The sequence below is a fragment of the Panthera tigris genome, chromosome C1 (genome assembly GCF_018350195.1).
Source record: "Panthera tigris isolate Pti1 chromosome C1, P.tigris_Pti1_mat1.1, whole genome shotgun sequence".
Classification (NCBI taxonomy): domain Eukaryota; kingdom Metazoa; phylum Chordata; class Mammalia; order Carnivora; family Felidae; genus Panthera; species Panthera tigris.
This window is the reverse complement of record NC_056667.1, coordinates 72,349,114-72,421,202: the sequence shown is the minus strand read 5'-3', so window position 1 is coordinate 72,421,202 and position 72,089 is coordinate 72,349,114. Positions and strand designations below refer to the sequence as shown.

Here is a 72,089-nt window from a genome sequence, read left to right as displayed (position 1 = left end):
CAAGGTGATAGATGCTATAATAAAAATATGTGATAACATGAAGGAAGGAGCAAGGAATTCTGAGTCAGGGCTAAAGATGGACTTAGGAAATCAATCAGAGTCTTACAGAATAGATAGGATTTTAATGTTTTATTTTATCTTATATATTTTTTTACCACTGCATAATAGTTTATTTAATCTCTACATCAACTCCAAAAGTTAGGTACTATTATTATCTTCACATCATAGATGAGGAAACTGAGGCAAAGAGATAATAAGCAACTTGCTCAATGTTCAGTTTAATTCAAATTAATTGACTTGGTTTTCTTTCTAAAATGAAATTAGTCATATGTTTAGTATTTAGAGGTTTTTTTTGTTTTTAGGAGATTAGTTCAGAAAAATAGTTTGGCATTAGTTTTTGGATGAAAAAAAAGTACTTGTGGAGTTCCAGTGTGTTCAAGACTTTCAACCAGACCTTGTTGGGGGGCTAGCATGTAAGAAATCAATAGCTTATCATTTTACTATTCTAATTTTTTATTTTGTTTTATTTTGAAATGTTACTTATTCTATTCTTTTTTTCTAATGTTTATTCATTTTTGAGACAGAGAGAGAGAGAGAGCCCAAGTGGGGAAGGGGAAGAGAGAGAGGGAGACACAGAATCCAAAGCAGGCTCCAGACTCTGAGCTGTCAGCACAGAGCCTGACATGGGGCTCGAACCCACAAACCATCAGATCATGACCTGAGCTGAAGTCAGGCGCTCAACTGACTGAGCCACCCATGTGCCCTACAAGCACCTAGATCTTGATGTATTTGCTCTTGTGGTCCAAATAGCGGTGCTTCTTTCTCTGATTGACTGATAGAGTAGGCTGGGTCATTGCTGTCTTAGGATGACCCCAAATTACTTTATAATTAGAATTTTTGCCTCCAAACGGTAGCTGCTTATATTCCTAGCTATATTAAACATCTGATTCTAAAATTGAAGTTTTAAAGTTTCGAATGTTTCCAATATGGAAATGCCAACCTAGAGATGTTAATAGCAACACTGGATTGGGAGAGTAATTTCCCACCTGTGGACAAAGCCCCTTGGGGGACTAAAGTTTATTGAGATGAGTGTTCAAATCCATATGCATATCTGTATTCCTTTTTAAAGCCACAGATACCAGAGGTCTTATCTTATGTGGCAGCGATAAGACAAAGTGCCTGAGAATATGAGGTTTTGGTGTTGTGCTGCCTGAGTCCAAACCCCAACTTTATCATTAAGTAAGTGAGTGAACTTGGTTAAGCTACTTAACCTTTCCATGCTTCAATTTCCTTATTAGTAGAGTGAGGAGAATATTAAACTTGCCTCAAAGAATGGTTTAAGACTTAAATGAATTAAACATATATACATATGGGACATTTAGAACACTGGCTGACACATGGTAATTGCTCAGTAACTCAGTTATTGTTATGTGTGTAAGTTGGGAAAGCATATCACTGACATTATTTTTGATGAGGTTTTGGCATGATGGGGGTTCGTGGAGTCTGGAGCCAATGGCCAAGAAAGAATTCTTGTGACATCTTTCGTGCAAAAGGTGATTTTATTAAAGCACAGGGATGGGACCCATGGGCAGGAAGAGCTGCCCCGGGACCATGAGGACAGGCTGGTTTGTTCTGCCTGCTTCAAGTATTTGACAATGGGCTGCAGGTTATAAGGAAATTTAATTTTATCTGCCATTTCCTTCTGCCTTTTTTTCCCATATCATTCCCCACTGTACAGTTTTGACCCTTAAAATCTTTAAGGTTGCTAAGGGTGGATGGTCTTCTTTTCTGTAACTTCTTCCTGCTGGATAGGGGCGTAGAGATGTCCCTATCTATAGGTCAACATTGGTCAGTTAGAAAAGGTATAGGGTAGTTGCAAAAGGCAAAGATGACCAGTCCAGGGGAAACAGCATGTATGAGCTTCCTTGAGTAGAAAGAATCATCTGTCTTCTGTAAAGTATGGTGATGAAGGAGTCTTGGCACCAGGCAGGGAGACACCAGAAAAGACAACAAAATAAAGGTTAATATTATGAGAAAGAGAAGCCTAAATAAAAAAACCTTTGTTAGTTTTCCTCCAGTCCTTTATTGTAGTTTGAAGAGAAAATTGAGGTCTTCCACTGGTTCACAGGAATAAGAAGGTGTGTCAGCTTGCATGCTGGATTTCTGTGAGGAAGGGACAGGTTTAATTCTTGATTATGGCAGTCCATGAGGAATGGCCTTCTAATTTTATGGCAGTGGGAATACATACTAGGACCTGTCAGGGGCCCTTCCATTTTTGAGTTAAATCCCCTGCTGTATTAGACTTCCAATCCTTTAAATAGAGTGTATCTGCTGCGTTTATATGGGATAGGTTTCTAGTAACTGTCGGATAAGTTTTAGGAAGGCTATGACTTGTATATTTATTTAGAGATGTATGAATTAACCTGGCCTCAAATGAATAATTTAATAAGGCACTATAGTCTTTTCATACATTGTTGGGAAAATCTATCCCATTTTCCAGTTGTTTAAACAATCATATGCCCATGGGGTCCTGTTATCCCCACAGAATAACAAGCAAGAAGATTGTCCATACCTGTGCTATTGTGACAATTTTTTTCAAGTTCATCTCAAGTTGTCCAACTTAGACAAACAACATTTAAGGAGTATCAGAACTAGAATTTAACATCCACAAAGGTGCATTATTGAAACATAATTTTTCTCTCTAAAAACCCTCATTTCTAGAGATAGCCAAATAAAGACTAATTCATTTGTAAAACAAGTCCAGTTTTAACAAATTTGGCCTGATTATTTGCATAAGCCAGCAAAAGTAGCAATTGATCATATACATCTCTTAAAGTTTGCTTTACTGGAACTTTTCATAAGTAATCTAGATTGAACATTTAGTAGCCTCTCCAGGCAGAAGCCAAGCCAAATAATTGACATCAGACATGCCTGCAATACCTGTAGATTTGGGCGAATTCTTCTTCAGGTGGTCCCTGCACCTGCCGGGAAGTGACATTCTTTACTCACCTGATAAGGCTGCTGGGAACTCTGTAAGCAAGGTATCAGGCCAACATTAACAAGGGACTTTATTGGCATCATGCTTCATAAAGTCAACCTTAGTTCCTTAAAGCTGTATGGCCTTATAACTAGTATTTCCAATGGTGTCCTGTTATAAGATGAACAGATTCTTATTGAACTCATGCAAATAAGTACAATTGCCATGGAAGAAAGAATATTCACTGAGAGTTTTTGAATTTCAGAGGGTTTAGGTAGAAAAGTTAAATGATTTAGTTTGTTGACAAAGGAATACTTTATCACATTTCTGTATGTCATAGATATTTTAAGAAAGTTCCCTTAATCTGGAAGAGCAAACATTGGAGACCCAACCATACTTCCAACAAGAGCCACAAAACTACGACAGAAGAGTCAAAAATGGACATGATTAAAGATCTGATGAGAGTTCCTTATAATGCAATTGACAAGGACATTCAGTTATTTCTGTGGCACATAACACTTAAATAATCAGAATATCAAGTGAAGGCCTTTTACCAGGAAATATTACAACTTTAGGAATCACACATATGTTTGAGCAGTTATAGTATTTACCCAAGCAATACACCCTAAGGCTTATATCTGACAGTGCTTCCAGAGTAACTTAACATACCAAAGAAGGCTAATTGGTAGAAAAGACTTTATTTACAACTTAAGTCCTGGGAAGTTTGTTAAAAAAAAAAAACAAACACAAGAAGTTATAAAGTACAAGGCTTGTTTACCATTAAACCCAAATATCCTTAGTTTCTCTGCAATTAAGTCAAAAGCAGATAAATCTTATGTTTAGTAATTAATTTTTTTTAAATTTATTTATTTATTTATATATTTTTTTTCATGAAATTTACTGTCAAATTGGTTTCCATACAACACCCAGTGCTCATCCCAACAGGTGCCCTCCTCAATACCCATCACCCACCATCCCCTCCCTCCCACCCCCCATCAACCCTCAGTTTGTTCTCAGTTTTTAACAGTCTCTTATGCTTTGGCTCTCTCCCACTCTAACCTCTTTTTTTTTTTTTTCCTTCCCCTCCCCCATGGGTTTCTGTTACGTTTCTCAGGATCCACATAAGAGTGAAACCATATGGTATCTGTCTTTCTCTGTATGGCTTATTTCACTTAGCATCACACTCTCCAGTTCCATCCACGTTGCTACAAAAGGCCATATTTCATTTTTTCTCATTGCCACGTAGTATTCCATTGTGTATATAAACCACAATTTCTTTATCCATTCATCAGTTGATGGACATTTAGGCTCTTTCCATAATTTGGCTATTGTTGAGAGTGCTGCTATAAACATTGGGGTACAAGTGCCCCTATGCATCAGTACTCCTGTATCCCTTGGGTAAATTCCTAGCAGTGCTATTGCTGGGTCATAGGGTAGGTCTATTTGTAATTTTCTGAGGAACCTCCACACTGTTTTCCAGAGCGGCTGCACCAATTTGCATTCCCACCAACAGTGCAAGAGGGTTCCTGGTTCTCCACATCCTCTCCAGCATCTATAGTCTCCTGATTTCTTCATTTTGGCCACTCTGACTGGCGTGAGGTGATATCTGAGTGTGGTTTTGATTTGTATTTCCCTGATAAGGAGCGACGTTGAACATCTTTTCATGTGCCTGTTGGCCATCTGGATGTCTTCTTTAAAGAAGTGTCTATTCATGTTTTCTGCCCATTTCTTCACTGGGTTATTTGTTTTTTGGGTGTGGAGTTTGGTGAGCTCTTTATAGATTTTGGATACTAGCCCTTTGTCCGATATGTCATTTGCAAATATCTTTTCCCATTCCGTTGGTTGCCTTTTAGTTTTGTTGGTTGTTTCCTTTGCTGTGCAGAAGCTTTTTATCTTCATAAGGTCCCAGTAATTCACTTTTGCTTTTAATTCCCTTGCCTTTGGGGATGTGTCGAGTAAGAGATTGCTACGGCTGAGGTCAGAGAGGTCTTTTCCTGCTTTCTCCTCTAAGGTTTTGATGGTTTCCTGTCTCACATTCAGGTCCTTTATCCATTTTGAGTTAATTTTTGTGAATGGTGTGAGAAAGTGGTCTAGTTTCAACCTTCTGCATGTTGCTGTCCAGTTCTCCCAGCACCATTTGTTAAAGAGACTGTCTTTTTTCCATTGGATGTTCTTTCCTGCTTTGTCAAAGATGAGTTGGCCATACGTTTGTGGGTCTAGTTCTGGGGTTTCTATTCTATTCCATTGGTCTATGTGTCTGTTTTTGTGCCAATACCATGCTGTCTTGATGATGACAGCTTTGTAGTAGAGGCTAAAGTCTGGGATTGTGATGCCTCCTGCTTTGGTCTTCTTCTTCAAAATTACTTTGGCTATGCGGGGCCTTTTGTGGTTCCATATGAATTTTAGGATTGCTTGTTCTAGTTTCGAGAAGAATGCTGGTGCAATTTTGATTGGGATTGCATTGAATGTGTAGATAGCTTTGGGTAGTATTGACATTTTGACAATATTTATTCTTCCAATCCATGAGCAGGGAATGTCTTTCCATTTCTTTATATCTTCTTCAATTACCTGCATAAGCTTTCTATAGTTTTCAGCATACAGATCGTTTACATCTTTGGTTAGATTTATTCCTAGGTATTTTATGCTTCTTGGTGCAATTGTGAATGGGATCAGTTTCTTTATTTGTCTTTCTGTTGCTTCATTGTTAGTGTATAAGAATGCAACTGATTTCTGTACATTGATTTTGTATCCTGCAACTTTGCTGAATTCATGTATCAGTTCTAGCAGACTTTTGGTGGAGTCTATCGGATTTTCCATGTATAATATCATGTCATCTGCAAAAAGCGAAAGCTTGACTTCATCTTTGCCAATTTTGATGCCTTTGATTTCCTTTTGTTGTCTGATTGCTGATGCTAGAACTTCCAGCACTATGTTAAACAACAGCGGTGAGAGTGGGCATCCCTGTGGTGTTCCTGATCTCAGGGAAAAAGCTCTCAGTTTTTCCCCGTTGAGGATGATGTTAGCTGTGGGCTTTTCATAAATGGCTTTTATGATCTTTAAGTATGTTCCTTCTATCCCGACTTTCTCAAGGGTTTTTATTAAGGGTGCTGGATTTTGTCAAAGGCCTTTTCTGCATTGATTGACAGGATCATATGGTTCTTCTCTTTTTTTTTTTTGTTAATGTGATGTATCACGTTGATTGATTTGCGAATGTTGAACCAGCCCTGCATCCCAGGAATGAATCCCACTTGATCATGGTGAATAATTCTTTTTATATGCTGTTGAATTCGATTTGCTAGTATCTTATTGAGAATTTTTGCATCCATATTCATCAGGGATATTGGCCTGTAGTTCTCTTTTTTTACTGGGTCTCTGTCTGGTTTAGGAATCAAAGTAATACTGGCTTCATAGAATGAGTCTGGAAGTTTTCCTTCCCTTTCTATTTCTTGGAATAGCTTGAGAAGGATAGGTATTATCTCTGCTTTAAACGTCTGGTAGAACTCCCCTGGGAAGCCATCTGGTCCTGGACTCTTATTTGTTGGGAGATTTTTGATAACCGATTCAATTTCTTCGCTGGTTATGGGTCTGTTCAAGCTTTCTATTTCCTCCTGATTGAGTTTTGGAAGAGTGTGGGTGTTTAGGAATTTGTCCATTTCTTCCAGGTTGTCCAATTTGTTGCCATATAATTTTTCATAGTATTCCCTGATAGTTGTTTGTATCTCTGAGGGATTGGTTGTAATAATTCCATTTTCATTCATGATTTTATCTATTTGGGTCATCTCCCTTTTCTTTTTGAGAAGCCTGGCTAGAGGTTTGTCAATTTTGTTTATTTTTTCAAAAAACCAACTCTTGGTTTCGTTGATCTGCTCTACCGTTTTTTTAGATTCTATATTGTTTATTTCTGCTCTGATCTTTATTATTTCTCTTCTTCTGCTGGGTTTAGGCTGCCTTTGCTGCTCTGCTTCTATTTCCTTTAGGTGTGCTGTTAGATTTTGTATTTGGGATTTTTCTCGTTTCTTGAGATAGGCCTGGATTGCAATTTATTTTCCTCTCAGGACTGCCTTCACTGCGTCCCAAAGCGTTTGGATTGTTGTATTTTCATTTTCTTTTGTTTCCATATATTTTTTAATTTCTTCTCTAATTGCCTGGTTGACCCACTCATTCATTAGTAGGGTGTTCTTTAACCTCCATCCTTTTGGAGGTTTTCCAGACTTTTTCCTGTGGTTGATTTCAAGCTTCATAGCATTGTGGTCTGAAAGTATGCATGGTATGATTTCAATTCTTGTAAACTTATGAAGGGCTGTTTTGTGACCCAGTATATGATCTATCTTGGAGAATGTTCCATGTGCACTCGAGAAGAAAGTATATTCTGTTGCTTTGGGATGCAGAGTTCTAAATAGATCTGTCAAGTCCATGTGATCCAATGTATCATTCAGGGCCCTTGTTTCTTTATTGACCGTGTGTCTAGATGATCTATCCATTTCTGTAAGTGGAGTGTTAAAGTCCCCTGCAATTACCACATTCTTATCAATAAGGTTGCTTATGTTTATGAGTAATTGTTTTATATATTTGGGGGCTCCGGTATTCGGCGCATAGATATTTATAATTGTTAGCTCTTCCTGATGGATAGACCCTGTAATTATTATATAATGCCCTTCTTCATCTCTTGTTACAGCCTTTAATTTAAAGTCTAGTTTGTCTGATATAAGTATGGCTACTCCAGCTTTCTTTTGGCTTCCAGTAGCATGATAAATAGTTCTCCATCCCCTCACTCTCAATCTAAAGGTGTCCTCAGATCTAAAATGAGTCTCTTGTAGACAGCAAATAGATGGGTCTTGTTTTTTTATCCATTCTGATGCCCTATGTCTTTTGGTTGGCGCATTTAATCCATTTACATTCAGTGTTATTATAGAAAGATACGGGTTTAGAGTCATTGTGATGTCTGTATGTTTTATGCTTGTAGTGATGTGTCTGGTACTTTGTCTCACAGGATCCCCCTTAGGATCTCTTGTAGGGCTGGTTTAGTGGTGACGAATTCCTTCAGTTTTTGTTTGTTTGGGAAGACCTTTATCTCTCCTTCTATTCTAAATGACAGACTTGCTGGATAAAGGATTCTCGGCTGCATATTTTTTCTGTTTAGCACACTGAAGATATCGTGCCAAGCCTTTCTGGCTTGCCAAGTTTCAAAAGAGAGATCAGTCACGAGTCTTATAGGTCTCCCTTTATATGTGAGGGCACGTTTATCCCTTGCTGCTTTCAGAATTTTCTCTTTATCCTTGTATTTTGCCAGTTTCACTATGATATGTCGTGCAGAAGATCGATTCAAGTTACGTCTGAAGGGAGTTCTCTGTGCCTCTTGGATTTCAATGCCTTTTTCCTTCCCCAGTTCAGGGAAGTTCTCAGCTATAATTTCTTCAAGTACCCCTTCAGCCCCTTTCCCTCTCTCTTCCTCCTCTGGGATACCAATTATGCGTATATTATTTCTTTTTAGTATATCACTTAGTTCTCTGATTTTCCCCTCATACTCCTGTATTTTTTTATCTCTCTTTCTCTCAGCTTCCTCTTTTTCCATAACTTTATCTTCTAGTTCACCTATTCTCTCCTCTGCCTCTTCAATCCGAGCCGTCGTGGTTTCCATTTTGTTTTGCATTTCGTTTAAAGCGCTTTTCAGCTCCTCGTGACTGTTCCTTAGTCCCTTGATCTCTGTAGCAAGAGATTCTCTGCTATCCTCTATACTGTTTTCAAGCCCAGCGATTAATTTTATGACTATTATTCTAAATTCACTTTCTGTTATATTATTTAAATCCTTTTTGATCAGCTCATTGGCTGTTGTTATTTCCTGGAGATTCTTCTGAGGGGAATTCTTCCGTTTGGTCATTTTGGATAGTCCCTGGAGTGGTGAGGACCTGCAGGGCACTTCCTCTGTGCTGTGGTGTATAACTGGAGTTGGTGGGCAGGGCCGCAGTCAGACCTGATGTCTGCCCCCAGCCCACCGCTGGGGCCACAGTCAGACTGGTGTGTGCCTTCTCTTCCCCTCTCCTAGGGGCGGGATTCACTGTGGGGTGGCGTGGCCCATCTGGGCTACTTGCACACTGCCAGGCTTGTGGTGCTGGGGATCTGGCGTATTAGCTGGGGTGGGTAGGCAAGGTGCACGGGGGCAGGAGGGGTAGGCTTAGCTCGCTTCTCCTTAGGTGATCCACTTCAGGAGGGGCCCTGTGGCAGCGGGAGGGAGTCAGATCCGCTGCCGGAGGTTTGGCTCCGCAGAAGCACAGAGTTGGGTGTTTGCGCGGAGCGAGCAAGTTCCCTGGCAGGAACTGGTTCCCTTTGGGATTTTGGCTGGGGGATGGGCGGGGGAGATGGCGCTGGCGAGCGCCTTTGTTCCCTGCCAAGCTGAGCTCTGTCGTCCGGGGGCTCAGCAACTCTCCCTCCCTTTGTCCTCCAGCCTTCCCGCTTTCCGAGCAGAGCTGTTAACTTATGACCTCCCAGACGCTAAGTCGAGCTTGCTGTCGGAACACAGTCCGTCCGGCCCCTCCGCTTTTGCCAGCCAGACTCGGGGGCTCCGCTTGGCCGGCGAGCCGCCTCTCTGCCCCGGCTCCCTCCCGCTAGTCTGTGGAGCGCGCACCGCCTTGCCTCCCTTCCTACCCTCTTCCGTGGGCCTCTCCGAGCTTGGCTCCGGAGACTCCGTTCTGCTAATCCTCTGGCAGTTTTCTGGGTTATTTAGGCAGGTGTAGGTGGAATCTAAGTGATCAGCAGGACGCACGGTGAGCCCAGCGTCCTCCTACGCCACCATCTTCCCTCCCTGTTTAGTAATTAATTAATGCTGTAGCATTCCATTCTGCTTGGAAAAGACCTAGAAGTCCAATGGATTCAATCCCAATTATCATGGAAGCAAAACTTTAAAGCTTTCAAAGATTGAAAACTATCTTAGCTACTCATGAAAATTTTGAGACAGATATTAACCATTATTTTAAGTCATCTTCTTGCTAACAAATTGTAATAGGGACAACACAAGCTTATTTGACCTTGAGCAAACCTAGATAGAATAGAAAATTTATATTTAATTCTGATAGGTCTATTTTAATTAAACCAACAAACTTAAATTAGTTTAAACACCAAATATGTTCCACTTGCATCCACTTCAAAAACAATCTGTTCCCCATGGTCAATTTTTACCTGGGACACCAGTGGGGAAATCAGAAATGGGTAGTCCAAGTGGGTACTCTTCTCTCCTTGACACCGAGGATGGGAGGAGGAATCAGTGGTGCCAGTGGAGGAATGGAGGATGGTATAGAATCAGTTATGCAGGTCCTAGGTGGTGCAGAAACAGGAGGCTGAAGAGGCAAGATGCCACCAGCAGGTAGAGAAAGAGGATTCCCAGTTCTAAATCTCATCAGCTGGGACAGAGGAGTAGATGTCATGTTTGTTTTCCTTTCCACCACCAAGTGGAAATATGCAGTCCATGTCAGGCCAGAGAAGACAGGGAATCTCCTCCAAACAAAGGGAGTTTTGGCAGCTGCTTTGCTTGGGAATATTTTTTAAAGCCCCTGTCCTGGGGTAGACTAACTACAGTTAGATCCAGGTAGAGCCATTACCCAGGAAATGTGTGAGGGAGAAACCCCCCATGAGGAACAGAGAGAAAGAGTCAGCATCCCCTTCATTAGGGATGGCCTGTGTTCATCCAGCGACTGAGTTCTATCAGGAGGAGGCCTATTTAGACATCCAATATATCAGGAGGGAGTTTAACACATTCTGTTAAGAGGCTTTTTGGTCTGGGTCCTGATTTAGTGTCGTGAGGGCCTGGACCAAGGGCACCTCTACCCATTTGCCCTGTTTCCTGCAGAAGAGATCTAACTGCTAGATCCTATTGAGGCCATGCAGAGTTAAAGAAGATCAGTCCTTTCCCAAATTTTGCAGTCCAAATGGTTTTCAGTGGGTTAAAAAGGTATCCCAAGGGAGAGTCCTTGAGGACCGAAGAGAAGCTCCCAATCTCCTCCTAGAGAGAGAGAAGCTCCATTACCATGAAAATCTCCCCCCGCCCCATTCCTGGGTGGCGTCCCATGCACAGGATATGTCAGAGGTTCCTGAGGTGTCAAAGCAACATGAGGCATCCCTGAAACAAAATCACTCTGACCACTGACTAAGCCACTAAGGGTTCCTGAAAGAGGGAGGCTGGCTCTCCTCCTGCTTCCCCAGTGCATTCTAGACTACAAATGTGTGCCAGTGTATGGACCTAGTTGGCCTTGCTGACTTGTTGCAGAGCACCGGTGTGGGGTGGGGCGCTTGCTGTGCTGTGCTGTTGGTGGCCATGTTGCACCACACTATGGCTTGCCTCTTAGAGAAGGCCACAAAAAACCCTCCGTTTTTAACCCATGGAAAACACTGGAAAATTTTTACAAAATTACTCAATTCTGCAGTTTTAGTTACTGGAAGACATTGACTGAAAAAAATAAAGACAGAAATCCATCATGATCTAAGCAACATTCCAACATATATAGTCTTTATACCCAACTTCCCTAGGAAATGTTTCCTGCTTGGGTTTTTAATTCAGTTGGGTACTGGTTTCTGCTGGCTCCCAGTGGAGGTCCCTTGGCCAGAAGGAGCTGGATCATGTTAGAGCAATGGGAGGAAACCTCACACGTGAGTCTTAAGATTGGCAGCCATCCTGGTGACTTAGGTGGCTGTCCCATGCCCAAGACAAACAACTTTATAAAAGGACAGGAATAAAGAGAGGGCATTGAGTTTCTGAGTCTTAATACCATTCTGGCCAGGGTACTAACTTCCAGCCAAAAGGCAGGCTTTATCCTCCCCATAGAGCAGCCACAGGTGAGAGGATTACAGCCTGAGCAATTGACATGAAAGTGTTCCAATAAGACCATACTTCTCAAAAGACCCCTGAAATGAGAGTAAAGGAAGGAAAGACTACTCCTCAAGTTTGCACCGGCTCAGAGTCCAGATGAAAGGAACCATAGCCCCGTGTTTGGGCACCAAATAAATGATGAAGTTTTTGGGGTGATAGTGGGGTTTGTAGTGTCTGGAGCTGAAGGCCAAGAAAGAATTATTGAAGACATCTTTGGTGCAAAAAGGTGATTTTATTGAAGCATGGGGACAGGACCCGTGGGCAGAAAAAGCTGCCCCGAGACCATGAGGAGAGCCTGGTTATATACTATGGCATTAGGTGAGGTAAAGTCCTGGGGATGTTTCCAATGAGATTTTCATATGCTAAAGAAGACTCAGAGGATACTGGAGGCCTGTCTATTGTTAAACTGAGGTTGTTTTCCCCTCTAGCAGAGCATTAACATTAAGACAGTAGGGAGAGGTTCCTGGAGAAGTGTTTTGCTCTGCCAGCCTCAAGTATTTGCCAATAGGCTGCAGGTTAGAAGGAAATTTAATTTTATCTGCCATTGCCTTCTGCCTTTGTTTCCCACATCATTTTGACATTAAAAGAAGTTCTTAGTGAATTATTTCTGAAAAAGCTGGTCTCACTAGTCTCACTAGCCCCTTGATGTGGGACTCAAGTAAGATCCTTGCTTATTCAAAGAAGCTTATAGCAGTGGATTACCCAGGTCCTTTGCTCTTCATATTCCCTTTCCTACTAGTCTGGTTTTGGATTTTGTTTTGTTTGTTTGTTTGTTTGTTTTGTTTTGTTTTGTTTTGTCCTTGGTTCACACATTAGTATCTATAGCCTGTATGTGTTTTCACCTAATTAATAGTAGTGTCAGGGAGGAAGACTTTCCTGCCCTTTGAGGTCTTTCTAGCTGGACTTAGAATCAAATTGACATGAGATAGATTAACAGGATAAAAACAAATATAATAGGTGTACGTACAAGGAATCCACACAGACATGGAATTTCAAAGACCATGAGACCACTAAGGAGAGGGGTATGGTCTAAGGATACCAAGGGGAGGAAGGCCAGTAGCAGGAAGGTGAAAGGAGATGGTTTGAAAAAAAAAAAGTTTGCCCTATTATATAGATAACGTTCTTAGATAAAGAGGAGTCTCTGTTAATAGCTCTCTTCTTGGTACAGGCTCTCCTTTCTAATGTAAATTTAGGCAGTTGCTGGGGAGGCAGAGAGCTTTTCATGCATCTGCTGGGTTTTGATTACTTTTTTTTAAATATATGTATTTTAAAATATTTATTTTTGAGAGAGAGAGACAGAATGTGAGTTGGGGAGGGGCAGAGAGAGAGGGAAACACAGAGCCAAAGCAGGCTCCAGGCTCCGAGCTGTCTGCACAGAGCCCGACGCAGGGCTCAAACTCACAGAACCGTGAGATTGTGACCTGAGCCAAAGTCAGTCACCCAACTGACTGGGCCACCCAGGCACCCCTTGATTGCTTCTCATGCAAAATAATGTTCATGCCAAAGTGGCCTATTTGGGGCAGTCTGCCCTTGGCCCCTACAGTGGCTTAACCAAATACCAATTTATTTTTCTTACAAGGCAGTCCAGGGCTGGTACAGTGGCTTAATGATGACATCAAAGACAAGCAATTTCTACATTTCTTCTTTACCAACCTTGAATTGGTGCCTTTTTACTCATGATTGCAAGTGGCTGCTGCAGAGACAGGCCCTGTATCTGTGCTGTAAACAAAGGAATATGGTGGCTTCAACAATGTCTGCTTTTTTATCAGAAAAGCAAATGTTTTACCAAAAACCCCCAAAAGTTCAATTTCTACTTATTTTTTCAGGCCTTCTGATGGTGTACATTATGCTATTAAAATTGTGGACTATGGACCACCTGTACTGGTATCACCTAGGAGCTTGTGAGAAATGCAAAATTATAGGCACTATCCCAGACCTGATGACTCAGAATTTGTATTTTAACATGGTTTTCAGGTGATATGTATGCACATTAAATTTTGAGAACTGGTGTTCATCATATTGACCATAGTTGGCACATGTTTACTTTGTGGGTCTGACCTTGATGCAAATGCATTATTATTAATCACCTCTCTGATAAGGGAAAACAGATTTATGGTGGCATTCCTAGCACCCATATAATCCTTCATGCTTAACCTAGTTTCTTTGCTAGACCTTTACACTTTGTGTTTCTTTGGTAGTGTGAGAAGTGAGATGATTCATTTTCAGAAATACCAACTAAAAGCTGTGCTGTCTAGTTAACAATAGGTTTACAATCAATTGGAAATACGTGCAACGCCCACCACCCCCCCCCCCGCCTCCCAATGGAGTACCAAACCCTTAGACACTCACTTCCTGGTTCTTCTTCCCCCTCCCCATTTTGTGGGCTTATTTTCATGGGCTTTGCAATGAACATGTGCTAAAGAACTTAAGTCTCTTGTGTCACCTCAAGGAATATACATTTGTCCCAATCAGATTACTTTTTGCCTTACATGGGCATAGGCTACTTCTGGGTAAGGCTGTAACCTCTGTAGTACTCAGCCAATGAGGAATCAAGGAAGGGAACTTCACACTAGGAGATAAATTGCCTGCGGTAAGTGCCCCGAATATGCCTCTCCATCAGACACTTGCTCTTTCAAGAACATTGATTATAAAGCCTTGCTTTGAGAAGGAAAGTTGGCAAGAGCAGATAAAAAAGGCCAGCCAGATGTCCTTGGCCAGATACCTCCCTTGCATGCTTTTGGCTTCTGTAATCTTGATTGCCTCTTGCATCAGCCAACTGCCCATGTAGCACAACTGATAGTGCCCCTCCCTTTTTTCCCCTTGAGTCCCTGCAATCCCACCCACCTGTGTAGCCAATAGAAAGTTTCCTGGAAAGCTAGCCAGGCATAAAAGAAGGCCAGCACCAGGCTCAGGGCCCAGCCTTTGGAGTGATTACACTGGCTGACACCAGTGCAAAATAAACAGTCTTTTCTGATTCCCCTAGTGTATGTCACTTGTCTCTTCCTGGATGTCACATATTTGCTGTAACAGCTTCACTGTGCTCCAAGTCTCAGTGTCCCTCCTTTGATTGGGTCAGTGGGCTTATTTCTCACAATAGGCATGGCCTTGGTTCTTGGTACAGAGTCAACTTGTGCCATTGATGTTTTTATGACTTTTTATATATTCTTGTAAAACCTGATTAGATTCTTCTCTTCTTTCTAGTTGATCCTTGCCATGTAGGGTATGGATGGTTAAGAGAGGAGGAGGAGTTCTCTTTTGTTGAATATTTGTCTAATTAATTATTGGTTGAGCTGCTTGTTTTTCTTCTTTCTACATATATGTGCATCAAAGTAATCATTCAAAGTTATTGAGCTCCTTATATAGGAGTTGTTTTGTGCATTGGGTTTCCCCTCTAAATAGAGTTAAAAAATTTAACCTATTCCTATATACTTTGAGATATTTTATTTGGAAAGTTGTCAAAAAACGGATCAATTTTAATTTTCTTTTGGGCAAAGTGACTTTCACACATGAGTCAACAAAATCTGTTCCCTTTCTTTTTTAAAAAAGTTCAAGTTAGTTAATGTACCATGTAACATTTTACCACTTATATATAACAACCAGTGATAACCCCAACACGTGCCCCCCTTAATGCCCACCACCCAGTTAGCTGTTGGCCCTTCAGCAACCCTCAGTTTGTTCTCTGTATTTAAGAGTCTCTTATGGTTTGCCTCCTTCTCTGTTTTTATCTTATTTTTCCTTCCCTTTCCCTATGTTTATTTATTTTGATTCTTAAATTCCACATATGAGTGAAATCATATATTTGTCTTTCTCTGACTGACTTATTTTACTTAGCATAATACATTCTAGTTCCATCCACATTGTTAAAAATGGCAAGATTTAATTCTTCTTGATCATTGAGTCATATTCCATTGTGTATATATACCACTTCCTCTTTCTCCATTCATCAGTGGATGGATACTTGGGCTCTTTCCATAATTTGGCTATTGTCAATAGTGCTCCTATAAACATTGGGGTGCATGTGCCCCTTCAAATCAGCATTTTTGTGTCCTTTGGATAAATACCTAGTAGTACAATTGCTGGGTCGTAGGGTAGTTCTGTTTTTAATTTTTTGAAGAATCCCCATACTGTTTTCCAGAGTGGCTGTACCAGTTTGCATTCCCACCAACAGTGCAAAAGTGTTCCCCTTTCTCCACATCCTCACCAATATCTGTTGTTTCCTGAGTTGTTAATTTTAGTCATTCTGGCAGGTATATAGAGATAGGTCATTGTAGTTTTAATTTTTATTTCCCTGAGTAGAAGTGATGTTAAACATCTTTTCATATGTCAGCCATCTGGATCTCTTCTTTGGAAAAGTGTCTATTCACATCTTTTATCCAGTTCTTCACTGGATTGTTTGTTTTGGGGGTGTTGATTTTGATCAGTTCTTTATAAATTTTTGATACTGATCCTTATCAGATATGTCATGTGCAAGTATCTTCTCCATTTCCATTGGTTGCCTTTTAGTTTTGTTGATTGTTTCCTTCACTGTGCAGAAGATTTTTATCTTGATGAGGTCCCAGTAGTTCATTTTTGCTTTTGTGTCTCTTGCCTCTAGAGACATGACTGGTAAGAATTTGCTGCGGCCAAGGTCAAAGAGGTTGCTGCCTGTTTTCTTCTGTAGGATTTTGATTGTTTTCTGTCTTACATTTAGGCGTTTCATCCATTTTGAGTTTATTTTTGTGTATGGTGTAAGAAAGTGGTCCAGGGTCATTCTTCTGCATGTTGCTGTCCAGTGAGACTGTCTTTTTTCTGTTGGATATTCTTTCCTGCTTTGTCAAAGAGCAGTTGGCCATACATTTTGGGTCCATTTCTGGGTTCTCTATTCTGTTTTATTGATCTATGTCTGTTTTTGTGTCAGTACTGTACTGTCTTGATGACTACAGTTTTTTAATACAGCCTGAAGTCTGGAATTGTGATGACTCCAGTTTTGGTTTTCTTTTTCAACATTACTTTGGCTATTCAGGGTCTTTTCTGGTTCCATACAAATTTTATAATTGTTGGTTCTAGCTTTGTGAAGATGCTGGTATTATTTTGATAGGGATTACATTGAATGTTTAAATGTGTAGATTTTTTTGGGTAGTATAGACATTATTTCAAAGTTTATTTATTTGAGAGACAGAGAGAGAGAGAGAGAGAGCACAGGGGAGGTGCAGAGAGACAGGAGAGAGAGAATCTCAAGCAAGCCCTGCCCTGGCAGGGGCAATGGCATGGAGCATGAAATGGGCTTGAACCTGTGACCTGAGCCAAAACCAAGAGTTGAATGCTTAACTGACTGTGCCACCCTGGTGCCCCAGGGTAATATAGACATTTTAACCTTTCTTTTTAAATTTTCTTGGGACAGTGATTACAGCAAATATATCCATAACTTCATAAAGTTACAATGACAATACCATAATACAGAATGTTTTAAAATTTGCTCCTGGATTTAAAAAAATGCAGTTGATAAGTAATATGTGTCTTCATTAGCATGCCATGGACTCTTGGGTAGGGTTGCCTGCAAAGCTGGATAAACAGAATGATGGTATAAAAGGAATAGGGTCTAAATGAACTGTATGATTAAACAGAGGACAAAGACTAATTTAGGGCCGACACAGTAGGAAAAGGCTGTGAATTTTGTGTATTGACGACAAAATGTCAGGTATTTCAGCACCTCTATATCACCATGAATAAATAAAGCGAATATTATCCTGTGGGAAATGTCCCTCATTCATATGATTTCAAGGAAGTTTTCTTTCAGTTTATGACTCAAGAGTAATGTGAGATTTAGAGGGGACTTAGAGTGACAAGGAAGATAAATGTTGGTCCAAAAATCCAAGGAACTTCACAATGAGATATCACTTCACACCCATAGGTATGCTTTTTATCAAAACACACACATGCAGAAAATAACGATTGGTGGGAGGGAGAAATTAGAATCCTTCCTTGTGTATTGCTGGTGGAACTGTAAAATGATGCAGCTGCTATAGAAAACTCTGTGGTGACTCCTCAAAAATTAAGCACAGAATTATCGTCTGACCTTGCAATTCCATTACTGGATATATACCCCAAAAAGTTAAAAGTAGAGACTTGAGCAGATATAGGTACACTCATATTCACAGCAGCGTTATTCGTAATAGCCCAAAGTGGAAGCAACCCAAGTGTCCATCAATGGATGAATGGACAAACAAAATGCAGAGTATACATACAATGGAATAATATTATTCATCTTTAAAAAAGAAAGAAATTCTGACACATGCTACAACATGGATGAATCTTGAAAAAAAATGATGCCAAGTGAAATAAGCCATTCATAAAAGACAAACACTGTGTGGGTATACTTATATGATATACCTAGAGTAATCAAATTCATAGAGGTAGGAAATAAAACAGTGGTTTCCAGGGGCTAGGAGGAAGCGGGGGAATGGGGAATTGTTGTTTAATAGATATGGAGTTTGAGTTTTGGAAGATGAAAAGTGCTAGATGTACATGGTGGTGATAGTTGCACAACAATATGAATGTACTTAATGCAACAGAATGGTACATCTAAAGTGGTTAAAATCATAAATTTTTAAGTTATGCATATTTTAGCAGGATAAAAAATTAGGAACTTAGGAGGATAAAGGTTTAACGTTTTTCTTTTATGTCACATACTTAAGTTAATAAATTTAGCACTCAGCACAATGTTTTTTCCTTTATTCAGCAATTTGAGAGCAACCAGAGTTTCCAATATTTCAACAAACTTTTCTTGAGTCCCCACCAACTATAAAGCAGGCACTATGGTAGGCTTTAGGAATACAAAAGCAAATTAAATATAGTCCTTGGCTTTAATGAAGTCACAGATGAGCATGGTAGAGAGACATGGAAATCAATGATTGTAATTTAGTGCAGTGCGATATGTAACAAATATATATGACATTGTGGTTGAGAGTGCAGGTTCTAGAATAAGATTGCCTGAATTTGAATGCTGGATTAGTCATCTTTACCAGTTCATGATCTTAAATAAGTTGCTAAAACAGTGCTTCAGTTTCCTCATCTGAAAAATGAGAGTAGTAACAGTTTCTACCTCACCGGCTTATTGTGAGGGTGAAATGAGTTCATACTGCAAAGTGCTTAGAATAGAGACTGGAACATGGTGAATTCTTTTTAACTCTAGCCAGCATCAGAATCATGGCTAGGGAAGCAGTAGCAGTGGAATGTAAGGAAGAGATTTTATCTTTTTTCTTCACTGCTAAATCTCCACTGCCTAGATTACTTGATACATGATAAGTGCTTAAGAAATGTTTTTATTTCGTGATGAGAAAAGTGAGGTTTAGAACAAGTACAGAGAAGAGAGTTTGAGGCCTGTGGGGTAGGTGGTTTGAGAAAACGTCAAGAAGTAATGCCTCAACAGGATTTTGATAGTTAACTGTGTTTTTCCTTGTAATAATGGGGAGCAGGCATTCCTGACAGAGGGAACGGAATTGTAGCCATGCAGCTGAAATAGCATCGACCAGCTGGGGAACAAGAAGTCTGGTATTGTATTGTAAAGGATAAAGTGGGGAGTGGCCTGAATGGAGGCTGAGAAAATAGAGAAGTATATATTTAAAAAATTATTTAGTCATTACTAGATGCCTGATAATATGCCAGGTGTCAGAGATGAAGTAGTGACCATGGCACTATTGTACCTCCCCCCCCCCCCCCCCCCGGGAGATTATGTGAGAGACCTGAAATGCCATGTAAAGGGGTTAGGCTTCATGGGGTTAACCAGGGAGTTGATGAAGAACCCTGAAAACTTTTAAGGAAAGCTTTGACCTGGTTAGAGTGTACTGATAGGTAGATCTCTGGGAGAGAGAGAGGGTGGGCCAGGCAGTGGCTGGAGTGTCCTGCTGCTGGTGCCAGAGGGCTGCTCATGACAAGATTTTGCTCTTAGACACTTCTCTAAAGAAGACATCCGGATGGCCAACAGGCACATGAAAAGATGCTCAACGTCGCTCCTCATCAGGGAAATACAAATCAAAACCACACTCAGATATCACCTCACGCCAGTCAGAGTGGCCAAAATGAACAAATCAGGAGACTATAGATGCTGGTGAGGATGTGGAGAAACGGGAACCCTCTTGCACTGTTGGTGGGAAAGCAAATTGGTGCAGCCACTCTGGAAAACAGTGTGGAGGTTCCTCAGAAAATTAAAAATAGACCTACCCTATGACCCAGCAATAGCACTGCTAGGAATTTACCCAAGGGACACAGGAGTACTGATGCATAGGGTGAAGTAAAAATAATGTCAGAAATATTAGATTACCTAATACACACTTTAAAAACACTTTTGGAGGAAATTCTCCAGCAAGCAAAATAAATAAAGATGAATCAAAAAGATATGGGTGGTGGGGATTAAGGAGGACACTTGTTGTGATGAACACTGGGTGCTGTATGTGAGTGATGAGTCACTAAATTCTATACCTGAAACTAATATAGCATTGTACGTTAACTACCTAGAATTTAAACAAAAACTTGGAACATTAAAAACAATAAGTTTTGGTAACTAAATGCTGGTAAATAGTAAAATTTCCTGTCTAAGCAATGAACAACAACGAAAAAAATCTATCAATTTATAATTTAAACTCTAGAAAATATCAACAAAAGGGAGGTTGGTATTGGAGTGCAGAGAGAGATAAGAGGCTGCTAAGGCATTTTTGTTGGAAGTGAGGAGATGAGGGAACAATAGATATTGATAAGCTTTTGAATTCTATTACTATAGGAATACATACATGAATACTAAGTATAATAATGGGTCTTAATCAGTAGAAATGACCACCAGAAGTCTAAAAGCACAATGTATCATTTTCAAACCAGCAGAGTAAAATTCAGTCAACCTAATGGACGTCAGGAAAGAAGGGGAACAGAAGAAACAAAAAGGAAATACCTGAGATAGAAAATATGAAAGAAGATGCCAGAAATAATTTTTAACAAATAAACCTCATGTGAATTCACTAAATTCACTTTTAGTAAGACAGGGACTCTCAGATTTGTGAAAAGATGTAGTAACATGCTGTCCACAGAGCCACATTTTAAATCATAATGTTATATTTTATAACAATTCCAAAAAAGACAAAATCAGTTGACCCTGATTTTATTTTGCCTCATTATAATTTTGCATAGTAGCTCACTAGCTCCAAGATTGCAACCTCTTTCCCAACAGAACTCCTGTCTCTATCTTCTCTCAATATATTCTACAGCATAATCTTTCTAAACAAAACATGATTTTGTCCTGCTGTAGCTATTTTACTATCATTCCCCAGTTGCCTACAAGAAAAAGCTCAAGATCTTTGGCATTTTATTTAAGGCCTTCCTTGATTTGTAGCTTAGTTACTTCCTCATTGCCTCCCTACTTTACAGCTCCCTGCCCTTTCTTCTTTCTGCTTTGGGCATACAGAAACGTTTACATTTCTAAATGGAACACTCTGTCTCTCATTTTTATGTCTTTGCCTATTTGGCTCTTTCTGACTGGAATTTCCTTTTTCTCCTTCTATTTGTCCTTCAAGACTTATATGAGGTGCCACCTTTTCTGTGATCTTTCTCCTTTATGCTCCTATAATTGTATGACATTATATCATATCACATGAAATTACTTTGTGTCCCTCCCTAACTAAACTGTAAGCCACTGGGAGAGCAGGGACCATGCGGTCCCAGCTTCCAGCATGGTACCTGCCATACGGTATAAATTGTGCTTGGATGGATAAATGAATTCAAGTCAGCAAATATGTCAGATGCTAGATGGTGCTAGACTCGGACCAGTAGGTGAGAATCAAAAATTAGGAAATAGGTTCTGTGTATAAAGGTTACAATGAACGGTTTATTCAATTCAAAAAAGAGGATTCAGATAAATTATTTTCTGAAATATTAATTGTATTGTTTGAGTGTGTTAGGCATACTCTTTGGCTGCATGTGACAACTCAAATAAAACCAACTCAAATAAGTTAGTCATATATTTTTATATATGGAAGGATACTAGGCACATTGTGCTGCAAAGGTGAGGTTGTCACCTAGAGTTCAGGTTCTGTGGGAACTGGGGAAACTAGGGATGCGAATGTAGCCAGGTTTTTGCCCATCTCTTGGTCTATTGGCCTCATAACCCCATAGCAACTTACCCCTTTCAGCAGGGAAAATGTACAGAGACTAGTCCTGAGCCTCACAATACATAGCTTTGCTGCCAGAGAGACATTGATCATCTTCCCTAGTTCTGGTTCAAAAAGCCCTAGAGAAGAGTTCTGATAAGTTTGTTATGACAAGTACTTACCCTGAGCAAATCAACAATAGCAAGGAGAGCAGGGTCAGATAGCAATGATATGAGAAGAGGGGCATTCTCAATCCTTGCCACTCGAAGTGAGGTCCTCTGGTATCATTAGAAATGAAGAATCTTGGGCTCTGAATCTACTGAACCATAATCTGCATTTTAGCTAGCTCCCTAACTGATTACTTAAATTTGAGAAACACAGGACACATTGACTGGGAATAACTGCTCTCTATTTCTTTTGAGGTTGGGAATAGTAGCACTGGTTTTAAGTTGTAGGAGATGTTTCAAGGACATGCCTGCAAGATCATCCTGAGTATTTTCACATAAAATACAGTATTTTGAAAAGTTTTGGAATTTTCTTTTGAAGCAAATTTTACAGAGAAATATTATTCACTATTTTTTCTGGTACAGTTTGTCATATTTATAAAGAAATAGACATTTCAACTTCCTTTACTGTCCCATTGTTTTTATAGTAAACTTACCTACTCTTATTGCATAGCCCAAAGACTAATTATTGGCTCCTGGAAATCCCCATTTCTATACCAGTGACCTGGTTTCTCCTTGGGCCCCACTCTTATTATGTTTTTGCCAGATGGTCCTAATTAAACAGTTGGACATTGACCATGATAACTCCTAGAGTGGCCCTATGGTGGTATCAACACACTTTCTGAGCTTGTATAACAGTAACCTATGTCAACCAGTCAACAAATATGAGACTCTGGGTCCTCAGTACTCAGGGCTGTGTCTAGTGATGTAGAGGCTCCTTCTGGAAGGAATAAAATGGAAGAATTCATTTGTACATCAAGCTAATAACAGGTTGTTGAATTTACCAATCTTCTAGAGCATTCTAGATGAGGTCTAAAGACTAAAGAAATAGATATCATTGAGCTTGGTTGAATTATTATATGACCTGAAATCTCATTGGCCTGGATTATTCCACTGGTACAGTAATTTTAAGGAATGTGGCTGGTTCTGTCTATGTGAAATCATTTCTTTTTCATTTTTCTGAAAGATAATGTTCCAAAGCAGCAACTCTCCATTTGATTTATATTGAAACTAGAGTAGCCAAGAGCCCTCTCCATTTGGTTCAAAGATTTACTGAAAGGCAACTGATTTTTTTTTTTTTTTTTTTTTTTGCTTAGGAAGTAAGTCCCTGAGAGAACTTGGTTGGAATCAGCCCAACTTCAGATTAAGGACAATACAGGACTAATATTTGTAAAGTGCAAAATGCAATGCAAATTAAGGAACCAGTATATAATTAGTTTTGCTGGCAAAATTTTCAATCCAGATCAGATTCTGAAACTATCTGGGGGATGATTTCCTAAAGTCTGGAATGGTGTCAGGTGAAAACACCCTAGTTGGCAGATGCTTTAGGCTGTGGTATAGGCAGTGCCAGCCAATCTGCTATTTCTTCTTATTATTTGCAGAGTATATGATAGCCTTGATTGTCTGTAATCGATCAGGAATAAATAATGTCACTGAAATTTCCAGATAACTGAAACCTAATCCATAGAGTTTGAAACTTAATTTTAACTGTTTTCATGCCTATCTTTCTAAAAGAGAATATATTATGTAGGATGTACTGATGATAGCTTAGGTGATGTAATGGGACCTGAGTGAATGCATGTGGCAAAAGTCTTTATGAATGCCCTCCCGTAGACACCAGGTTCATATAGTCTAAGTCTTTATCCAAAGAGTCAGATTTTATTGAGGCACACACATATTTTCACAGAGGTAAGTGCCATATTTTCAATTATTTGTAGTGATCAATATCAAATAAATGCATATGGTAATCAGTGATGGGGCAATGGAGTGGAGAAATCTCATTTACTTGGCATCTTCTCTGAGTGTTTCTTGGACTTGCCTCTCTGTGGCATCCTCTATTTAATGTTAGAATTACTTCAGCTGCAAACCTGGGGTCATCATGCTCCAAATCAACCTTGGTCTCCTCTGGAGACCACTACAATGTTCTGGGAAGTTTGCTAATCTCTGTGAAGGTGTGTGGTGTCCTGTGTATCTTTAACATGCAACAGGGGCCCCCGAAGGCAGAGATGTTGTCCTGTGCTGCAGAGCTGTAAGTTCTCCATTTTCCTCATTTCTGGCTCTGTTCTGTCTTCCCAGTGCTCATTCTTTGTTGCCACTTTGAATTTCTGGCATCACTCTTCTGATTTTTGTTTCTCAATATGCTTTGGCTTTTGTACTATGTAGATTGTTTCCTTTTTATGTGTAAAATCTTTGTTGTGATTATAAATAATATTTATTATATAAATTGGAAAACATTACAAGGTTTCAAGAAGGAAATTTTAATTACCTATTATTTTATATATACATACACTTTTTTTCTTAAACTATTAAGACTATACTGTGCATTCAATTTTGTAAACATTTTTAAACTGGGCATATTAGGGGCATCTGGGTGGCTCAGTCAGTTAAGCAGCCGACTTCGGCTCAGGTCATGATCTCACAGCTAGTGGGTTCAAGCCCCGCGTCAGGCTCTGTGCTGACAGGTCAGAGCCTGGAGCCTGCTTCAGATTCTGTGTCTCCTTCTCTGCCCCTTCCCCACTCATGGTCTGTCTCTCTCTCCTTCAAAAATAAATAAATATTAACAAAATTAAAAAAAAACAACTGTATATATTATAAACATTCTACCAAAAGACTTTCTTGGAATGAGGATGAAGTTGATGATGGAGGTGATAAGTAACTAATACTGACTTAGTGATTCTTCTGTGCCAGACCCTGTTCTAACTACTCTACTTGTATTCGTTCAGTTAATCTCCACATCAATCCTATGATAAGATTATTATTCCTACATTTCAGATAGAGAAGCTGTAGTACAGAGACATAAGTAACTTGCCCAGTATTCCATAAGTGAATGGTTATATATTTTAAAGCATTTTTTATGTCAGTAAATTCTTTCATAAATCCCACTTGAAGTGATTGAGTAGAATTCCACCACATGAATAGCTCATACTTTACTATTATTGTTAGACATTGCAATTGTTTCCAGTTTGGGTATCATTCAGATAATGCTTCTATGAACATCTTTGTTGGCAATTTTAGTTCTTTCCTCATGATATATATCTGGACATAAACTGATGTTTCAAAGGGGTGAAGATATTTATGGCCCTTGGCGTTGCCAGTTGCTTTCTAGAAAAATAGTGCCCATTTATAGTTCATGAGGTGGTACATGAGAGTAAACACCTCATTGTACTTTATAAGCATTAACATTTAAAGATATCTTTGTTAGTTTGAAAAGTACGAATAGTGCTCCATATATGCTTTTAATTTAGTAGTATGGATTTTGTTGTTACCAATCAATGGGATTGCTCATAGCACACAGAAAACTAGGACTAGAAGATACCCTTATTCCCAGTTGAGGAAATTGAATGAACCAATCCATCCTAGTACTTAGGATCTTTGTTGTTCTTGGTTACCTTTGTCACAGCTTATTATTCAGAACTGCTAGTTCACTATCAGATATGCACATTTGATACATGAGTTCCTACAAATATCCAGTGAAACAGAGAAACAGTTCAAAGTACTGGACAACTAGGTTATGTTATATTAGCAAATTTGATCCACATACTGTCCAGTGTTAAAACAGAAAAACAAAACAAGCAAGCCAGGCAATGATCTCTGTACTTTAAGTTATTAGCAAATTTGATTGGCAGTCAATTCTAAGTTTTTTTAAATGTTTATTCATTTCTGAAAGACAGAGAGACAGAGCACAAGCAGGGGTGGGGTGGAGAGAGAGGGGGACACAGAATCCGAAGCAGGCTCCAGGTTCTGAGCTGTGATTGACAGTCAATTTTAAAGTTAATAGTTATGTTGAGAACAGTTTCTTGTAACAGTTTTGTGAGTCTGCAGGGGTTTCCCCTTATTTCCTGGTTCCTGGATATGTTGTAAGTGTAGATAAGGAAGGTACATAAAACATTGAATTAAATATAAAATGTTTCCTGTTTATGAAGCATTGGCTATAGGATTAAAAAGTTAGGTCTATAAAGGGAACATTTAAAAATTATTTTCTGAAAAGTAAAATGCATGAAAAACTGGTTAATGTGTGGTTTTAGTTATGTCAGATAAACTAAAATGCTGTTAAAGTTCCTTGTACTATTATTCTAGGAATATTTACTCATCTTGTCTGGGTCAGTTGCTTTAGTTCCAACTGTCTTCAATAATATAGGGACAGATCTATGAAAAGAGAAAGATGATTCAAAGGAATAGAACTGCCTGAGTTCTAAATGGTGACTTTGTCACTAACTAGCTGTGTGAACTTACTGAATTTGCTGGACCACTCTTTGCCTCTGCTTCCTCATTTATAAAATGTGGATAATAATATTACCAACCTCGTAAAGTTTCTGTGAAGAAAAATAATAGAGCAGAAGCTCTTAGAGCAGTATCTGGCACATAGTAAGTGCTAAATAAATGTTTGCTATCCTCATTATTACTATAAATAATAAGTATTCTTGGGTTTTTTTTGTGTATTCTAATTATTACTAGAAGGAAAGTCACTTGCCTCCTCTCTCTTCATCAAGCTAATGTTTTATGCTTAGCAATAGTGTAATTGCAACTATGTTGCTGAAGCCAGCCTGCCAATGAATCAGCCTGGAAGTTCTTGGCTATGGGGAAAAGAACTCTGTGAAGATATGAGGCTTTATAGTGTTGATCCAGTTCACACAACTAAGCTTCTGTTTCATGAGGAACTATGGTAAACTGATTAAAGAGGTTGGTCTCTAGATTTCAACTAACTCTGCTTAAATACTACTTAAGTCACTTATCAGTTGTTGCAGGAAACTTACTTAATTCTGAGCCTTAGTTGCCCATCTATATAGCCTTTTGATATGACATTTCTTCCCTTTAGAGGACCTTGCTCTGGCTCTTTGATGGCTGTGTCTCTCTCAGGTCTGGCATCACAGGCAAGATCTGTGTAGTCACATATCAGGGCCCTCTACTCAGAAAGGTCCTGTGCTTGGTTTAATGCTTTGCTGTAGTTGTCTTGAAATCCTTATTAATTTTGTCTTTGAGCTTATGTTTTGTAAGTGAAATCTGCTGGGACAATGGTTCATGCATTTAAGTAGAGGAAATACATGCACTATGTGTATCCAACATTCCTTGCCACCCAGTTTGCATAAAGCACTCACGATGTCTCGTAAGCATAGAACTTGGCTGGACCCACAATGCATTGGAGTTCAGTGAGACTCAAAGTGAGTACCAGGTGAGCATGTTACGTCTGCAATTGAGTAGGTGGTGCCCTGACAGTCCTGAGAGTCTGTACTTTCAGTTCAACCCAGAACTTTTCTTTGAACACAGAAAGAAGGCAATGATATTCTAAGAAACATAAACAACCAAGAAATTGTATTGTATTTTTTTCTTATTCTTGTTACTTCCCTTTATTAGCCAACTACTTATGTTGAAAATGGTGAGATAGAAGGAAAGGGAAAAATAGGGTAACCGTAGTTCCTTTTTCTTTTTGTCCTGCTTACTCACAGGTAAGCGAAAGGTGGAGAACATATATATAACAAGATGTGAAATAAAAACTGACTTGAGTCAGTTTTGTTCAGTGTTTTCACTGTTCTGGCAAGAATGAAATATACATGCATGTACAAGCTACAAAATACAAATTGTGTGTTCCACATACAAGTTAAGTGTTCTTACATTTGCATTTAGACCTCGCATTGTACAATATGAAAATGAATAGTAAAATTCATATATGTACTTTCAAATATGGTTTATCTTTATTTGGAATAACTTTAAATAACAAAAATATCACAGAAAGCTGAGAAAGACTATGGAAGAAAGGAAAAAGCTTTATATTTTAGGAACTTTTTAAAAGTTTATTTATTTATTTTGAGAGAGTGTGTGCGTTCACATGTATGCACAGAGCAGAGAGAAAGAAAGAGAGAGAGAATCCCAAGCAGGCTCCACACTGACAGCATGGGCTGATGTGGAGCTTGACCTCACAAACTGGGAGATCATGGCCTAAGCCAAAATAAAAAATTGGGCGCTTAAGTGACTGAGTCACCCAGATGCCCCTTAGTAGCTTTAATAACATTATTTTTTACTGCTGCTTGAACAAGGGGTATTGCATTTTCATGTTGCACTGAGTCCCCATAATTATGAAACTGGCCTGTCCTCTTTTTCTGGGGTAAAGAGTCCAGAGGGCCAAGGAATTATACCCATCCACTGAATGACCCCCCTTCCCCACTTCTAAAACATGCTACTCATGCCTGAAACCTGAAATTCTCTGATTAGTTAATGGCCCTCCTTTCATGGTCTTTATGGCCCAGAACTGACTTGGGTGCAAGGATCAGTTCTCCCTAGGGCAGAGATTGCATCAAAGGTGTGTGCACTTCCAGGCTAAAGAGACGGATAAAGAGCAGCTATTGATATTGTGCATGGGCTTAAAGAGGCCATACCCGTGAATGTGAGGTCCCTCAGGGTGAGGACTGGAGTTGGGAAGAGTAGGAAAAAAAAGGGTTGCTTCATGGCCCATCTGTTCCTGGGCTGCCATGTTCCAGGATGACATTGTGAGGGTCCAGGAATGTTAACTCTGAATCTGGGTTTTGAAGTCATAATGACGGTATATTTGTGAAGATAGGGGATAAACACATTTTTTTATAGCTTGTTAGCCCAATTTGTAATATTTGCATATTTAGACATATTTTAGGTGGGTCATCAGTTTGTACTTAATATTAGGTCAGGACCTGGATGTGAATATGCAAAGCACTTAGTGCCTGACACTTAGTAAAATCCTAATAAATTATGGTTGTTATCAATATTAGGTAATATACCAAATGATGATGGGGATAATGTAATGCCTTCCCTCTTCTTGGCCATGGCCTTGAAACCCTATCATCTCTCCCTCCATCAGCGCTTCTTCCTCACCCCCTAAGCCAGTGGGGGTGATGGTGGTAATGCTAGTACTCTGCTTTCCAACCCCCAAATACTAAATGAAACCTTCCTCTAAATAGCCTGATTGTCTGGCTCCTCAAAGTATTGCTCTGGGTCCCATAGCTATGCCCTATGAGTAGGACTAACTACAGTCCTATGCCCGCTGGAATCACGCATGAGCTTGCTATGGCCACTAACAGTATAGATTGTGCTATACATTCTGCAGCTCTTCACGTGTGTTTTGGTTTTTTCTTTTTCTAATGGATTTGAAATTATTTTTGAAATTTAGGAAAAACTTATCTCTAGTAATAATTGAATAGGCTAAGAAGATCGATTTAACATTTTCCCCTTTTCATATTGAGTGCCAAGAACTGGGTTAAATAGATTTTCTAAATTACAATAACTATGTTTTGCTTAGGCTTTCTAATTCAATGAATTTCCTGTCCTCATTATTTGGTTCTTACCTGGATTTTCATCTTTGACTATTTTGGTGAAATTTTACCGTAAGCTTCCTTGAACACTGTTTTATAGATTTGTCTTCTCTTTCTTAGTTTTAATCAATCCCTCAATGTTGAAAATGCTTGGACAGCATGTTCTTTGGAAAGGTTTTGGCATTTGCTCAAAAGTCTGAAGCCTTGTAGAATTATTTGAGAGCATGTAGAATTAATTCACTGAGGCCACACGTCAGGTAGTTTTTTTTAAGTATAATTTTAAAAACATAGTGCTTATATTCTCGTCCTTATTCTTTTGCTGATCTTGATATCACCAAGTAATTCATTGAGTAAATGAAAAGAATTTGATCCCCAGAGTCACTCCAGATTGCGTGTGGCAGTAGAGTTTGCCCAACATGAAAGATGGAATAATACTTGTAGAAATGGAAGTTTGATTAGGATTATTATGCTTATCTTTCTCTTGGTTTTCCCTCCTTATTTTATGCTTCTATCCAGACATTATGAAAGTAGAAGTATCACTTCCTTTGGCAGATACCACACCACATGTGGATTGGCTACCACATCATGGGTTCTTAAAATAGATGCTTCCCCTGCCCCCATAGCAACTACATATTGTGCATTGTTAATTTCCCACTTGCTTGTTTATTGCCAGCTGCCTATAAACTCCTTGAGAACAGAAACCCCACCTGGTTTGTTCACTGGTTGTATCCTTGGCATTTAATGCAGTGCTAGGGACATAATGTAGATACTTAAAAAAAATATTTGTTGAATGGGTAAATGAATGCCTCAAGCACACAGACAGTATGTTTAATGCAAAGCTAGAGATTTTCCAGGCAGGTGTGATAACAAGATAAGTAGAAGTAGATGAGGGAATTGAAGGGGTTGTCAAGGAAGGACTTGAAGTGACACACCATATAGGGGCTGTACAGCAAAGGAGATAATGGGCTGGGTAAAAAGAGGCAGTCAAGTAATGAGAGAGCATCATGAAATTGCAGAGACAGTTTAGGAGGATAGGAAGTGAGGAAGAGGGTTAAGAGCTTGTCCCAGAATAGGCTATTGTATTTTAAGATTTCATAGGTGGGGTTGTTCTATGCAATTATTAGGTCCAGATTGGACCTTAGAAGTATTAGGTCACACCACATGGAATTGCCAATCATTTTTTAATTTATAAAAAGGCACTTTCATGATTCAGACTAACAATTTGTTAAAGTTTAGTGGAGATCAGGTGAAGATCAAGGAATTTTGAGGTTAAGATATTGATTGACTCATTCATATAGATTATGATATCAGACAGAGAGATTTTAGGAGGCAAGGGGAAGAAAGATTGTTACCCAGGCACCTGTCTTGGGATTGGTAGGTGACAGTGAAGGAACAGAAATGGATGAAGGCTTTAAAAAACAAACAAACAAACAAAAAACCATGAGACCAGAGGAGTAATGGCCTAGTTTGGAAGTTGCAAAGGGAGCTTAGAGAATACTTCTCCCCACCCATCCCTAGTTCTTGGGTACTGGGAGAAGTCTTTTCTAGAAGAAAGGGAGTCTTCCAAGAAGAGTTCAAGCTCAGTTAAGTAACAAAGGCGGAGAAAGCATTCACAAAGGAAGCAGAATGAAGCTGTGGCTCTACATGAAAAAAAATCTATGTAGCACACAGGCCTTTATTTGAAAGTTCTATGTTACCAGTGTCTTGGATATATTCACCAGATTTACCCACTCACTTAAGTGGCCTAGGAGAAACTAAAAAAACTAAGGTCATTTTGGGGTAATGATGGCATAAGGCAAAATTTTGGTACATTTTACCACGTATGACTCCAGATCTATTTTGCAACAAGCTTCCCTACATTCCCAGAGTACATAAGCATGTTTTCCTTTGCTCTTCTCTACTTTCTGCCTTATTTACATGCTGGCATTTACCTCCTTTCCTTAAGTAACATTATATATCCCTATGAAGTTCCCTTCTATATTCCATAGTATATTCCATTGAGTTTGTCCAAATGGGAAATTAAAATCTCAGTGAGTGACTTAGACATTTTCCAAGCTAAACCCTTGGTAGCCATGTTCCATGAGACTGCGTTGAAGACGTCAGACCCACTTTCCCACATGGGGCAGGTGAGTGGCCCTCTGGTCAGGCACGTGTCCCAGTTTGGTTTTATAACTGTTCAAAGAAACCTTCGAATTGACCTTCTGTCCGTTTGCTTGGCAGAGTACCTGAAAGTGCCCCTAATCAACAGTACTGAACTCTAGGACATTGGTGTGCTTCTAGCCTCAGAACGCTCTGCCATTCAATTACTATAACAAACTTGCATATAAGAACAATTTGGCATAGAAAATGGCCTAAAGGACATACAATCCATGTCTCCGAAATTTATCTTTGGAGCAAACTCAAGAGCTACTTGCTAGATTTGGGTTGTTTGGGTCAATGTAGAGTTGTCTTTCCTAAACAATGCTGGGGTATCACTCTATTGTAACACCACAGTGAAGTGTGATCACAGTGCAGGATGTTGTGACCAACACTATATTAAACTTGTTGCAATTATTATATGGATGCTGCTGAGGGCACAGCCCTTAATATCACGGTACCCTAATTTATTAAGCATCCATTGATGAAACTTCACATGGCTCCTCCTGAGCCTCTGGTGTGTTTTCCATTGTAGACTCTGTTAATTTTGTTACTCTGCAAGGCTCCTTTGTTCTGCCTGCTTGGAGGTTCAAAATGAAATGTGTGATCTGATTGTATCGATTGTATAGAATGTTATATTAGGTGTTGGATGTACTGAACCTTCCACTTGTTTTTATTATATACTTATTTCACTTCATTTAAAAATTTCTATTATGTTTATTGAATGTGTCTCTGAAGTGCCTGAAATCCTATTTTGAAAGAAGGAAGATCTATATAGAAATAAATTTGGGGCCTTCAGTCAGAGAGCCACCCACATCTTGAACTCGTCATGCTAATGGACTGAGAACTTGAAATACCTTTTACAAGGATACTTCCCCTTGAAGGCCCTGGAATTTGTGATTAGTTGTATGGAGGCTGCCATACTGCTAAGTTTATTTGGCTCCTTTTCCTTTTCCTCTCCTTTTCCTTTCATCTGTCATAACTTTCCCGACTTTATCCAGTTCTTCACATGGTCCTCAAAGTCCCTCTTCTGAAGCGTAGCTCTGATGATATCTGCCTCTTCATTAAAAACAAATCCTCAGATATTTTTTATTGCTTACAGGAAAGAGGCCAAATCTTACTCATTTGTTTGTACTCAGGACTTAGAATGGGCCTAGAATATAATAGGCAGCTGATGAACATTTGTTGAATGAATTATATTACATAAGATAATGCATATAAGCCATTAGTAGAGCATTTGTACAAAGCATACACAGTATAATTCATTTCTCAATCACTTTCCCTTCATATCAGGCTTGAACCCACTTTTCCCACTTCACGTCCCACCGCTGTGGCTTTAAGCATCACTGACTTGTAATTTCATGCACATAACATACATATCTATGCCTGTGGAGATTTCATAATTCTACTATTTCTTTCTACAATGCAATCTCTTCTTGAAATGCATCCTTGCCAAAATTTAGGGAAAAGAATACACATTCCTGGTAATGTTGGTACTAACCTAGTTGGCCATTTCTGGCATCTTTCACATGAAATTACATGTTCTTCTTAATTGGAAAAGCTCCTTAAAATGAACTGAAACATACTTTCATTAATAAATGCCTGAGCAATGATAAAACTTTTGGATTTGAACGGATAGTTTTTATTCATGCATAGCCAGTTGTTTAACATTTTATTTCATTATGTCGCCCTCTACAGGAAAGTTTAAAATACATTTTGGAAAATTTTATAATCAAAGAAAGGATGGATGATTTATTCATTTCATGAAAACTCAGCCCAAGGCTACTGACAGCTGCAATTCTCCTAGCCACTTCCACATAATTTTTAAAATGTGAAGGCCAGGAATGGTGCTGTTGACATTAATTTCAGGACAAGGAAGAGAAGGACTAGGTATCTCTGGAGGAATCTCGGGGGGGATAAACAAAGACACTCGTGCAATGTTAGAGATTTCTGACTTCAGGTTGGCCTTATCAACAGCCTGAACAGCAATGAAGAGATCTGTGCCATTTTCAAAAGTGATGTTTTCTGGTGTAAACACAAAGACTTCCTCAGAGTTGGCCTCCTTCGGGATGAGATCAGATGTGTTCACTTGAATAGAATCATTGAACTTGTCTCTCAGATCAAGAATATTTGCACTTATTCTAATGATATACTTGTGAGCTGAAAAGAAAAAAAGTTTGTGGCATGTGATTCTCAAGTTGTAAAGAAGTTTAAAAGTCTATTAGGAACTATATCACCATCCCCTATGTTCCAATGAATAAATGTAATTGATGGTCCATATTTATAAGTATTAGTATACTTTTTACATTCTCGTTTGTGTATCTTGACAGAGTGATAAATATAAAACTGGATCAGGCATGACCTAAAGCCTTGGTCCGTATTTCTGTGCATGCTGCATGCACCTGACTGAGAAAGGAAGTTTTAAAATTACTGCTTATTGCTTTATTACTTATAGAGGAGATTTTGGTAGTGGTGGTTCTCAGACTTTAATGTGCATACAGAACACCCAGGGATCTTAAAATGCAGATTATGGTTCAGTAGGTCTGGTTGGGGGCTGGGGTTCTACATTTCTAACAAGATTCATGTGATGCCCATGCTGCAATCCAAAGACTACACGGTGCAGCAAAAATCTAGTAGGTTTCTTCCAAAGGCCAGTTCTGTTCCTTAGTAATCTATGCTCCACTCCCAATCCTTTCCAGGAGTTGTTTCTAAAAATGGGGTTTATTAAAGGACAGCTTGGCAATATTTCAAAAACAAAACAAAACAAAAAACAAAACCCTAAGGATTGCCTGTTACTGGTTGAAGCCTCTTAAAACTTAAAGTACGCCAGTTTTTTGGGTTCCAAACCAATCATATTTAAAAATCCTAACCTTTCATTTCAGAGGACATTCAAGAGCCCTCTTGCCTTCTGCCTTCCACATGCATCACAACACACCCGCCTGCCTCACCTTCTTTTGCACCCCTGCGTGGCTGCTAAACTCCTTTACAGGGTGCATACCACATTCTGCTTACCTCTTCCATGATCATAATCGTCTCCAGGAGCTGTCCAAGTCAGATTAATAAATTTGTACCCGTGGATTTTTGCCTTAAGGTCAGTGATTTGGCAAGGTGGGAAGAGATCAGGTATGGGAGCCTGTGGGACACCAGAGGCCACAAATGAACCCCCTGAGGATGTTCTGCTGAAACACACTTGCTTGCTTTGAGGATCATTCTTATTAATTTCCGGTCTGGGTGGATTCCATTTTACTTCACCTGCATTATATTACATTATGTTATGTTATGTTACATTACATTGTAAGCATTGTATGACTATACTTCCTTCTCTTTGGTTATCAGAATGCCCTCTTGCTACTCTCCTCTTTGCCTTGTTTCCTCCCATACACAAAATTAATTTTAACTATTTGGTATAAAGATCCCAAATCAGGTTGCATCTGGGGAAAAAAAACAGAGAATCAGACATTTTCAGGAATAACAATTCTCATAATTTATTTTCATGACATTTGTCCTGGAATTGTTTCTCTTCCCATCTCTTTGTCTATCCTGATTTTACTCTTCCTCAGTCAGTTTAAATCCTACCTCTGTTTTAAGATTTTAAGAAATCTCTTGCACCTAGGTAATACTGTTGTTTTTATTATTTTTCCTATTTATTTGGTAATCATCTGGACTATCAAGAATTGCCTTGATTATTTATTCTATACATTTTTCTTTTCTCCATGTTCATGTTTTATCTTCCTTATTAGATTGCAGATTCTCATGAACTGTTTTATGTTGGGGTTCTAAAACGTTATGCTTTTGGAAGACTTCTTATTTTCTCATTGAATGCATGGGAAATTAGTGCCTGAAGCAATCTCAATTTTTGTCACATTGTTGTTGAAAGGTTTTATAAAAGTAATCCTGGAATTCAACAAATACCCTGCCCTGCTCAGTCAGTAGAGTTCTCAGACTGTCTTTTCAATAAAAATATTCCATAATACCCTAACATGGCATTAGTCAGAATTTACTCTCTTATAAACTCTACTTCCTTAGTCCTTAAAATTTTTGTCTGTAGAGACAGATTGATTTTCATACCCATCAATCTCGTCTTGGGCAAAGATGAACTGTATACGATAGCAAGTTCAGAGTTAGTATTCAATTTAACAATAGAGACTATCTCTCTTGGTATTAAGATTCATCAAAGGATAGAGGGAAAAACACTGACTTTCCAATGCCAATCCAGGTCCTGCCACAGTTAGTTCTATCACAGTTAGACCAATAGTCTCCCTAGCCTCTGTTTCTCCATCTATAGAATGGAATAATTAGGAGAAAGTAATGTCCTAATGTGAGTAAAACACTGAGCATGAGGCTAGATATAGCCACCACACCGATCTCCCCTTGCCTTCTTCCCCTAACTCAGAAAGACGAACAAATGAAAATAAACTCAGGTGAAATATATAAAAGAGCTTTGGAAGCAATAGTGTCTTTTAAAGTGTTTTTTTTTTTCTTTTCTGTGATCACCTTTGCATCGGATACCACATGTCCTAGAATCCTCCTTTTACTGAGCACACACCCAACCAAGTAAAGAGGACAGTGGGAAGCTACTCGGAGGAGCTGTTCTTATAATACACCAGCACCAACACACTCTGCCCAAGACAGAGTAGAAATTGATGGAAAACAGGTCCTGGAACCCATGAGGACTAGTCTTGGTCCCAGTTCCAGCTCTAGTCTAGAGGATGTGTTTATTACCAAAGGTGGTATAGGAATGTCTGTTTCTTGGTACATAATTTCCCCGCATGCTTGCATGTGGGCTCTGTGTGCTGGTTGGTTGTAGATTCATCTACTAGTCTCCCTGGTCTCAGCAAGAGAAAGGAGACAGTGGACTTGAGATACTGATATATATAATAAGCCCTAAATTTCCTTATTCTATGGAAAGGCCAATATCAGTGGAAAGAGCTTCATTAAAAAATATTTAAAAATGGGGCGCCTGGGTGGCTTAGTTGGTTGAGCATCCCACTTCAGCTTAGGTCATGATCTCAGGGTTTGTGAATTCGAGCCCTGCGTCGGGCTCTGTGCTGACAGCTCAGAGCCTGGACCCTGCTTCAGATACTGTGTCTCCTCCTCTCTCTGCCCCTCCCATGCTCATGCTCTATCTCTCTCTGTCTCTTAATAATAAATAAATGTTAAAAAAATTAAAAACAAATGTTTTAAAATTTATTAAAAATAATAGCAAACATTTATTGAACATTACTATTTACCAGCAACAGCTTATTAGATGTATTTCCTTGTTTGTTCCTCACAGCCACCACATGAGGTGGTTACCATTATTATTCCTATTTTACAAGTGAGGAAAATGAAGCACAAAGAGATTAACTAAAATACTTTATTTGCTAGAGGGCTCTAATACGAACCCAGGCAGTTGAAAGCTACTTTCAATCTATTGGTTTTCAAGTGGAGGTTATTTTGCCTCTTAGAGGACAGTGGATGATGTCTGGAGACATTTTTGATTGCCATGACTGTGGGGGTTGCTTCTGATAACTAGTGAGTAGAGGGCAGAAATGCTAGTAAACATCCTACAATGCAAATGACAGCCCTCACAACAAAGAATTATGTGTCCCAAAATGTCAGTAGTTTTAATACTGAGAAACCCTGAAATTAAATTACACCATTCTCCTCACAGGCTTAATGGTTTTCTCTTGATCTCAAGCCTTTTACTCACGTCAGATGTGTTATTACAAACTTCTTACCATTCTCAATCCAGCCAGGTATGTACATGGCTCCATTCTGCTGGGGTATCAACCTCTGACTGGCTGCGTTTATTCCTCCAAGAGCCCACACTTTCACACTGTATCTACCATTTGCATCGTAAGCTGTAAAATACCTTGAATAGACGCCATCATCCTTAGTAGCATCAGCACCTTGACAGGGAAATGAAGGGATTAATGAATATCCTAAAGGCAGCTGGGCATTTGTATATTTCCAACTTATATGAAGGTTAAAATTTTTCAAAGCAAGGATAATGTCACACTATCTCCAAGAGAGTTTAGGATTTGACTGTGTTAAGAATGAGATCTACTTTTTCTTTGTGTGTGTGTGTGTGTGTGTGTGTGTGTGTGTGTGTGTGTGTGTAGCTTTATGTGTGTATATTTTGTCTTCCTGAATTGTTATCTTTCCTTTTGAAATCTGACATCATGCCGCGTGTCTCTGCTACATCCAACATAGCACCAGGTAACTATTCAATAAGTATCTTTCGAACTGAATTGAATTGCTGTACATTACTGGGGAGAAAAAAATGTTATATGATTATTTTTTTTTAATTCATGACTTCTCACTAGGGTAGATTTAGGTAGGCAATTCATTTACAGAATTTGTTCTAGTAAGATTACTTGCAGCATAGTCATGTTCCTTCTAAAAAGAAATGTGGAATTCTCTTTCTCTCACTTTCTGTGTTAGATTCTTTAAAAAATAATGGACAATAATTTCACTTTGGGGGCAAGCTAATACAGAGTCTACATACACAGAGAAGTAACATATGACTGCATTTGAATTTATATCTGCTGTTTTCTAAATACGAAAGCCTCAGTTTCTTCATCTGTAATGTATGGTTTATATCTCAAAAGTGTGTGATGAAGATAAAAATGAAGATAACGTAAGATAGTTATTACTTTTCCTCCTTCCCTTTTAGGGAGTGTGCAATATCCTCTGACAACTCCCTAGAGTCTCTGAGTTTATTGAGCTTAAGCCACTAATGTGTTTGGCCTTTGTGGAAGCAAAAGGTAGGCCTGTCTTCATGTTGTCCAACATTTTAAAATATAGGAATTGTGGGGAAGCAGAGAGCTCTCCCAACCAGACCCCCAGTAGTGGACTCCCCGCTTCTAACTATCCTCATCAGACCATGCCCTCTTTCTGTTTTCTTGGTTGCTTTTTGGAAAAGAAAGATGTATTTTCCAATTTTTTGAATGGTTACCTGCTCCATTGTCCAATAATTCCAGGGTAACTGTTTTACCATTCACTGATTCTATTATGGCTGTGACAGTGGCCCTGAGGATCGGTGAGGCTCCTTGATGAATCTTTGCATAAACTGTCATAGCGCTAGGGAATTTTCCTGTGTTTTTGTTAATTTTAGAGGTCACTGTAATTGGAGGCACAGTAGCACTTGATGGACGGGAAGTGACAGTCAGAGTCAGGGTTTGTGAGCTTGCTTGCAGACTGTAACTCCAAATGCCAACCTGATCAAAACAAATGGAGACATTTCCAATTAATAACCATAGGTGACACAGACCTGACTTCAATGCCACCTATAGGAAAAGCTTATCTGATACAAGCATTTTACAAGCATATCGAAGAAGATCTTTGATATTCTGTCAGCCAAGGGAAACTTAGGTACATTTGGAATGACTACATGGTTCTTATCGTCAAGAAAATTGTAATTTGGGAAAATGAGGTCAGAAAGCTGTGTCCTTATCATTGCTTGGTTTCTAAAGAGCAGTATCAAATAATTGGGTTCCTGAAGTAGAGAAAATGTTTTTCATGATCCCATAGTTTCAAGGACCATTTTGCATCTTGACTCCTACGTAATTTGAAAGTTCTCCTTTTAGTACATGGAGAAAACATCACCAATTTCCTTTCTCTTGATTTGCTGTCATACTAATGAGACAGAGAATTAGATGGAGAATTTTCCGTGTTCTCCCTTTCATTCAATACTAACTCTCCTTTTAGCAACCATGCACATTTAAAAAGCTATGATTTTTAAGAGTCTCTTATGATTTGGCTCTCTTCCACTCTAACCTCTTTTTTTTTCCTTCCCCTCTTAAAAACTGAGAACAAACTGAGGGTTGATGGGGGGGGGGTGGGAGGGAGGGGAGGGTGGGTGATGGGTATTGAGGAGGGCACATTTTGGGATGAGCACTGGGTGTTGTATGGAAACCAATCCGACAATAAACTTCATATATTGAAAATAAATAAATAAATAAATAAAAATGAGAATGTATTTCAAAAAATAAAAATAAAAAAATAAATAAAAAGCTATGATAATTTTGTCCAAATGTGAGAAGGATAAAACCTGGCCCCATACCTTGGCAGTGCCTGGGATTTGGAGGTAGGCCATTTTGGTGTTTGCGTCCACTACAAAGCCATCCTGTTTCTTTTTACTAGGATCCCAGAGAAGGATTTTGGGAAGCTGTTTTGTCCAGGTGATGAGAAATAAAGTGTCTTTCCCCACAGTGCTGTCCACAAGCACTGTGCCGTTCATCCACTGATTGTTCTGGAGGGTTAATCCCTTACTCTCAAGCTGTTAAGAAAAACAACTCTTTACATACTGGAGACTAGAGCCCGCATCACACAGTCTCTTCCACTCTGCTTCCAGCTCTCAGTTGCCCCATTAAAAGCTTTCAGTGATGCCTGAGTTCTTGGTTTGGTACTTAGGCCTAGTCATGATTGAATTTTAAATTACCTTTCTTCCAATCTTAGCTTCCAAGATGTATATTCCTATACCCAAACCAGACTACTTCCCCAAATGACACTCATGAATCCATGACTCTGACTTTATTATACTCTGCTTTTCCTGGAAATCTGTATGTTAATCTCCTTTTGTTCAAGCTTTATCAATCCTCCAAAATTTGGTTCAAATGTCACTTTCTCTGTGAAACTTTTTCTGACGTCCATCTGACTTACTAGCTGAGAATAATCTCTCCCTCTTGTGAGTTCCCATAGAATCTTGATTCTATCAGTCCTTTGATATTCTCAGAGTGCGTTTTGCTTTATACCTACTAGTGTTTATACCTCATCTTGTTTACTAGACTATAAACTCTTAAGGGGACTGACTGGGACTTTTTTTTCCATCCACATATGGATCATTTGGATTGCAAATAATCAATTACTAGGTCAAGTGTTATTGTAGGCCCTGTGAAGATAAATGAAGTAAGTCAAGGGCCAAGGCAGATTTGCTGTTTGGAGCAGAATGAAGGAATGGTAGAGCAGGAACTGAGGTGGGGAAGACTTAACGGGACTTTTACAGAGAATGTGACCTCAAGGATTGTCTCCCAGATAATTATTTCTCATCCTTAAACTGATATCTATGAGAAGGCAGGGTGACCTGTGATGGGATCAGATTTTCTAATTTCATAGGTAGTTTTGATCTTGGATGTGGAGAAATTGAAGGGCTCTTAGATCTGATTTTTATGGCAGGTAGGTAAATGAGTTCTGCTCATTTCTCTATCTCTCTCCCCGTTAGGTTTCCAAAATACAAAAATAATGGTCAGAAACTGCCTGATTATGAACTTGTCCTTTCATCAGTTTAATTACTTTTTTTTCAGACACCATCCTCCAATTTCCAGACTGGACTCCTGAGTTTAATTTTTTGAATATGAGCTAGGATTACCCAAATGAGTATAGTCTTCTCTAATTGAATAAATGCTACACTGGTAGCCCAGAAAGCCTGTTGCTTCAAAATTTGTCATTATTTGGTTTTGACATTATAGTATTCCTTTACGTTTGTCCAAATTTTCACAATAAAATTGTGAAATCACGATGAAATTATCACAATAAAACTCATAATTCACACACGTGAGTTCTGATTTTTCACTCTGAGGTTAAAAATTCATAGGAGTAGCTTTTGAAACTATTCAAGGAAAACATTTAAAATACATTTGTTCTTTTCGTAAAAAATAGCCTCAAGACTTTTGAAAGAAAATTTGGTTTTCTTGAAATTTTAGAACCAGAAGGGTCCAAGAATGTTTTCTGGTTCATACCTGGCTGAGGTCCAGAAAGATGAAGTTCTTAACCCACAGTTATAGAGTCAATGGCAGGCCCAGGCCCAGGATCCAGGTGTCTTGACTGACATCATGGGCTTTTCACAGAACAAAACACTTTCCACCCATTATAAGAAACTCTTGGCAAATATAAGGGGTTTGAGGTAATGGAAAAATAGAGCAAGTAATCCCCGAACACTTACTTGTTCCAGAAAATTTGTTTTAAGATGATCTACTGTGAAGAAAATTCTGACCCAATTATATTGCTACGGGTGCTTGTTAGCAGATGTTAAAAATGAATTCTTGGACCTATTATATTTTATGTTGCTGGTTTCCATGAGGAAGTCAGTTAGCATTGTTTCCAAACAAGTAAACACTAATTGCTTTGTTTAAATAAGTAGTGTTTTATTTTAGGAATAATGTCTAATGTCAGGCTGAAACTTCTATTTTTAATTTTAATCTACTACTAGAAGAATATAGTACTTAGGAGTTTTAACCATTAAACTCTCCATCTTGGCTATGATTATTTATAAACATGAAAAACCAAAGAGTAAAAATTCTGACCTGGATAGAGCGCTGGGAGTCAGCTCCATTTCCAGATGAAAGGGCTCCAAAAGCATCAATGAGGCCGTTGTTCTGAGCCTGATCTGAAGCATATGTCTGTAAACCTCCTAAAATGCAATTACATTATCAGAAGTTGTTTTCTAGAAAGCAAGTATTTGCAGCATTTTAGCTATTGTTAAGACAGCAGAATATGTGAAATATTTTGTTGCATTATTAAGGTATTAATTGATCAATATCAAATAGGCATCCAGATGAACTCAGAAGCTGCTACTAATTTTTTAATCATACTAAATAATAGCTTTAGCAACATCTCAGTTGCCCAACTATGTCAATTATTTGTAAAGCAGCCATGGATCTCTGATAGGTCAAAAATAATATCATAAAATTTCATGTTTTAAAAGTCATGCACTTTCATAAAGAGAATTCATTAAGCCTTATTCCAAGCCTATTAATTTATTCTTATTTTAGACATAATCCTAACAAGCTTCAATTTTGAGTTTTCCCCTAAATCATAAAACATGTATATGTAGCAACAGCAAGAAATAACAGCTGACAAAGAAGAGTTATAGAAAAGTGTAATATGTAGTAAAAAAAAAAAAAAAGATTATAAACCAGGTCTCGCAGTCTTGGGCTATTTAGAACATATGTAACTAAGATAGTTGATGTGAAAGTACTTTTAGACAATTAATGCCATCCAAAGTTTAAGGTCAGTATTTTGGTAATGTTCTTGGAACCTCACTCAGATACCCTTACCTAGACAAGTGAATCTCTCCCCAGCTGCTCTGAGTGTTAGCTGCTAATGGCAGATAGCTACCCCTTTGTCCAGAGAGTTGGCTTACCCAAAGGGGCTATACTTGCCAGAGAAATAACATGCCCCTTCACCTCCAACTTGCCTCAACTCTTCATAGCCACTGACTGATGGACACAGTGCTACAAAAGGTCAGCCCTTTTACCTCAAGATTGCACCAGGTGTGTGATGCAATTCCAGATCGAAAGCCCACTGTGGGCTTAGACTTCAGCTAGACTCTAAATCCATTTCTGTGCTTACGTCTTTCCCCTGCCCTATCCTACTTCCAATTCTCCTGTTCTCCTGAGGGCTCTCCTTCTATAACTCCCTGTCTCAGGCTCTGTTTCTAGGAAACCCAACTTAAGACAAGTAAGCAGTCTTAAGCAGATAGGAGCAAGCAGTCCTATCATTTTACCTGCCTCGGAAGGCAACTCACATAATAATTGATATGCATAATCCTGGCCCTAAGTTAAAAAAAATGTGCCCATTTACTCTGCTAAAGAAGCCAGGCATATATGGAATCTATGTTAACCATCTGTCTCTGTATGTGAGTTAGAAGCACAAAATATTAATGTCTTATGGAGAAACTGCATTGTTTTCTACATTTTCAGAGTGATCTTCTCTCTGTGTGGTTCAGTAGACCCTTTGCTCCACCTCTGCTACTCCTTATTAAAGTCTCTGCTTGGAGATCATCCTCCTGGAACCTTCTTCCCTCAATAAAGTCAAGGCTTTCTATTCTTTCTTTTTATTCAAGTGCTTTCTACCGCTAATATGGTACTTGTATCATGGTATTATGTGGTTAGTGGCTTGTCATCTGTCCCCCCTGGGTCTCTTAGCCAGCTGAAAACTGGAAGAGAGTGGTTCCTGGGTAACCTATTAGATTCTATCCAGTCCTCACAAAGTGTCTGGGAGGAGAGACCTGCATCCTAACTAGAGTGCTGTGCTGATTCCCATCTTCCTCCAGACTGCCCTAATCCTAGAACCAAGGCCTTAAAATAAATGGGTAGAGTTAGTTCTAATGGTCATTTGGGAGGAAGGGCAGGTAGTTGGTTAATAAGATTATCCCTCTCTCTATATATCCCACCCTTCTCCTTCTCCTCAGTTCACTGGAGCTTGCAGTGCAGTAGAAGCGGCAATTCAGTGGGATGCAGCAGGCCACTCTTCACCTGTCATTTTAGACAGCTCCTCTAGTTCTTTTGCTGCAGAGGGTCCTAGGGCGACTGTGTGGATGATGGCTCCGCTTTGTTTCACCTCGTTAAAGCATGAGCTTATCGTGTTATCCTCCCCATCAGTCAGTAGCACGATTTCAGATCCATCTGTTGAGTATTTCTTCCTAATAACCTGAGAACATAATTCAGGGCATGAGTTATCAGGGTGCCCAAGGTGTTGGGAAAACTGCATTTAAAGGGAATGAGAAGAGAAATTCCAGAGGCAATAAACGGGTGCCTGAGAATGGTCACATATCTTTCTACCTTGAAATGATTAATTTTAAATCAACAACTTTCATGGAACTTGACAGTAGTGTTTTCTCTTGGTTACCCTGCTATGGAGCAGGCTCCGTTAAGAGAGATACAAGACAGTTCTAGGGATGGACACCACTGTGGAAGCAGCAAAGGTTTTTCTAGTTTCTTTCACATGATCTCTCCTTGACAGGCTTTCAGAGGTCCCCAGATATTCTCAGAAACTACCTTCACTGAATGAGAATAATATTTTGGAGATATGAGACTCAGGGCAGATTTTAGCTTATAAAATGGTTGGCATTGGTTCTGACTGGTAAGTACCCGGGTCCCGTGAGTTGTTAATAGTTTTTAATATTCCCTCTAATAAAAACAAATAATTTCATTACTATTAACCCACAGTTCCTAGTTGTCTTATGACATCTACGTTTCAACCATTCCTTATGACACAGATTATAGCTTTTTACATTGTATAGAACCAACCTTTTACCAATGTTGGATAAGTTATGATAGAAGGAAAATTAGATTAGAAAATAGTGATGTTCATTTCAGAAGAGGAAGGCAAGAGGCCACTCTTCCCCTAAGAAGAGTAGAAGGGAGACCCAGAAGTAGGGGAGACAAGCAATCAAGCCTAAGCAATCTTCTCTGGACCAGACTGTCAGAAAGGGAAGCCACCTTAAGTAGCTTGAAATGAAAGCTAAGAACAGAGGGGACTTCTGCCCCACTCTGTTTGGACTCTGAGAGAGGGCTGCCACACAAGGAAAGAGGGAAGAACTACGACTGCTGCTGCATGTAGGAGTCCAGAGCTCACGATCCTCTCAGCCATGGCTGTGGCCTTGATTTGACCAAGTTGCAGAGCCTGAGAGGCCAGGGAAAGGGCTTCATTTGGATTCTTGTGTCCTACTCCCCATCACTGCTACATGCCATGGAAAACATGCAGAAGTTCCCACATACACCGTAGGGAAGACAGAAGTTGGCAGATAAGAGAACAGGTCATCTTGCCAGACAGGCTGAGGGGTGTACAGTCTGCTCAGGGGCTGAATGGAGGACATGGGGTGCTCAGGGCTCTGCTCCAATAGTGAGAGCCAGAGTGGGGCTGAGTCAGCCAGGAAGGATCACCGGGCCCTGATCAAACCTGGAGAGCAAAGTCCAGTGGGCACTTCAGCAGATACAAGAGCCCAGAACAGACCTGACATGGGTCCTGCAGCAGGAAACAATGGGGAACTTAAGGACAGCGTAGGACCCAAAGCCCTTTACCTCATCACTGTAAAGTCACATATAAGCTCCTCCCACCCCACATCTGGACTCCATTGGGCAAGAGGAGCATGTAAATTCCAGTTGTGTCTCTCACACTCTCTCTCACCCATCTGAGAGGAAAATGCAGAACCAGAAGTTCTGTCTTCACCACCAGGCCATCTGGCATTAGTCATCTCCCCTAAGGTTTTGCATAGCGGGAGTTTAGTCTAACACATCAGCGATTTCAATGTCAGTTCCCCTCCTTCATTTGGTTCTTTAATCAAAGCTTGGGTGAGTGGTAGAGGCCAGAGAATCCAGATGCACACAGGCATCTGGAGAAGGGATCTGCAGCTGACTGTACAAACAATGGAAACCACTTTTAAAGAACTAAACTTCAAGGTGGAATAAAAGGTCTAGAGGGACAGACCGAATGTGAGGAAATTGTCCACATGCAACAGTGTCTGTTGTCCACATGCAACAGTGTGAGCTGGGTACTAACTATTCCTGCTGCTGCTTGGGAATCTGGAACAGCCCCAATGATGTATTGTGCTCCACAGCAGGCAGAAGGCCGACCTGCCCAAGATGCCACAGATATTCTGAGACCTTAGCCAGCCAGCTTCTCTCAGCCTCTTATTCTTTGTTTCATGGGGCTAAATACCTTCTAAAGAAATATTCAATATTGATTGATATATTTGGAGCAATTAAGAATCAGGTGCCATCAGATAACTCAGTTCAATTTTATTTATTGAGAACCTTCTGTATAAAAGATATTGTGCCAGCAGCCTGGGAGGTAAAGAGATAAGTCCTGTTCCTAAAGAAATTTTGCTTGAGTGAAGTGCATGATTAGAAAGTAAGACAGAAGACCTAGAAGTCGTAAGAGATTTTTTTTTTTAAAGTTCACAGTGTTTAGAGAGATTCTCTACAGTTGAAGGAATCAGGAAAGATGTCAAGAAGTAGGTGGCGTCTGTGATGGATCTTTGAAGAATGAATGGGATTTGAATTACAGGAGAGGGAGGAGAAAGTATCCCAAGTGGGGAGCCTAGCAAAGGTGTGGAAGTGCTGAAGGACAGGTGATCCAATTTGCTTAAACATAGGACACCTGGAAGAGAATCCCTGCCTCGTAAACACAGAAAGGTAGGTAGGCCCCATATTATGATAGAACTTAATATTAGAGGAAATTTGACTTAATTTGTTGAAAACAGAGAGACGTTTAGGAAACAAATTGTAAACATTGACAGATTATAGGGAACTTGTCTTACAGCAAATGCCGATCGAAGCCCAGAGCAGATGGACGTTCCTCCTGTGGCCACGGTTGGTAAGCTTTTGGTGAGTGCATTCCTTTCCACATCACTGTTTATCTGTATGAGTTCACTTTGTACATGGGCAACACTGTCAAATGTCACCATCCCAACCCAGGACCCTTGCTCAACCGTCTGCAGAAGGAAAAGTTTGCCGGCTTGGTTCAGTCGATTAAGACGGTCACCATTCTGAACGAAGAAGTAGAAGAAAGGCAGTCAGTTGGGTTTAGATGAGCGGACTAATAACAGAACAGTCTAGAGGAAATTTGGAAGTAGCTCCCTCAACACAGAGTAAATGACAACAAGCTTATTCAAGGCCTTTATATTAAATTAGATTTCTGTATTAAATTTCTCCTTTATATTTAGTAACATCTTTGGGTAGAATGTTAGGGCCTTTGTATAAGTGGCCCTAAAAGAGCAAATCAGATTTGGCTTTAGTTTGATCATTAGATCACTGCTTTAGTAACAGTTCTATAGATCTACATATTATCAGTGAAACATAAAAAATGTTAAGGCTATGCACTTTATCAGATCAGTGCTCATAAATTGAAAGCTAATTTAATTTGGCAAATGAGACACTTGATGCTGAAATTTCTGTTGAATAGAGTTGAGGTGGGTGTTTCTGATGGTCATGTTATTGTTGTAACTGTTCTGACCCTAAGGGTTGTGTTTATTCCCAACCTGTTACAAATTGCAGTCCAGATCATAGCATATGCAAATGTGAGACCAGAGTCCAGAAGAGCAAGACCCAGTGAACATACCGCCATGCTTCCAGACTTATCAAGGACTAAGCACACAATTCTTTGTCCTATCTGCAGCAATGAAAATGTGGGCGTGGGTGGCTGTGTCGTCATAGGAGTGGTTTTCTTAAAGTCCTCAGAATCGCTAATCACTTCCCATGTGCTTCGGAGATTGCATTTTTGGTTTTGCAGGTTTGGGGCTTCTTTATTGTGGTTTTTTTCTGTACAGAATTCAACCACCTGAAATTGTCAATAAAATTATAGAGATAAATAATAGAGAAGGGTATTTAAATCCCTTGCCCTCCTTCCTAGTCTGCCCGGCTAACCCATCAACTTGGCTTAATCCCACAGTCACTCCAGAACACTGCTGGGGAAGTTCACAGTCATAATTCAGAGTTCCAATCTTATACCATGTCTTCAACCTTATTGGATCCTTAATGTTCATCAGCAACCTAGATCTGCTCTTGGCTTCCTTCCTACTTCTAAAATTTGCCATTTCAAGCCATCACCACTATCTACAAGCCACCCATTTCTTAACATTTCTCTGCTGGTACCATCCTATCTCTCCATCCTCTTACTTCCCACTCACTTACCAACACCCTACATCCCAGCTCTTTCCACTAAGATGTTCCACAGGCTCCTCAACCTTCGTGTGTTCATAATTGAACCTATGCCCTTTCCTTTAACTCTGCTCCTCCTCCTCTTGCATTTTCTAACTTTTTAAAAAAAATTTTTTTAACCGTTTATTTATTTTTGAGACAGGGAGAGACAGAGCATGAACAGGGGAGGGTCAGAGAGAGGGAGACACAGAATCTGAAACAGGCTCCAGGCTCTGAGCTGTCAGCACAGAACCCGACGTGGGGCTCGAACTCACGGACCGCGAGATCATGACCTGAGCCGAAGTCGGCCCTTAACCGACTGAGCCACCCAGGCGCCCCTGCATTTTCTAACTTAAGTCACCACTATCCACACAACCACCTAAGTCAGGAAATCCTATCGTCTTCCCTCTACCAAATAACCAAGATCCATATATTTCACTCTCTCTCCAGTTCATCATTTTTCTCCTTCTCCATTGGAATCTCCCTCATTCAAGCCCTCATGGTCCGTGACTCAGACTATTTTGGTCTCCTATCTGACTTTTCCATCTTGTTTGCCCTCCAGTTGGTCCACTGCGCAGCTTTTAGAAACATCTTCTTTCTTATTTCTGTACTCAAGACCCTTTGGTGGCTAATCATTGTTCATACACTGTAATTTGGACTATTTCACAGAACAAGGAGCAATCTGTGTTTAGATTTTTGCATCACTCTACATCCTCACTCTGCCTGTGCATCCCAAGTCTTTTAATTTCCCCCCACTGTGATCCATAAATTCTCAAACTTGCCTTGTTTTATATCTCTATGCCTTTGCTCATGGTTCCCACTTTGTCAAGGAATTCCTTTTCCTCTGTCTTCTGCATTGTGAACTTTACCTTCATTTTCAGCCAAAAGGTCATTTTCAAATTGTTTTTTCATTTCCTACCTTCCTTCCAGAGAATTTCTACTCAGCCCTTTGGCTTTCCAATACCCCGTGGATGTTAAAGGGATGTTAAAGATCCCTTTAACATCGTTAGTACACTTATTCGGCTATAAACCGAATATAGCAGAAAACTGACTCATTAAATTTTGCTTCCTCAAAACTTGGTTCAGTGTCTGATACATAATAAAAGCTCAATATAAGTTTGTTGTTTTTTGAGTAACTCTAAAATCTGCGTGTCAGGTTTTTTTTTTAATCTGCAAAAGGGTAATAGTTATTATGCAAGAATTATATGAGAACATACGGAATAGGGTCCATACTAACACAGTCAGTAAATGAAAGTTTCCTCCCCTTTCTTAAGTATTTACATTGCTAGCATTTGGGGGGATTAAAAAAGGTGGCATAGTATGCAAAGAATGTGTAACCTCATTCTTCCTCTCAGACTATTATTCGCAGTATTATCATTCAATTAAAAATCCTAAATATCCAGGATTCTAGTAATATAGAAAGTAATAATTAGGTGTAAAGCACTTATTTTTTTTTGTTTTCATTCTCCAGGTCATTTTGGTAGTGTTTCCATAATATCATTATGGCTACATATTAGCAGGGGTTCTGAAAAACTTGTATGTGAACTCCAGGCAGAGGTTCCTAAACCTGATCATGCATTAAATTTAACTTTGTGGTTAATCTAAAACATAATGAGGGCCCTCTCTTGAAAGTTTCTGAATAAGTCTAGAAATAGACTGCAAAGCCAGAGTGAAGGATGGGCCTTTTGGACCATGGTACATCACATTTTTAAAACTTACACCACATTTTTATTGACAGAATCTTGCAAGTTACTTCGCCTTCTATTTCAAAAGGAAAACATAATTTTATATGAGACTGAAAGACAGGAGAATCTCCCCACAAAGTCTCTCCACTGATTTTAGTTAGTGATAAACTGATGCATTTAGTTTTAGTTTATGCAAATTTGCTGATATATATATTTAACACTAATGAGGATAATTTGTCAAATTTATTATATACCAGTTGGTCATTTAAAAAAACATTAGGACACATTTAAAAACTACTTAAAACTATTAAAACTATGTTCAAACCCCTTATAGGCAGCAACACTCTTAAAGGATTGAAAATTTCAGTTAACAACCAAAAGCAAATATGCAGACTGAAAAGAGATCTCTGCAAATTAAATTTAAGGCTACTTTTTATTAATGAATAAAAAGAAGTGTCTAATTCTCTTGGGTAAATTTCTTAGTTAACCAAAAATTGTTGTGCTTGTCTGCCTTTAAGGATATTTGAGATGATTCTAAGCAGTGAAACCACAGGCTCATGGGAGGGAGATGATGGGAGTCTCACTAATGGACCTAAAGAGGGGGTGCGGGGTGCGGGGGGGAGATAATGAATTTATCGCTGATTTTGTACTCCCAGTTTCTCCCACAGAGAATCAGCTGCTCACTGGTGATTTCCTAAAATTTGATCCTTTCTTGCAGCAATCAGGGATAAGATACTTCACTAAATTCATAAGTGTCAAGAAGACAAAAATACAAGAACAGAATACTTACAGAATCAATACTTTGTGCAAACATTATGGAAGCCTTCACAGTCTGCAGGCTATGAGGTATGAACTCACATCCTTGTTCATACAGCCCTGTTACTTTGTCGAGTTTGCACGATTTGGTGACACAGCTGCCTCCCTGACACTTGTTTATTACATTTTTGCCAGTAATATCTGCCGAACATCTGAAAATACATTAATACGTTTAGGTGCTGTAATCATTTTGAAGGGTTATTAGACTGTGGTCAGGTTGTTCTGATGTCTACAATTTCCTCTTATAAACAAATAGATCACCTTAAATAGCAAAATTATTAAATTCTCATCAGAGTCATTTTTATTTGCCAGAAAGTATCTGAAGAGTTCCCCAAACGGTATCAGAATTTGTTTCTTTGCAGCAGAAAAGCTAACTCTGGCTTATGGCTGTTGTCAGAATTAATAAACTTCCAAGTCCTTAGCTACCTCCTAATCTAGGACCCTCATTGCTAGAAAATCAGGAACTCTCTTTTGTTTCCCTCAAAAGGCTTACAGACATTTCCTGTTTTTCTAGTTATACAATTTTTGATATTTCTTATATGTTCGTAGGTATTTTAGATTTTTCTTTATATGCTTATGAGTTTGTGGCTATTATAAATGGACGACTTTCCCCCAAATTTTATTTATTAAAAATTTTTTGATGTTTATTTATTTTTGAGAGAGAGAGAGAGAGAGAGAGAGAGAGAGAGCGTGAGCAGGGGAGGGGCAGAGAGAGAGAGGGAGACACAGAACTGGAAGCAGGTTTCAGGCTCTGCGCCATCAGCACAGGGCTCAAACCCAGTGGGGCTCGCAGAGCGGCTCAAACTCACAAACCACAAGATCATGACCTGAGCAAAGTCGGATGTTTAACTGACTGGACCACCCTGGTACCCTTCGCCCCTACATTTTATTTTTTAAACATATAAGTAATGTATCAACACCACAGAAAATTTGGAAAATAGCAAAGGAGCATAAAGAAGAATATAAAAAAATCATGTCCCACCATTAGAAATAAGCTACTGTTAACATATTGAAGCATTTTCTTCTCTATATATCAACATAGCATTGCACATATAGCTTTGCTTCCTGCTTTAAAAAAAAAAAACTTGGTATGTTAGTATACTTAAGATTTTAATGTATTATTATAATTCATAATATCCTTTTAAAATGTGACTTTAATAGCTGTATGTTTTGATACTATAAAATGAATCTAGCCTAATTTATTTAATTTGCCCCCCCCCCCAATTAGTAGAAATTTGGTACTGATTTTTCAGTACTAAAAGTAAAACTTCAATGAATAAATAAAATTTCACATGAAGTTTTGGCTCTGTTTCCAAGTTTGCTACATGATTGATTCCCAGAGTAAAAGTTTGAACATTTTAAAGTCTGTGGATACAACCCATTCTGTCATTTCCCTTAAAATGGATTTTTAAGCATGAAATTACTGGATCAAAAAATAGGAAAAGTTTAACAGATTTGATATGTGCCATCAAATTGCTTTCTAAGGAAAGTTATGCCAGTTTATGCCTCCAACAACCATCTGTGGGAGTGCTCATCCCGCCGAAAGTAGCTTTACTTACTAGGTAATAAGTGATTCTCATCCTAGTCACATTTGTACCTCTTTGATTACTAGTAAGTCTGAGCATTTATTATATGTTTATTGGCCATTTTTATTTCCTCATTTGTGAGTTATTTATTCTTCTCCAGTGTCTATTTTTCTATTAGGGAGTTACCGTTTTGTTTTTGGTTTTAAAAAGTTCTTTGTGTGTTATAATACTAAGCTCTTAAAAGTCTGGTTTCTTAATGTTCATAGATATGTTTTTCTGTTGTTACCTTTTTCTTTAATTTACGTTTGATTTGTGTACAACCAAAATTTTAATTCATATGTCGCCAAATTTATTATTCCTTTATTTACGTCTTTTTCCGATTCCTGAATGCATAGAAAGAACTTCACCAAATAACAATTCAATATTTATTAATATTTATCTAGTTTCTTACTCATTATACTTAATGAGCCTATCCAACTGGAAAGAGGGTCTGTTAATTTTTTCCCCACACAGTTAAAAATTGCTCTGATATCTTAAGAAATTCTGCCTTTCCTCATAGATATGTAATTCTGGCTGTATTAAATAATAAATTATTATATATGTGTCTATTAGACCCCATTGTTTTAATTAATGTAGCCTTAGAGTATATTTAAAATTCAATAAGTAAAATGACCACTTATTCTTTTCAAAACTCTTCTTAGCTACTATCTACTGAATAATCTCTAGGATTTTAAAAATGAGGTAAAAATAGATGTATTTTAACTAGTTTCATAAAATCTATGTATTGATTTGTGTTGAATTTACATCTTCCATGAATTCAAAGTCTCTCAACTTATCTTGATATTCTTTTAAATTCCTTAGAAGGATCTCACTGTTTTATTCTAATATGACTTTCACATTTCTTAGAGTTGACCCTACTTAAAAAAAATTATTTTATTTATTTTTTAAGTTTTTATTTTAGTTACCTGGTGCTTATCACAACAAGTGTGTGCACTCATTCCTTAATCTTCATCACCTATTTCACCCATTCCCTCCACCCACCTCCTCTCTAGTAGCCATCAGTTTGTTCAGTTAATTAAGAATCTGTTTCTTGGTTTCCTTCTCTCTCTCTCTTCCTCTTTTCTCATTTGTTCTGTTTCTTAAATTCTACATATGACAGAAATCATATGGCATTTGTCTTTCTCTGACTTATTTTACTTAGCATTATACGGTCTTGATCCATTCATGATGTTGCAAATGACAAGATTTCATTCTTTTTTATGGCTGAACAATATTCCATTGTTCCAATATTCTTTATTCCTTCATCTATTGATGGACACTTAGATTGCTTCCATAATTTGTACATAATGCTGCTATAAACATAGGGGTGCATGTATCCCTTTGAATTAGTGTTTTTGTATTCTTCGAGTAAATACCCAGTGGTACTATTGCTGGATCATAGGGTAGTTCTAGTTTTGACTTTTTGAGGAACTTCCATGCTGTTTTCCAGAGCAGCTGAACCAGTTTGCGCTTCCACTAACAGTTCAAGAGGGCTCCTTTTTCTCCATATCCTCACCAACACCTGTTGTTTCTTGTGTTGTTGAGTTCAGGTATTCTGACACTGCGAGGTGATACCTCTCCCCTACTTTTATTACACTTTTAATTGCTATCTTAAGTGGAGAAGAAATTTTCCATTATATTTTTGAACTCGTTATTGTTAATCTATGGAAAGGTAATTTGAATATTCATTTTGTATCTGGTCACCTTATTGACTTCCTTTGTCAGTTTTAATTTCTATTTATTTCCTTGGGTTTTCTGAGTGGACTATGTCTCATCTGCTTAAAAGCAATTTTCTCTCTTCCCTTTGAGTAGCAGCTCCTACTGCCCCACTGTTTTTAACCTCTTCAGTTTAAGGTGTTATTGCATTGGCTCCAACTTTCTAAACAAAGTTAGAATGTGCTAATAGTGGTCATCCTTATTCCTAGGAATGTCTCTAGCATTTCCCTATTAAATATGAAAGGCTATCAGTTTTCAGTGAATGTTCTGTATCTTATTAAAGAAGTAACTTTCTGTTGTGGTCACTACCATCATTTTTTAAAATTGCTCCTAGCCCTTCAAAGCAATAAAAATATTTGGAAGATAAGAAGCAATAAGCATTATTAATACACTATAATTACATTTTTGTTAAGATGACATGGTGATCATGTCAGCTTTGCTAATGTTATCTGTGGAAGAACATGCTGTATATGTAAATATGTCTAGAATATCTCTAGGAAGGACTAATAAGCTTACTAATAAGTTTTTCTCTTGAGGGAATATATAGCATTCAACTATGTAGAAGCTTAGAAAAGAGAAGTGTGGAAGGCAGGTGTTGGGTTTGGGATGGCATGCATTGGCTGAGACTGTAGAGGTCGGTCCAATGTATGATCACATCAGGGAAGGGCCCCTGGGTGTGGTCTGTGAGGTGCAGAGGGAATAAGCTAAAGGAATCTGGTGGACTGTGCCTGGTTCTAGGAGGCACGTAATGTCTATTTATGCCTGAGGTTATGTAACAATGAGGGAAGATACAACAGAAGTGGACCTAGCTAACAGAGTTTGAATGTAGTAAAGAAAGGCGAAATGGTGAGTAGTAATGCTCCCGTGGGAGAAATGGGAAGCCAAGATTGAGTGCTGAGCCAAGTGCAGCTCCCCTTGGAAACAGTTGCACCACGTAGGACAGTAACTGAACCCAATCCTAGCTCCCGTCCTTGAACAGCATCAGGCAAACAGAACTGGAAGCAGAAGTGGAGAGGAGTGTTGTACCAAATTTTAGTCTTTAAAAAGGAGTTGTTGTTTTTAAACTCGGGCATATGTGTGCAAGGTTATCAAACTCCTTTGAGAATCTATTGGCATCATTATTTTTCTTCTGTACTCAATATGCCATATTAATTAGTTACCTAATATCACAGTATTTTCAAATTTCTGGAAGATATCCTACTTGGCCTTAGTATGTTTGTTATCCCCTTAATTCTACCAGATATAATTTACTATCCATTAATTTAAAATCTTTTTAGAAAACTGTATCTACAGAATTATTTTTCATGCCATCTGTCAGGTTTTAGTGTCTAAATGATGCTACCTCTTTAAAGTAAATTGGAAGTTCCCTGCCTTTTATGTTAGTGCTAAAGCAGTTTATATTCACTGAAATTGAACTCACCCATAAAATAATGGCAGCCAAGAGTACTTTTCAAGTATTCGTTTTGCTTTCTATTGACAGTACAGAAAGTTTAATTTAAATTGGGATAAATTTTGTTTTGTTTTAATATTTGGGTTGTCATTTATGTAAGTTCCACAGTCCCTCCCAGGCCCATTTGTACTGATCAAGTCCACATAGATACCATTCTGCCCTCAAGGCACTAAAGAATCCCATTAGGCTGGCTTATGTCCCTGATTCTGATATAGGGAGATGGAGACACTGAACATGGTACCTGTGGATTTCTTATCGTTGCACACACACACACACACACACACACACACACACACACACAGAGGCAAATGATTTGTAGCTGCAGAGTAGACAATTCAACTAATTGAAGCACTTATAAAGGGAACAAAAGTAGTAGTTTTGTGGGAAGCTGAAAAAGAGGGTGCTAAGAGAATGAAAGATAAAAAATATAAAAAAACTGATATTTTTGAAGTCAATTCATGGAAAAAAATGATTGCAATTTTATAATAGTTTGGGAAGGTGGCTCAGTCAGTTGAGCATCTGATTCTTGATTTCAGCTCAGGTCACGATCTCAAGGCTTGTGAGATCGAGCTCTCTGTGCCCCCCTTGGGCTCTGCACTGACAGTGTGGAAACGGCTTGGGAGTCTCTCTTTGCCTCGCTTTCTGCCCCTCCCCCATTCACACACACAAGTGCCCATGTGTGCACATGCTCTCTCTGTCTCTCAAAATAAATAAATAAGCTTAAAAATAGGTTGGGAAAAATTAAATTAAAATACACATACCTTACTGCTTGTCTTTTTCCATTGGAAAAGTAGAATTTCTGGTTATTATTGTATTCATCATATACCCCCCACCGCAGATGAGCCCATTCATGGACAAAGACCCTTCCTGTGAGAAAATAGTTTAAACACCGGATTACAATAAGAATGACAAAACTATCTTCTCACACTAGGAGAAGGTAATTTTTCTGAACATCATTATGCATTGCTATGTTAATTTTTTTCAGTTAAAGGTTTGATTTCCTCAGGGAAAAAAAAAATCTAATGACAACTGCACATTTCTTTAAAATATAACTACTTATTTTGCCTCACCAAATGTTAATCAGGCACTAGTAGGTGCCAGGCAGTTATTCATACAAAGACGAAACAACTGCCTTGTCCTTACACAGCTCACAGTCTAGCAGATGACACAAATGATCAGATAACTAAAATCCCTAGTGGTTCAAGTATAACGATGGAGCCCAGTGCAGGCTGTTGTGGGAGCCAGAGGCATTCATAGGGCAGCCAGACCAGCATCCCCAGTATGTCCTTCTCCCTCATGGTTCATATCTGGTTAACCCTCAAGGTCTGCCTACTACACCTCTGGCTTTTTGCTTTGACCTAGTCTCCTCTTTCCAATCTTACTGCGGCCTACTCCTGAATCACTGCAATGGCCACCCACTGGCCACTATATCTCTAGTCTTAGATGGCTCCCCTATGGTGCTCAGGTTAAGTCCAGCATCTCAACATGGCATACAAGATTCCTGATCCAGGCTCTGCTCCTCTCTGAAGCCATATCTCTTGCTGTTCTTCATCCACTACCAAAACTCTAAAATCACAGTGAATTTCTAAACTCCCTTTGCTGTCTAGAGTCACACCATGTTCTTGCTCATCTCTTGTTCTTTTCACATAGTTTTCCTCTGACTCAGAATACGCTTTCCCTCTTTCTCTGAATAACTCCTACTCCTCTTTCAAAATCAGGCTTATCTCCACCTAGAAGCCTTCTCTGACATCCTAAACCTGTCCATATACCCCTCCTTTGCACTTTCATTATATCCCATTATGATACTTTATCATGTTATATTTTCATTACTCTTTAATGCTAGTCTGTCACACTAGACACATCTGCATGAGAATAGACAACATGACTTCATTGCCGTGCCTTGGCAAATAGTGCCTAGAACTTAATAGGCGCTCAGTGAGTATTTGAGCTTACACTCAGCTCAGTTTTTCTGGAATGTAAATTCCTAGGTAGGCTGAATTTGGACAGTTATATGAAGGGATGTATGCTAAGGAAGACCTAGAATCTCACATTAAAGATTTAGACTATTTTGTCAGTGCTGGGGAACAACTGATGACCTCTTAAAGGGAAGGGAAGGTTGTAGGAGAGCAGGCATGGAGGCACAGTACAGAAAGAAGGGATTATAAATGTGGTGACCATGATGGCTGAGGTGGGCTCAGGAGTGGGATGGGCACTTAGGTAAATCAGTTCAACACATATTGAGCCATAGGTTGGGAATTTTCTGTTCCTGTTATGGAGTAGAGATGGAATGTTGTAAAGGAACAAGAGAGAGGTACATTTGTTTGACACCTCTTTCTGATAAGGTCCATAAGTGCATTCGTGTATTTGGGGGTGGGGTATTGAGGTGCTAGTACTCTTTTGTTTGTTTTCTCTGCCTTCCCTATTTAAATGAAGAAAATCAAATGGGTCCTAATCTTTTCAAGATAGAGAAGAAACCTAGTACTAGTTATTAGTTACCTTAATTATCTAAAACTTATTGCATTTGATTATACTTGGAAAGTATATTATAATACTATCTGATAACAATTTCTAAAAATTAAAAATTCTGTACTTACACACGTGTGCTAAACATGAAGAATTTAAATTTTAACTGGGAAATACACTATTCTGAATCTCTATTTTTTTTCCAGTATATGAAATTTATTGTCGAATTGGTTTCCATACAACACCCAGTGCTCATCCCAAAAGGTGCCCTCCTCAATACCCATCACCCACCCTCCCCTCCCTCCCACCCCCCATCAACCCTCAGTTTGTTCTCAGTTTTTAAGAGTCTCTTATGCTTTGGCTCTCTCCCACTCTAACCTCTTTTTTTTTTTTTCTTCCCCTCCCCCATGGGTTTCTGTTAAGTTTCTCAGAACCCACATAAGAGTGAAAACATATGGTATCTGTCTTTCTCTGTATGGCTTATTTCACTTAGCATCACACTCTCCAGTTCCATCCACGTTGCTACAAAGGGCCATATTTCATTCTTTCTCATTGCCACGTAGTACTCCATTGTGTATATAAACCACAATTTCTTTATCCATTCATCAGTTGATGGACATTTAGGCTCTTTCCATAATTTGGCTATTGTTGAGAGTGCTGCTATAAACATTGGGGTACAAGTGCCCCTATGCATCAGTACTCCTGTATCCCTTGGGTAAATTCCTAGCAGTGCTATTTCTGGGTCATAGGGTAGATCTATTTTTAATTTTTTGAGGAACCTCCACACTGTTTTCCAGAGTGGCTGCACCAATTTGCACTGAATCTCTATTTTAAGTGAAAAAAGTTATAATAATTTATTTTGCTTGTATATGCTTATTCATATAATGCTATTATTGATCTACTTTGAGAATAAAATAATTAAATTGTGAGAAATATACCAGATTATTTTATCTCTAGCCCTACCTTGTGGTCCATATTGAGCAAGCTTTTTTCCCGCTAGGAAGTCAGGAGTGAAATGAATCCTTTCCCCTTTTTCTCCACAGTTGCCCAACTGCTCCGTGTAGGGTTCATCATTACCTGGAGCAGTTGGTTCAGCAACTAGAACATCAGCCTGAAATTTAACAAATAGTCATTATTACAAAATTCCGCAAATGAATTGACCTTTTTCATGCAAGAGTATTTTGAAACAATTTCATTTGATTCTAGAATATTTTGATGAAAAAAAATCTGAATTAGAGAAGGAAATTGAATGTGAAAAAAAACTTGATATTCTCACATTTTTGTAGGTCTCGAGTTTTGGTCTCACATACTCAGGTTTTGTCTTCCATTTTTCAGGAATCAAAATGGCAACCTTTTTGAAATAGAATCTTCTTTCTGTAGCTTCAAACAGATATGGAGATGCCTGGGTCACCATGTCCTGGGAAAAAAGAAAACACATATAACCAGCACATTTATGACAGAAAATAGGCAAAACTGCCAATCATTCAAATTTATATCCATATTTCACATTTCCAAAGACTAGTTATTTATCAAGATGGGAAGGGGAAATGTGGAAATAGCTTTTATTAATAATAATAGCTGATCTTTTCTGAGTACTTACCACATGCTGTGTATTTCAGTATAATGGTTGACAATGCAGACTCCAGAGGCAGACACTAATTGTGGTTCCACCACTTATGGCAGGACATCAGGCAATTTCCTCAAGCTCCCCTGAACCTCAGTTTCTCCACGTGTAGAGTAGAAAATATTCTAACGACTAGCTCATAAATTTGTTGTGAGGAGCAAATGAAGTCAAGGAAGCACTTAGAACCATGTTTACTTAGCAACATGAAATGTTAACATTTCAACATTGTGTTAACATTATGAAATGTTAGTTATTGGTTTCATTTCATTTGATCTTTTGAGGATCAATAAACCTTTAAGGGAGAAACTGACAGTTCGAGAGTATAGGTCTCAAAGTCCCACACCAAGTAGTACTGGGAGAGAAACTCAAATTAAAATGAATGCAACTGTAGCACTGCTGGCTCCTGTAATAATTTTGGGGTTAACTAAATGATATGAGAGTATTTATTTTTAGTATAGTACTAAGTGTTCAATATAAGGAGGTGGCGTAATTAATTTCTCTTCAAGTTACGCCTGACTTTATTTCTCTAAAATGAAAAGAGCTGTAGTGTTAAATTATTAATGCCTCTGCACATTCCCTGAGCTGCTTCATGGCAAGGTGGTAGAGAGGGTATTATAAGAAATTTATTACAGAAAGGAGTATTGGGTCTACTAGGACTGAAAAACACTGAAAGGTACAAAAGCAAGTATAGACAGAGGAGAGAAGAGGGCTGAAGACTGAGCCCTCGGGCCCCCAGCATTTAGGGGTGAGGTGAGGAGAAGCCAGCAAAGGAGATCCGGAGGGAGCAGCAGGTGCATGGGGAGGAAATCAGAAGGAACTGCGTTTAAGTGGCGAGAGTGTTTAAGGAAGGAGAGATTCCTCATCGGTGTCTAATGCTCTTGAGCAATCAAGTATGATGAGGACTAAGAACTGAGCAATGAATTTGGCTACCTGAGTGATCCATTTTAGTGGAACAGAGATGATAGCTCCATATGAATGAGTTCAACACACTAGGGGATGAGGAAGCAGAGACGGTGAATACAGACAACAGGTCAAGTTTTTCTGTAGATTAAAGTGGAATGGAGAAATGAAACATTAGCTGAAAGAGGACTTCAGGACAAGGGAGTTTTGTTTGGTTTAGTGGTTTTTTTTAAAAATGGAAACTATTATAACATAGGTATATGCTAATGGAAAAGAACTGATAATTTAAGAGAAAAATGGGTCATTGCAGGAGGAATGTCCTTGCTGGAGCAGACCAGAATGACTAAAGTCCAGTGCCTGGCAGGGTTGGCCTTAGGGGCAGAAACAGGTCATCATTACATGGGGAAGTACTTGCCCGTTGATGCAGAAGTGACTCCTACTCTGCCACTTCCTAACAGGATAAACTTGGGAATTTATCTCTATGAGCCTTAGATTCCCTCCCTTCAGATAGTGGCAGTAATGGCTGCCTGGACAGTTTTATTAAAGTTCTTGTAATTTGCATTTCCTTCTTCCCCCAAAGCCAGATTTTTAACAGTTACTAGGATAATATAATATTGTCTCATTTAAAAAAATAAAAACACTGGGGGCACCTGGGTGGCTCAGTCGGTTGAGCATTGACTTCGGCTCAGGTCATGATCTCCTGGTGCTCAAGTTTGAGCCCCGCATCAGGCTCTGTGCTGACAGCTCAGAGCCTGGAGCCTGCTTCAGATTCTGTGTCTCTTCTTTCTCTATGCTCCCTCCCCCACTCATACTCTGTCTCTCTCAAAAATAAATAAGCATTAAAATTTTTTTTAAAAATAAAATGAAAAATAAAAACACTGAGTCACGATCACCAAAAAGTTGAAAAGTAGATATAAAACTTCCTACATTAGAGTATTATATTACAATTTGACTTGTGAAATGTGAATTTTCATTATCTCCAGGAAGAGTGAGCAGCATGAAATTTTCTTGTCTTCCATGTTTTAATAGAAACATTAATAAGGAACCTTTGCTTCATCATCTGTTCCAGATTTTGAGAAGGCGGCTTCATATCCAAATAGACATTTAAACTTAAGAGGTTTGGAGAAGGTTGAGGATAACAGTTTATAGGATGGGCTGGTAATGCCTTAAGGGCAGGGATAGTATACTATTCACCAGTGGATTCCTGGTACTGACATTTTGTAAATGCTCTATGAATATTTGTTGGATGGATGAACAAAGAATGAATGAACGAAGCGGTTTCACGAGTGGCAAACTGTCCAGGAGTGCCAAGTCAGGGCGTGCCTGGGCTTCCACGCATTGAGAACACCCCAAACTGCTCCCATTCAATATCTTTAATGTGTGTGTAAGTGTGTGTAAGTGTGTGTGTGTGTGTGTGTGTGTGTGTGTGTGTGAGAGAGAGAGAGAGAGACAGACAGACAGACAGAGAGACAGAGAGAGACAGAGAGAGAGAGAGAGAGAGAGACAGAGAGCTCTCACACAAGCAGAGAGCGAGTTTCTCCCTTAGTCTCTCTCACTCTGTCATGTGTGTTCTGTTGTTTCTACAACTAAAACGGACTAGAATGTAGGTGCTGTGGATAGAACTGCTGCAGCGCCATCTGCCGGTCCTATATATGGAAAAAATGTTAGGGACTGTCCTGCTAAAGCCAGTATTTAAGAGCTGACTTAGAAGCTTCTGCCCCACAAGGGCTTGAGGAAGAGAATCCCCTTAGAAAGCAGAGAGTGAGAGATGGCCAGGAAAGGCAGCAAAGCCAACAGTGAGCTCCCTCAACTCTGCAGATCTGGAACATCAAATAGTGAGGAACCCACTTTTGTTAACTACTCAGGGACACAGAGTACACTATTGTCCTTAAAAGTGTTCCTGTTACAGAGAAGATGTAGAAACCAACTTATACCCAACTCATTTAGGACTCCTACCAGGAAGCAGATTTAATCATTGTAGTGAGAAGTACATTTCTCAGGAAGAAAATCCCCCTAAGATAGTGAGATGAAAGAGCTTTGAAAGCTTTAAAGCACAATATAAATACAAATGACCATTGTCATTCAAGATAAGGCATCTGTGTCCTCCTCCTGGTATTTCCTGAGCCCTACTGACTATCCAGCAAGAGACAGAAACATTGCCAGCCACATTTTTTCTTCCATACTTTGTCTGTTACTTTAAGTGGCTACTTCATTTTTGCTCATGCCTAAATTTAGAGGTAATCAAAAACCTACCCAAGGTATCTGATTTGAGGGATTTCAAAAGATGTAAATTTCTCTTTCACCAATGGTGGTAGACCTCATAATCTCCCACTTAAACAGGTAAGCTTCTCCTCCCCCATCAACTGCTGCACTTCTCCAACCCCAACCTTCTCTTGGTGGTAGAGATGGCCCTTTTTCCAAACTCCATATTTCTGGCCTTGCTTTTGCTCAGAGCAAAGAAACTTTGGGGACGACCTTTGGGGCCCTTACACTATTAACTTCTGAACTCACACTTAGGAACTTTGCCTAGAAACAAGCTTCAGTCCCTTTGGCTTGGTTAAGAGGGAGGAACTCTTTTGATCTAGAAGGATTAAAAGTGGGATTGATGATTGATGGCTATACCTAACATTTACTGAGCTCTTATTATGTATCAGGCATTATGCATACATTTTTGAAGTTTTTAAAAAAATTTTTGAGATAATTTTAGACTTACAGAAGACATGCAAAAAATTGTACAGAGTTCCCATATACCCTTAACTCAGCTTCCCTTATATGCATGCATTGCTAAACTTAATCATGACAAAGTCCTATGAGGAAGGTGCTTACTATTATTCCCATTTTACAGACCTACACTTTTGCCTTTTATAATGCATTTCCTTCTTAAAGTTTGCTGTTGTATGCAACCTCTCTAATCCCTCCACCTTTTAGCAGTTAGATGCTTCCCTAGTTTTTCCTTCCCCCATGGGAGAAGTAACAAGTGAGGTGAGCCTGCCCAGCAGCCCTGAGAGGGTCCCTTGCATTGGAGCCGGTAAAATGCATAGTTTCCTCTCATTGGGAGGGTCAGGATTGTTCTTAAGTCAGAGATTTGCATCCTGGGCTCCTGTATTAAATAGGATCACAGAGAAGGGGATTACAATTAGGAGAATAAAAGGAGAATCTGATATAAACCAATGGTAAAATCCAGTCAGTGTAGACATCATTTATTAAGCACCAATGATGTATCAAACTCTGAGTTATGTGCACTGCATTTATGGTCTCATCTGTCACGAGAATCCTAATAGTTTAGTGTTATTATTTACATTTTACAGCTGAAGAAACATACTCAGACCTGAAAATAATGTGGCAATGTCACACAGCTGGAGTTAGAGAACTCATGTTTGCTCTACGACAATATTACACTTATTTTTTTTTAAAGCATAGAGGCGCCTGGGTGGCTCAGTCAGCTAAGTGTCCAATTTCGGCTGTGGTCGCGATCTCATGGCTCGTGGGTTTCAGGCCCTGTGTTGGGCTCTGTGCTGACAACTCAGAGCCTGGAGGCTGCTTCGGGTCCTGTGTCTCCCTCTCTGTCTGCCCCTCCCCCACTCGTGCTCTGTCTCCCTCTCTCTCAAAAATAACATCAAAAAATAAAAATAAAAATAATTGGATAAAAAATGTTTTCAAAGCATGGATAATTATCATTTTGAACCTACCTTTATTTGTTGAATGAGTGTTTCATCTTCTGGCACATTAGGGTCGATTGCAATGACAATGCCTTCATAACCATTATTATTCAGCTGAATGAGTGACTTGCTCACAGCACCTTCCAGGAGATGAAGGACCAAGATGAAAACAGAACACTTAAATGACCCCATTGCTGCACATTGCACTTTGATTTCTCTCTTTGGAGAATGCTGCATTTAGAGGTATCTTTCTTTACCTCTCTCTCTATATATATATATATGAATATATAGACACACATTTTTCCAAGTTATCAGAGGTGGTTTATCACAGTGTTTAACCCTTTGACCCAAAATTCTTTCACCATTACATTTGTCTCCAATATAAGGAACCATACATATAGCTTAGTCTCAAATTCTGTGTACTTTCAAATATTTCATTTTGAAAGGATTATTAGCCTTGTCTACACCTGTGCCAGATGCTGGGAATGAGGGTGGGGAGCCCACATCCTGTTCCTTGGAGGAATTCACAGGTGACAAGCAGCTCGGCCATTAAAAGATGTTTACTTATTACAAATGTTTGCTGATCCAGGGACACTGACCCACCCAACACCACCGTCCAACCCTCACCTCCCCATGGAGGCCTGACTATTCTGCATATTCAGTGAGCACTATTAAGTGTAAGTCATATACCCAGTTATCTATGATGGTGGTCTTTTTTTTTTTTTAATCCTCATTGATCTTGACATAACCTCATCACCTCTTGATGCTCTCTTACACAATCCACTTGCAACAACAACAACAAAATTAGAAAGCAACATAGATATTATTGAATGTTTTATAATGGAGAGAAAAGATAAAATTTATATATCACTGTGCAAAGCAAATTCCCTCCAGTTCCCTCATCAGACCTCTATTTTTCTATTCCACAGCTCATGGGTCAATATAATTCAAATTAACAACATTAAATTATTTTTTGAAGCTAAATTTCTCTCAGTATGAATTATGGACTTCCACCTACTTCATAAACTCTTTTAAATTTGTCAAACCTCAGATGGAAACTCAAGTTGGTCTACCAATTTACTGTATTCAAATTACTTGAAATATCCCTTCATCCCAAGACTTCATTTGTGATAAGCATCAATTTCACCTTGTTTATCCCCTTTCTTTGACGTTGGCTCATAAAAGTTAGGTTAGTACTTACAGCTACTAAATAGAATTTATTGCTCAAGTACATGTCTTTAAGCGATTGAAAGTAAAGCATTGAAGTAGTGGGAATATCTAATTATAAAGTGGTTGTCCAGATGATCTAAATATGCTTTGGTGCAAAAGTAATTTATTTAATGTGTACTGAAAAAATGTATGCGTTTATCATACATCAAAATTTTTGATTCTTAAACATCTCACACCCCCAACTACATATGTCTTTTCGGGGTTCCCTAAAAAACAAAGTCTAGGGCAAGCTTATGTGTTAATAATTGGAGAGTTTAATCCCAGAGCAGAGCAGTGAGAGTGAGGGAAAGGGGGAAATAGTCAGGGATGGCTGGGAAGCAATAAAAGGTGAAATGTTACTAAACTGGCCACTTGGTACAATGAAGAGACCCAGCGGGCCACCCTGCAGTTGTACTTGCCCTGACATTTGGGATGTCTACTAATGGGCTCTAGAATGAAACCATGCCTTGGAACAGTCCATGGGAAGGAGGAAGAGGAAGTATTTGGCTTTTCATCTCCTATAGGTGATCAGCTCCCCTGAACTTACTGGCTTTGTTGTCCAGCCCATTCAGCAGTGGCTTGGAAAGAGCGATTCCATGCCTTGTGGTGTATAAGGAGCTATATTCCAAGTGGTGCCTGGTTGACCTCCGGCAGTGGAACCACTTGGGCCCTCAAGGAGCAAGTAGGTACTGAGAAGGAGTGAGTAACTGAGGGCCCAGTGCATGGATGGGGCCAAGAAAATCTTAAGGGGGTTCTGTAAGATTAATCCAACACAATTTACCCCTTGAACTGCTCATATCCACCCTTCTCCTTCCATAATATTTAGCTCTAATATTATAATGTAGAGGTGGCATTTTTTTGTGTGTGCGAGCCCATGCTATTTTGCTTTTTCTTTAAGAGAATGTACAAGTCCAATCATTCATAGGATCTCCTACAAAGTGGTGGCCAATTGCAATCTTCTAAAAGACCTAAAGCAAGAGAGTTATTGAATAAATCAGTGTCTGCTGCTAGGACTTGTCTCAAGACCATGTTAATCTTAAAATAAAAGTCAGTCATTTTGCTAGCAAAAATGGGTTTATTCAGGAGTAACTGAGAATTTTATTTTACTTTATTTATTTATTTTTTAACATTTATTTATTTTTGAGAGACAGAGAGACAGAGCATGAGCAGGGGAGGGGCAGAGAGTGAGAAGGAGACACAGAATCTGAAGCAGGCTTCAGGCTCTGAGCAAGCTGTCAACACAGAGCCTGATGTGGGGCTCGAACCCACGAACCATGAGATGATCATGACCTGAGCCAAAGTCGGATGCTTAACCGACTGAGCCACCCAGGTGCTCCATAACCGAGAATTTTAATTTGGGGCATGCAAGCTATAGCAAAACCATAGGCAAGTCAAAGAAAAAAAAAAGGAAGGAAACAGTATTTTATGAAGATTGAGAGGGTTTGTTTCAAAGGAAAGTCCATTGGAGAAATTGGCTGAGTTGCAGGTACGGTTGATTTCTTATAGGAGATGCCATGTAAATCTTTCCCTGTTGAGGCCTGTAATGGATGATTCTTTCCTGTTGATGATTCTCTACTGGGGACTGTAATTAACAATTCTTCCTGTAATTGACATTGAGTGGTATGGTCCCCCCTTTCAGCCTCTGCTTCTACCCTCCTGATTCCATTTTAAAATTTTTTTTTTAACGTTTTTATTTATTTTTGAGACAGAGAGAGACAGAGCATGAATGGGGGAGGGTCAGAGAGAGGAAGACACAGAATCTGAAACAGGCTCCGGGCTCTGAGCTGTCAGCACAGGGGCCCGATGCGGGGCTCGAACTCACGGACCGCGAGATCGTGACCTGAGTCGAAGTCGGCGCTCAACTGACTAAGCCACCCAGGCGCCCCCTCCTGATTCCATTTTTAGTGAGGCTTCCCTATATTAATTTTCACAGCCAGTATGCATATTTATCTCCTTCCTTTATCACCAATTTCCTTCACTTTTAGCCAGCATTTTGGCTGATCTGTATTGTTTGTTCGCCTGTTGGTGTAACCAGAGCCTTCATTCCTGAGGGGTGTGAGCCTTTAGTTGCCCTGCCCTTATTGAATTGTGGCTTTTGCAGTTATCTATGACAAAGTTGTGAGAAACTCAGTTTAGGTGCTTCCCCAGATTTGCTTGGCCTTTCCTGCTTACTGGGCCTTGGCTGCTTGCTCAATTGAGAGTCTGTGCTGCTGCCATGACCACCTCACCTCCTCATGTCCTCCTCATCTTGTCTACTTCTCCAGGGAGAGGGCCTAGTTTAGCATGGCCTCTTTTGGGCTGGAGTGGCAGCTCCACTCTCTCTGGTGCCCAAGTCTGGTCTAAACTGATTCACAGAGGCTTTGGCTCAGATAAAGCATTGCACCATGGCAAGTGGGATCTGGCTTTGTCAGAGGCAGGGCAGGTGGGCCAGAGGTGCACAAACCAGAGGTACAGGGAGTTAACACCCTGAGAGACAAACTTTTGCCAAAGGTGTAGAGTATTTCCAGCACCCAGAAATCTCTTTTGTGTTCCTTTTCAGTCAGAAACCCCCAAATGGCCATCACTATTCTGACCTCCATTGCCACAGAGATTAATTATTCTTACTTTTGAACTTCAAATAATAGAAATATACAGTACATCCTCTTGTATCTGGCTACTGTCACATAACATTCACTGCATGAAATTCAGCCAGGTTGCATGCAATAGTAATATGTTCTTTATCCATTGTATTGCGTTTTAAGAATATAACACTATTTACTTACCAACTGCTGTTGATGAACACTTGGATTATTTCCTGTTTGGGACCATTGTAAGTAAAACTTCCGTAAGCATCGATTTCATGGGTAGATTCCAAGAGTAGAATTGTTAGGTCACAGGGTATACATATGTCTAGCTTTAGTTGACCTGCCAAACACTTTTCCAAGTAGTTATACTGATTGCTCTGCTTTTCTACCAGTATGTAGTACTGTCAGTCCTTATGATTTTAGCTACTCTAAGAGGAATGTAATCATATTGTACTGTGGTTTTAATTTGCATTTTTCCCTGATGACTAATGTTTTTAAGTACCTTTTCCTATGTTTTTGGTCATTTGGATGTCATCTGTTGTAAAGTGCCTGTTCAAATTTTTTTGCCCAATTTTTAATTAGGTTGTCTTATTGATTTATAGTAGTTCTTTACATGTTCTAGGTCCTTTGTTGGATATATGTATTGTAAATTGCTTTTTCCAGTTTGTGGCTTGCCTTAATGGTGCCCTTGGATGAACAGAGGGTCTTAATTTTAATGGACTCTAATTTAATCTTTTGTTTTATGGGTAGTGCTTTTTGCATCATATTTAAGACAGCTTTTTCAAGTTCATGAAAATATTATACAGTATTCTGTTATGTTTTATTGTTCTACCTTTCATGTTTAGGTGTGTGATCTATCTCAAGGTGTTTTTTGTATATAGTGTAAGGTAAGATTCATAAGTTTTGTCTTGTTTTGTTTTGTTTTCCTTTATGGATAGCCAAGAGGCCCAGATCATTTATGGAAAAGACCATACTTTCCCCCATTGAATTGTAGTTGTGCTTTTATTCTGAATGAGGTGCCTGAAAATGTGCAGGTCTGTTTCTGGACTCTCTTTTCCATTTCATGGGTCTATGTAGTTATCTTTACCTCAGTAGCATATAGTCTTAGTTACTGCTGCTTTGTATGTCTTGATACCTGGTCGTGTAAACACTCCAGATTTGTTTTTCTTTAAGATTATTTTGGCTATTTTAAGTCCTTTACATTTCTTTCTTTATTTTTTTTTCTTTTCCTTTTTTAAATTTAAATTTTAGTTAGTTAACATACAGTGTAATATTGGTTTCAGGAGTAGAATTCAGTGGTTCATCACTTATGTACAACATCCAGTACTTATTACAAGTGTCTTCCTTAGTACCTATCACTGATCTAGCCCATCTCCCACCCACCTCACCCCATCAACACATAGTTTGCTCTCTGTCATTAAGAATCTCTTGTAGTTTATTTCCCTCTCTTCCCTTCCCTACCCCCTTTCCATATGTTCATCTGGCTGTTTCTTAAATTCCACATATCAGTGAGATCATATGGTATTTGTCTTTCTCTGGTTGACTTATTTCACTCAGCATAATACATTCTAGCTCCATCCACATCAATTGCAGATGGCAAAATTTCATTATTTTGATGTCTGAGTAATACTCCATTACATATAAATACACACACACACACACACACACACACACACACACACACTATAGAGAGCCCAAACGTATATATATGTATATGTATACACACACACACACACACACACACACACACACACCCCACATCTTCTTTGTCCACTCAACAGTCAATGTCCATTGACTCTCTATAGAGAGAGTTACTGCTCTCTATAGTTTGGTTACTCTCTATAGAGAGTTATTGCTGTCTACAGTTTGGTTACTGTTGATAATGCTGCTATAAACATTGGGTGCATGTACCTCTTCAAATCTGTATTTTTGTATCCTTTGGGTAAATACCTAATAGTGCAATTGCTGGATTGTAAGGTAATTCTATTTTTAGTTTCTTGAGGAACCTCTATACTGTTCTCCAGAGTGGCTGCACCAGTTTGTATTCCCACCCACAGTGCAAGAGGGTTCCCCTTTCTCTGCATCGTCACCAACACCTGTTGTTTCTTGTGTTGTTAATTTTAGCTATTCTGACAGGTGTGAGGTGGTATCTCACTGTGGTTTTGATTTGTATTTCCCTGATGATGAGTGACGTTAAGCATCTTTTCATGTGACTGTTAGCCATCTGGATGTCTTCTTTGGAAAAGTATTCCTGTCTTCTGCCCATTTCTTAACTGGGTTATTTGTTTTTTGGGTGTTGAGTTTGATAAGTTCTTTATAGATTTTGGACACTAATCCTTATGTCTTTTGCAAATATCTCCTCCCATTCTGAAATCTGCCTTTTAGCTTTGTTGATTGTTACCTTCACTGTGAACAAGCTTTTAATCTTGATGAAGTCCCAATAGTTCATTTTGCTTTTGTTTCCCTTGACTTCAGTGATGTGTCTAGTAAGAAGTTGCTCCAGCCAAAGTCAAAGAGATTTATGAGTGTGATTCCCTGTAGTGTTTTGATGGTTTCCTGCCTCACATTTAGGTCTTTGATCCATTTTGAATTTATTTTTGTGTACGGCGTAAGAAAGTGGTCCAATTCTTCTGCATGTCACCATTCAGTTTTCTCAGTACCATTAGTTGAAGTTACTGTCTTTTGCATTGGATATTCTTTCCTACTTTGTCAAAGGTTGGTTGAACATGTAGTTGTGGGTCCATTTCTGGGTTTTCTGTCCTGTTCCATTGATCTATGTGTCTGTTTTTGTTCCAGTACCATACTGTCTGGATGACTACAGCTTTGTAATATAGTTTGAAATCCAGAATCATGTTGCCTCCTGTTTTGTTTTTCTTTTTCAGGATTGCTTTGGTTATGAGGTGTCTTTTGTGTTTCCATACAAGTATTAGAATTGTCTGTTGTAGCTCTGCAAAAAATGCTGGTGGTATTTTGGGAGGGATTACATTAAATGTGTAGATTGCTTTGAGTAGCATAGTCATTTTAATAATGTTTGTTCTTCCAATCTATGAGCATGGAATGCTTTTCCATTTCTTTGTGTCATCTTTGATTTCTTTCATAAGTGTTCTATAGTTTTCAGAGTATAGATCTTTTACCTCTTTAGTTAGGTTTATTCCTAGGTATATTTTGTTTGTGGTGCAATTGCAGGTGGGATCGATTCCTTGATTTCTTTTTCTGCTGCTTTGTTCTTGGTGTATAGAAATGCAACAGATTTTGGGGTGCCTGTGTGGCTCAGTTAGTTGAGCATGTGACTTTGGCTCAGGTCACGATCTCACCATTCATGGGTTCAAGCCCCGCATCGGGCTCTGTGCTGACAGCTCAAAGTCTGGAGCTTTCTTCGGATTTGGATTCGGTGTCTCCTTTTCTTTCTGCCCCTCCCCCACTCACACTTTGTCTCTCTTTGTCTCTTAAAAATAAATAAACGTTAAACAAATTTTTAAACAGATTTCTTCAAGTTGATTTCACATCCTGTGACTTTGCTGTATTCATGTATTTGTGGAATCTTTTGGGTTTTCTATTTGGATCATCTGCAACTAGTGTTTGACTTCTTCCTTGCCAGTTTGTATACATTTTATTTCTTTTTGTTGTCTGATTGCTGAGGTTAAGCCTTCTAGTACCATGTTAAATAGTAATGGTGAGAGTGGGCATTCTTGTCTTCTTCCTGACTGTAGAGGAAAGGCTCTCCTTTCTTCCCCATTGAGGATGATGTTAGCTGTGTCTTTTTGATATATGGCCTATATGATGTTGAGGTATGTTCCATCTGTTCCTACTTTGTTGAGGGTTTTTAATCAAGAATGGATGCTGTATTTTGTAAATTCTTTTTCTGCATCTGTTGATAAGATCACATATGGTTATTATCCTTTCTTTTATTGATGTGGTATATATCATGTTGATTGATGTGCGAATATTGAACCAGCCTTGCAGCCCAGGAATAAATCCCACTTGATCATGGTGAATAAGTTTTTTAATGTGCTGTTGAATTCAATTTGCTAATATCTTCTTGGGAGTTTTCACATCTATGTAACCAGGGATATTGGCTCAAATTCTCCTTTTTAGTGGAGTCTTTGTCTGGTTTTGGAATCAAGGTAATGCTGGCTTTGTAGAATGAGTTTGGAAGTTTTTATTCTGTTTCTATTTTTGAAATAATTTGAGAATAATAAGTATTAACTATTCTTTAAATGTCTGGTAGGATTCCCTTGGGAAGCCATCTTACCCAGGACTCTTGTTTGTTGGGAGATTTTTGATTATTGATTCAATTTCTTTGCTGATTATGGGTCTGTTCAAATTTTCTATTTCTTCCTGTTTCAGTTTTGGTAGTTTGTGAGTTTCTAGGAATTTGTCCATTTCTTCCAGATTGCCTAGATTGTTCCTGTATAATTTTTCATAGTATTCTCTTATAACTGTTTGTATTTC

At 39.0% G+C, this 72,089-nt stretch overlaps 1 protein-coding gene across 1 annotated transcript; it reads right to left on the bottom strand.

Moving 5' to 3' along the window:
* Positions 1–33,202: 33,202 nt before the first annotated feature.
* CLCA1 (chloride channel accessory 1) lies at positions 33,203–64,110 on the bottom strand. Its single transcript, XM_007079166.2, has 14 exons — positions 63,895–64,110; positions 58,958–59,098; positions 58,645–58,792; positions 55,980–56,085; positions 50,462–50,639; positions 47,409–47,627; positions 46,609–46,836; positions 43,823–43,997; positions 41,870–41,976; positions 39,631–39,846; positions 38,524–38,785; positions 37,304–37,474; positions 34,596–34,835; positions 33,203–33,743 (listed from the first exon to the last, which is right to left on the bottom strand). The coding sequence occupies exons 1-14, from the start codon at positions 64,099–64,101 to the stop codon at positions 33,355–33,357; spliced, it is 2,787 nt and encodes a 928-aa protein (XP_007079228.2). The 5' UTR covers positions 64,102–64,110; the 3' UTR covers positions 33,203–33,354.
* Positions 64,111–72,089: the final 7,979 nt, after the last annotated feature.

Coding starts and splice junctions, on each gene's coding strand:
- CLCA1 (XM_007079166.2), bottom strand. CDS start 64,101: ATGCAGCATTCTCCAAAGAGAGAAATCAAAGTGCAATGTGCAGCAATG. Junction 56,086..58,644: donor TGCTCAATATGGACCACAAG/GTAGGGCTAGAG, acceptor ATTTTCTCACAG/GAAGGGTCTTTGTCCATGAA. Junction 46,837..47,408: donor ATAAGTCTGGAAGCATGGCG/GTATGTTCACTG, acceptor TTCTTCGTTCAG/AATGGTGACCGTCTTAATCG.